This window comes from Nicotiana tomentosiformis, chromosome 2 (assembly GCF_000390325.3).
Source record: "Nicotiana tomentosiformis chromosome 2, ASM39032v3, whole genome shotgun sequence".
Classification (NCBI taxonomy): domain Eukaryota; kingdom Viridiplantae; phylum Streptophyta; class Magnoliopsida; order Solanales; family Solanaceae; genus Nicotiana; species Nicotiana tomentosiformis.
In genome coordinates, this window is record NC_090813.1 from 30109213 (window position 1) to 30181301 (window position 72089).

Genomic DNA, 72089 nt, shown 5'->3' on the forward strand with positions numbered 1-72089 from the left:
CTTAGTTGAGTTTTAAGGCTCTATTTCACATTTTAATCCATTTTTCACATAAAAACTTTTCGAAATCTTTTAGGGACTGTGCACGCAAGTCGAGGAGTGATAAATAGTACTTTTCGAGGTCTTAGAACAAAAAATTAATTATTAAATTTAAAGATGACATTTTGGGTCATCACATTCTCCACCTCTAAAACAAACGTTCGTCCTCGAACGAAGTTAGAAAAAACGTACCTGAGCTGGTGAATAAGTATGGATATTTACTCCGCATGTCCGACTCCGACTCCCAGGTAGATGCCTCTACCGGCTGACCTCTCCATTGCACCCGAACTGAAGGATAACTCTTAGACCTCAACTGTCGGACCTGCCGGGCTAGAATAGCCACCGGCTCCTCCTCGTAAGTCAAATCTTTGTCCAATTGGACTGAGCTGAAATTTAACACATGGGACGGATCACCATGATATTTCCGGAGCATAGACACATGGAACACCAGATGAACCGCTGATAAACTAGGTGGTATTGCAAGCCTGTAGGCTACTTCACCTACCCTTTCAAGAATTTCAAAGGGTTCGATATACCTAGGTCTCAACTTGCCCTTCTTTCCGAACCTCATTACACCTTTCATAGGTGAAACCCGGAGCAATATTCTTTCTCCGACCATAATTGCAATATCACAAACTTTACGATCGGCATAACTCTTTTGCCTAGACTGAGCTGTATGAAGTCGATCCTGAATAACTTTGACCTTATCCAAAGCATCCTGTACCAAATCGGTACCCAACAACCGAGCCTCTCCCGGTTCAAACCAACCAACTGGCGATCGGCATCGCCTTCCATATAATGCCTCATATGGAGCCATCTGAATGCTCGACTGGTAGATATTATTATAAGCAAACTCCGCAAGTGGAAAGAACTGATCCCAAGAACCTCTAAAGTCTATAACACAAGCGCGGAGCATATCTTCCAATATCTGAATGGTGCGCTCTGACTATCCGTCTGTCTGTGGATGAAATGTTGTACTTAACTCAACTTGCGTGCCTAACTCATGATGTACAACCCTCCAAAAGTGTGAGGTAAATTGCGTACCTCGATCTGAAATAATAGACACAGGCACACCTTGAAGGCGGAAAATCTCACGAATGTAAATTTCAGCTAATCTTTCTGAAGAATAGGTAACTGCCACTGGAATGAAATGTGCTGACTTGGTCAACCTATCCACAATGACCCAAACTGTGTCAAATTTTCTCTGAGTCCATGGGAGTCCAACAACAAAATCCATAGTGATACGCTCCCATTTCCACTCAGGAATTTCTAACTTTTGAAGCAAACCACCAGGTCTCTGATGCTCGCACTTAACTTGCTGACAATTCAGACACCGAGCTACATATGCAACTATATCCTTTTTCATTCTTCTCCACCAATAATGTTGCCGCAAATCTTGATACATTTTGGCGGTACCTAGATGAATAGAATAACTGAAACTGTGGGCCTCTTCCAGAATTAATTCACGAAGCCCATCCACATTAGGCTCACAAATACAACCATGCATTCGCAAAACTCCATCTTCCCCCATAACAACCTGTTTGGCATCACCGTGCTGCACTGTGTCCTTAAGGACAAGTAAATGAGGATCATCATATTGCCTCTCTCTGATCCGCTCATATAAAGAAGACCGAGCGACTGTGCAAGCTATAACCCGACTGGGTTTTGAAACATCTAACCTCACGAACTGATTATCCAAAGTCTGAACATCTACAGCTAATGGCCTCTCACCAACCGGAATATACGCAAAACTGCCCATACTCACAACCTTTCTACTCAAAGCATCAGCCACCACATTGGCCTTTTTGGGGTGATACAAAATGGTGATATCATAGTCTTTCAATAACTCCAACCATCTTCTCTGCCTCAAATTAAGATCTTTTTGTTTGAACAGATACTAAAGGCTACGATGATCAGTAAATACCTCACACGAGACACCGTAGAGGTAATGCCTCCAAATCATCAGTGCATGAACAATGGCTTCCAGTTCTAAGTCATGAACATGATAATTCTTCTCATGAACTTTCAATTGCCGCGACGCATATGCAATCACCTTGCCATCTTGCATTAATACTGCACCAAGCCCAATGTGAGATGTGTCACAATATACCGTATACGATCCTGAACCTGTGGGTAACACCAACACTGGCACCATAGTCAAAGCAGTCTTGAGCTTCTGAAAGCTCAACTCGAGTGTCTGACCATCTGAATAGGACACATTTCTGGGTCAGTCTGGTCAATGTGCTTGCTATAGATGAAAACCCTTCCACGAACCGACGATAATAACCTTCCAAACCTAGGAAACTCCGGATCTCTGTAACTGAAGTAGGTCTAGGCCAATTATGAACAGCCTTTATCTTCTTAAGATCCACCTTTATGCCTTCTGCCGATACCACATGCCCCAAAAAGGCAACTTAGTATAACCAAAACTCACATTTTGAAAATTTGGCATATAACTGATTATTCTTCAAAGTCTGAAACACACTCCAAAGATGCTGCTCATGCTCCTCTCGACTGCTGGAGTAAATCAAGATATCATCAATGAATACAACCACAAAAGAATCCAAATAGGGCTTGAACACCCGATTCATCAAATCCATAAATGCTGCTGGGCATTTGTCAACCCAAATGACATCACTAGGAATTCGTAATGCCCAAACAGAGTCCGGAAAGTTGTCTTAGGGACATCAGATGCCCTAATCTTCAACTGATGGTAACCAGACCTCAAATCAATCTTCGAAAATACCTTGGCACCCTGAAGCTGATCAAATAAGTCATCAATTCTTGTCAGCGGATATTTATTTTTGATAGTGGCCTTGTTCAACTGCCGATAATCTATACACATCCGCATAGATCCATCTTTCTTCTTTACAAATAGTACTGGTGTACCCTAGGGCGAGACACTGGGTCTAATGAATCCCTGATCAAGTAAGTCTTGCAACTGCTTTTTGAATTCTTTCAACTCTGGCGGAGCTATACGATATGGTGGAATAGAAATGGACTGAGTGCCCGGAGCCAAATCAATAAAGAAGTCGATATCTCTGTCGGGTGGCATCCCCGTCAAATCTGCAGGAAATACTTCTGGAAATTCACGAACAACTAGTAGTGAGTCCATAGAAGGGACATCCGCACTGGGATCGCGAATATAAGCCAAATAGGCTAGACACCCTTTCTCTACCATACGCCGAGCTTTCATATAAGAAATAACCCTGCTAGAAGAATGACCAGGAGTTCCTTTCCACTCTAACCGAGGTAACCCTGGCATAGCTAGGGTCACTGTCTTGGCATGACAATTCAATATAGCATGATAAGGGGACAACCAATCCATAGCCAAGATGACATCAAAATCTACCATATCAAGAAGTAGAAGATCCACACTAGTCTGAAGACTACCAAATATAACCACACACGAATGATAGACATGATCTACTACAATAGAGTCTCCCACTGGTGTAGATACACACAGAAACATTCAGAGAATCATAAGGCACAACCAAATATGAAGCAAAATAGGAGGATACATAGGAATAAGTAGATCCTGGATCAAATAGAACTAAAGCATCTCTATGGCAAACTGGAATAATACCTGTGATCACAACATTAGATGACTCGGCCTCAGGCCTAGCTGGAAAAGCATAAAATCGGGGTTGTGCCCCACCACTCTGAACTGCGTCTCTAGGACGGCCTCTAACTGGCTGGCCTCCACCTCTAATGGTCTGACCTCCACCTCTAATGGCCTGACCTCCACCTCTAGCTGCCTGACCCCTACCTTTAGTTGGCTGAGCAGGCGGTGAAGCAACCGGTGCCTGTATGATGGCACGAGAATCCTGCCGAGATCTATTACTCGCCAACCTAGGGCAATACCTCCTGATGTGACCAATGTTCCCATACTCATATCACCCATCCTGATGCCGTGGCTGCTGAAGCTGACCCGAATAGGCCGGATAACCACTGTAGTAACTCTGGAGTGGTGGTGCACCGATAGGAGCTGAAGGTGCACTAAATAGTGGCTGCCCGGAGTAAGGCATAATAGGACCGTGAGTCCATGAAGCACCAGGAGATGCATGAAATGCTGAATGAAACGGTATGGGAGGATGACCCATAACAAAATTACCCCTACCTCCAGGTGAGGCACCACTAAAACCACCAAACTGACGAGGCCTCTTATCAGGCCTCTGCCCTCTCTTCTGTGCAAGAACCATCTAAAGCCTCCTCGCAACATTAGCAGCTGCCTAAAAAGAAATCTCGCTTCCGGTCTCCTTGGCCATCTGAAGCCTGATAGAGTGAGTGAGTCCCTCAATAAATCTCCTCACTCTCTCTCCCTCAGTAGGTAGTAAAAAGAGAGCATGACATGCCAAATCCATAAGACGAGACTCATACTAAGTAACAGTCATACTGCCCTGCTGTAGACACTCAAATTGCTTGTGGTAATCCTCTCTCAGTGTGATAGGAAGGAATTTCTCCAGAAATAGCTGAGAGAACTGCTCCTAGGTAAGTGCAGGCGATCCAACTGGTCTTGTCAATGTATAATCTCTCCAACCATCTCTTGGCGGAACCTGTCATTTGAAATACAACAAAATCAACCCCATTGGTCTCAACTATACCCATGTTCCGCAGCACCTCATGGTAGCGGTTAAGATAATCCTGTGGGACCTCAGAAGGTGTACCACTGAAGTGAACTAGAAGGAACTTGGTAAACTTATCCAGTCTCAATAAGTCCTCAAAAGACATGGCGGGCCTATCACTGGTCTGTGCCGCAACAACTGGCTGAACTACCCCAATTAGCGGGGTTGCTGGAGCCTGATTCTGGGGATCCATCTGCTCCAGAGCGAGAGTAGTGAGAGTTTGTGCTCCTCCCCCAGCCTGTGAAATGGCTGGTGCTATTGGAAATGTACCATTCTGGGTCGCGCCCTCCATAAGACTCATCAAACGGACTAGAGCGTCCTGAAGCACTGGAGTAGCTATGAATCCTTCCGGGACCTGAACTGGTCCAACTGGTACATTCTAAACTGGAACCTCTTCCTGAAGGTCCACCTGAGGTTCTACAACAGGTGCAGCTGCTCGAGCTCTGGATTGAGCTCTACCTCGGCCTCTACCCCTGGCCATAGTTGCCACCGGGGGCTCTGGTCCCTGTCCATCAGTAGATGTATTACGTGTTCTCACCATCTGCGAGAGAATAAGAGTAGAATGGTTCAATCATCGATGATAGAATAAATTCGCACGACGGAATAAGAAAGAAGTGATATTGTTCCTAAACTTCATAGCCTCTGAGAGATAAGTACAGACGTCTCCGTACCGATCTTTCAGACTCTACTAAGCTTGCTCGTGACTCGTGAGACCTATGTAACCTAGTGCTCTGATACCAACTGTCACGACCCAAAATTCCCACCTTCGGACTGTGATGGCGCCTAACATTTCACTTGCTAGGCAAGCCAACGTTAGAATAATATTATCCATTTTAAAATAATTTTTAAATTTATTAATAACAAAGAATTAAATGCGGAAGTAAAGTCTGAAATGCAGTGAATAATCCATAGAATAACGGTGTCTAAATACCATCCCAGAATTTGGTGTCACAAGTGCACGAGCTTCTAGAATAATACAAATAAAGGTCTGAATAAAATAAAGCTGTCTGAAAACAAACACACAGCTAAAGTAAAGTAGACGGGGACTTCAGAGCTTCGAACGCCGTGCAGTTATACCTCAAGTCTCCTCTGGTAACTGAAATTCGAGCAAGTCTATGGTACGCCGCTAGGACCAACTCCAAAATCTGCACAAGAAGTGCAGAGTATAGTATCAGTACAACCGACCCCATGTACTGGTAAGTGCCGAGTCTAACCTCGACGAAGTAATGACGAGGCTAAGACAGGTCACTTACATTAACCTGTACGCAATAATAGTAATAACCATAATAATAGAAATAAATCCGGTAACTCATTCTTATAGTCGAAGTCAACTCAGCAATCATATCCAATTATTATTTCAATCAATTTTTGTTGCGGCGTGCAACCCCCTCCTCTAATATATTTATTTTAATCAAGTGTGTTGCGGTGTGCAACCCGATCCACCAATATATATATCGACTTTTAAGCAAGTCTGTTGCGGCGTGCAACCCGATCCACCAATATGGACTTCTAATCAAGTTTGTTGCGGCGTGCAACCCGATCCGCCAATATGTACTTTTAATCAAGTCTGTTGCGGCGTGCAACCCCACCTTCCAATATGGACTTTTAATAAGTTTGTTGCGGCGTGCAACCAGATCCCCCAATATATTCATTTCAATCAAATTTGTTGCGGCGTGCAACCCGCTCCTCCAATATATTCATTTACCAATTCTTATAGAAGAAATTACCTCAATATATGCAACAATTAATATAAAATTATAAGACAACAAGCACACAATAATTATAATTTAATTATGAAACAAACAATGACAAATAATAATTTATTATGGAAATTATGGAGGAAATAGGCAGTTTAATATTTAATATGTTAAATGTCATGTAGCAATTAATGCACATAAATTACAAATTCCAATAAATTATTCGACCACAGCTTTTCCTTTTGAATTTGTCTCCAAAATCGTCAAATCTATTCACAAACATTTTGATATACTCAATACGAATCATAGGAATTAATTCCATATGAATTTACTAATTTTCTAGATAAAATTCCGAAATTTATTTAAATATTCGACAGTGGGACCTACATCTCAAATTCCAGAAAAACTAGCGAAATCCGATCACCCATTCCGCTGCAAGTTGAACCATATAAAAATTATCCAATTCCTATATCAAATGAACCTTCAAATCTTAAATTTTTATTTTTGGAAGATTTTATAAATATCTGATTTTTCTTTCATAAATTCACGGATTCATGATGTAAATGATTATGGAATCATGAAATATAATCAATATAGTATAAGGAACACTTACCCCAATTTTTTCCGTGAAAATCGCCCAAGAATTCGTCTTACCCGAGCTCAAAATGACCAAAATGAGTAAAGATCTCGGACTCTTCGATTTATACACTGCCCAGGCATTTTTGCACCTGCGGTGCCTGGGCTTGCACTTGCGAGCTCGCATTTGCGAGAAACATTTTGCATCTGCGAAATAGAGCTGCCAGGCGAGGCCTCGCATCTGCGGGGGAAATATGCGCACTTGCGCTGCCTTCCGCTTCTGCGGACGCACGAGTGCGTGCATGTTTCCGCACCTGAGGACTTTTTCCCAACTTGCCCGGCCACTTTTGCAATGGAAGGCTCGCTTCTGCAAGCTCGTACATGCTGTCCAAAATCCTCAGGTGCGATTACACCAGAAGGGCAAATATCAGATTTTTTCTTAAGTCCAATTCTTGTTTCGATTTCGAATCGAATCATACTCGGGGTACTCTGGACCCCATCCGAATATACCAACAAGTCCCGTAACATAATACGGACTTACTCGGGGTCTAATATCACGTCAAACAATGCTAAAATTACAATCCACACCCCGATCCAAACTTTTGAGTTTTAAACTTTAAAATTTGCAAATCTCGTGCCAAAACATATTAAATGAATCCGGAATAACTTCAAATTTGGCACACAAGTCCTAAATGAAATAACAGAACTATTCCAATTTCCAAAATCGGATACCGGCTCCGATATCAAAAAGTCAATCCCGTGGTCAAACTTAGAAATCTTTAGTCTTTAAATTACTAGTTTCTGATAAATAGTCATAACTTAAGCTAGAGACCTACAAATTAAATTTCGGGCATACTGTCAAGTCCCAAATCATGATACGCACCTATCGGAACTGTCAAAATACTGATATGGGTCTGTTTGCTTAAAATATTGACCAAAGTCAACTCGGTTGAGTTTTAAGGCTCTATTTCACATTTTAATCCATTTTTCACATAAATATTTTCCAGAAAATTTTACGGACTGCGCACGTAAGTCGAGGAGTGATTAATAGCACTTTTTGAGGTCTTATAATACAAAATTAATTATTAAATTTAAAGATATCATTTTGGGTCATCACAGTATTATGTGCATTGACTTGCGTGCGTGTTTGAATTCAGTTACCGAATGATTCAGAATGATTTGGGACACTTATTCCCTAAAACAGAAGCTTAAGTCTTAGGGTTTTGCCGATGCTAGTTTTGATTACGGATAGCTATTGTGATCAGAAATGTTATTATGGGCCTATATGTGGCGTGTCATGTTGAATGGTCGTACCTTATGGGTGTAGGCATGAGTTGTTGCAGCTGGATGATAATGATACCGGGTATGGATTTAGAATCGTGTTCTTTGGAGATAAACAGAAGGTGAGAATTTTGACTCAAAGGCTTACCGGTGTTGGTAGAAAGGATAAATTACAGTTGAGATGGTATCGTCAGGCTTATCTGGATTGTGGTGACGTGGGATCACCCGCGGGTGTATGTTGGATATGTGCTTTTATTGATTTGAAGACTTCGAGGCGATTCTTGGCACGTTCGAGGATGAACGTTTGTTTAAGAGAGGAAGGATGTAATGACCCGGCCGGTCATTTTGAGAATTCAAGTCCCGTTTGGAGGCATAAGGCCCTAAGAAACTTCGTATTATGTTTATTGACTTGCGTGCGTGGTTGAATTCAGTTATAGGATGATTTAGAATGATTTGGGACACTTAGTCCCTAAAACGGAAGCTTAAGTCTTAGTATTTTGACCGTAGTTGGAACTGTGTGAAGACGACTCCGAAATGGAATTCTGGCGGTTCCATTATCTCCGTTGGGTGATTTTCGACTTAGGAGCGTATCCGGACGGTGAATTTGAGGTCTGTAGCTGATTTAGGTTTGAAATGGCGAAAATTAAATTTTCGGAGATTTTGACCAGAAGTGGACTTTTTGATATCGGGGTCAGAATGCGATTCTGAGAGTTGGAACAACTCCTTTATGTTATTTGGGACTTGTCTGCAAATTTTGACGTCATTCCGGATTGATTTGATAGGGTTTGGCACTGGTTTTAGAAGTTGAAAGTTTATAAGTTCGATTCTTAGTGCGATTCGTAGTTTCGACGTTGTTTCACGTGATTTGAGACCCCGAGCGAGTCTGTGTTAAGTTATAAAACTTTGTTGGTATGATTAGACGGGGTCCCGGGGACCTCGAATGTGTTTCGGATGGGCTACGGGCCATTTTTATCTATTTTTGAACTGCTATTTCTGTCTTTTGGTGTTTTTCTTCGCAATCGCGAAGTAGCGAAGTGTTACTACAGGCCACCTCATAATTCTTCTTTGCGTTCGCATTCAACCTCTCGCATTCGTGAAGGGTTGCCTTTCCCTTCACCGCGTTCGCGTTTAGTCACCCGTATTCGCGAAGCACTTTCTGGAAGCCTCACATTCCTTCTTCGTGTTTGCGTTCGCGTCGCTTCTTTCGCGTTCGCGAAGGGTTTTCTTAGTAGCCTTAATTTTCTTCTTCGCGAACGCGACTCTTTTTTCACGTTTGCGATGTATAAAGACTTGGGCAAAATAAAAAGTTCTCTGTTTAGAAGGTTAGCCATTTTTAACATTTTTGTAGTTCTAGAGCTATGTTTTAAGTGATTCCTTGTGGGTTTTTCAAGCAAATCGATTGGGTAAGTGTTCTTCACCTAGAATTTATTATATTCCATGATTTTATTTTTATTTTTATTATTTAATTTATGTTTTGAGTTGAGAAAAATGGAGGTTTTTGAAGAAAACTTTCAAAATAAAAAATCATGATTTGAGGGACGAATTGGTATCAGAAATTGATAATTTTAGTATGGTTGAACTCGTATTGGAATGGGTGTTCGAGTTTTATGAAAATTGTCGCCTTCCGAGGTGCGGGCCCGGGGGTCGATTTTTAGATTTTGATAAAGATTGATTTATGATCCGGAATAGTTTCTTATGAGTTTTATTTGTGCTTTGAAGTTATTTTGGTTATATTTGAACCTTTTAGAGGCTCATCCGAGAAGTTCATTTTAGAGTATCGTTTTGTCTTCCTCGAGGTAAAGTATCTTGTCTTATCTTGCCTAACTTCGTGTGGGGGAACTACCCCTTAGGATTTGAGTCTTGTATGCTAATTGTAGTCCGTGTACGCAAGGTGATGAGTACGTGCTCAGACTTATTTATGGAAAATTAGTCTTTTAGGGTTTTTAGGTCCTTGTATTCACTGATTATTCAGTTGTTATGTTATGAATACGTCTCTTAATTACTATTTTTACTTTTACCTGCTTTAATTAGAATTAATTGCTTCATGATCCACTCTTGTTGCTTATTTGTTTCTTTAGTGCCTTAACTGAAATTATTATCTCTTCTATTGCTCTGTTATCCTTTTCTAACTGCTTATCTTTATTTGAAGTTATAATTATCTCTTATGTAATTGTTCACCCTTAATTGAGGCTAAGATTATCTTTCTGCTGCTTATCCTTATTGAATTTGTTGTATCTCTTTCCTAATTGCCCAACCTTAAAAAAACGTTAGATATCCTATAATTTAGTTGACTGTCCTTATTTGAAATTATTCGACTTGTGTTAGCTCCCTCGTTGTCGAACTGTATATTGTGGACCGTTGTTACATAGTATTTCTTTTCTTGTTGAGTTGTTCTTATTATGACTAGCATTCACTCCTTGTGACATAGTTCCTTCGTTTCTTTGAGTTCTGGAATCTCTGAGTTGACTTATTTGTCATACCCTTGTATTATTGTCATTGTTGTTGTTGTACTTGTTGTTCTGATGCATGAGGTTTCTGCCATGCGGTTATTATTATTGTGATGCACGAGGTTTCTACCGTGCGGTTGTTGTTATTGTAATGCACGAGGTTTCTATCGTGCGAGTGTTATTGGGCTGCACGAGGTTTCCGCCGTGATATTGTTAATATTGATATTTGCACATGCGGCGTGACAAGGCGGGCTATATATATATATATATATATATATGTGGGTTGTGCATGTGACGAGACAAGGTGGGAACATTATTATACACGTGTGGTGAGACAAGGAGGGCATTTATTTTACTATTGCACACGTGGTGAACAAGGTGGGATGTGTGAGGGATTGATATGTGATGACTTATGATGGCCTGGGGGAATTCTTGTTGTTGATGTTTGTGTAGTGGTATACTTACCTGTGTGAGTTTTATCTTGTGAAACGTTATGAGAAAACATTCTACGTGCTGTCCATTTCCTTTCCTATACTTATTAGCTGGCATGAACCATATTAGGACACTTGCACAAGCATACATGTAGTCAAACACTCTTATCGATTAAGAGGTTTTTCTTGATATTGCTGAGTATAGACGCACACTCTTATTACTTGCCTTCTATGTGAGAATGGTTCTATTTGGCATGTGAGTCGTCAGTGCAGTTATGAAGTGTAATGAGGGCATATGATGCCCCGTGTTAGGATTCATGTATTGGGACCCGTGAGTTATGAATAGTATGAGGTTCGGTACCTCGTGGAGTTTATTGACTAAAACCTGGTGTGAAAGTGGTTGTTTTCATCTAGCTGCTACCTGCCCTTCTTTTAATTGTGTTCATCGGATTTAGGCTGTGTTTCCGTTCGTTCTTCTATGTTATTACTATGGTGTTCCGCTGATAGTCATTTTTTCCTTTCTTACTAAAATTACCATATTATTTGCCATTTCGCGTAGTCTTTATGTAGAACTATACTCTGTTGTTCCTATACTTATACTTTTTCAGGTTATTTAGTCCAGTAGGTTTCTTGACTGTTCCTCGTCACTACTCCACTGAGATTAGTCTTGATACTTGCTGGGTACCGCCGTGGTGTACTCATACTACACTTCTACACATTTTTGTGCAGATCCAGGTATTTCAAAGTCAGTTGATCATTAGCTAGATGTGTGGACTGTTGCTATGGAGACTCAAGGTAAAATTTTTGCTGCGTTCGTGGGCTTCGGAGTCACCTTCTGATTTGTGTTCACACAGTTTACCGGTTTTGGGAATTGAAAATTTTATAGAGATTTCTATTTCAAAAATTGTTAGATGTTATTTAATTATAGTTGTTATTCAGGTGTTAGGCTTACCTGGTCCCTAAGACTAGATACCATCACAATACCCAATGAAGGGAAAATTGGATCGTGACAAGTTGGTATCATAGCTCTAGGTTCATAGGTTCTACGAGTCATAAGCGGGTTTAGTAGAGTCTTGTGGATCGGTACGGAGATATCTGTACTTATCTTCGAGAGGCTATGGAACTATTAAGACAGTTTCACTTCATTCATTCCTATCGTGCGAGTTCATTGGTCTCGAATTTTGAAGCTTTTATCATTACGTTCTTTCACAGATAGTGAGGACACGAGCTGTAGTTACTGATGACGCTGCCCCCGGAGCAGATGTCGCTAGGGGCAGAGGTAGAGGCCGAAGAGGAGCACGCGCCGCAGCTAGAGCATCCACCAGAGCAACAGTTGAGGAGCCGCCAGTAGCTCTGGTTGGGGGACAGGTACCGGAGGAGCCTGCTGTTACCCCCGGACTTCAGGAGACCTTAGCACAGTTCCTGAGCATGTTTGGTACATTAGCTCAGGCGGGGTTGATTCTGGTTGCACCAGCTATTTCACAGACCGGGGCAGGAGCTCATACTCCCGCCGCCCACACTCTAGAGCAGCGAGTTCATGTTGGTCAGGTTCCAGGTGTCATGGCGACACAGCCTGTGGTCCCAGTTCAACCCGTGGTTAGGGCAGCAGTATCTAAGGAAGAACATCTTAGACTTGAGAGGTACAAGAAGTACCGCCCTCCTACCTTTAGTTGATTGGCGACAGATGATGCCTAGGGTTTTCTGGAGGAGTGTCACCGCTTTCTCCGTACTATTGGTATTGTAGAGACGAGCGGGGTTGCTTTTACTATATTCCAGCTCAGGGGAGCGGCTTATCAGTGGTGGCGGGCGTATGAGTTAGGTAGCCCGACCGAGTCAACTTCACTTAAATGGGTTCAATTTTTAGAGATGTTCCTGAGAGAGTTTGTACCTCAGTCCCATCGATATGCATGTCATGCGGAGTTTGAGCAGCTGCTCCGGGGCACTATGTCAGTGTCAGAGTATGTCGTTAGATTCAGTGATTTGGCCAGACAAGCACCTGCTTTGGTCGCTACAGTTAGAGAGCGTGTCCGTAGATTCATTGAGGGGCACAAGCATGATATTCGGTTCAGCATGGCCAAGGAGTTGGAGTCGGATGTTTCATTTCAGCAGGTGGTAGGGATCGCTCGCCGAGTGGAAGGCATGTGGGATCAGGAGAGAGAGGACATGCGGGGCCGTGAGAGAGAGGACAGGCGAGGTCAGGAGATAGAGGACAGGGAGGCGAGGAGGCTTCGTAGACCGGAGAGATCTACTGGTCCTTATTTTGGAGGTAGGGTACGACATGGTAGAGGTTTTGTGGGTCAACCAGTTCAGTTTGCACTTCAGGATTCACACAGTATTTCAGGTGCTCATGGGTCTCAGAGTACTCGTGCCACACAGTTCCCACATCCACGTCAGCAGAAAGGTTGCTTCGAGTCTGGGGATACCAGCCACAGGGTGAGAGATTGTCCTAGACTCCAGACAGGTGTGTCATAGCGGAGTATTCAAGTGAGTAGAGGGTGCCCAAGAAGGGAAGGCCCGGCCCGTTGATGTCTTTCATATAGTAGGCTTGAGGCTGTTGCGCCAGATGATGCCATACATGTATGCTTTTAATTTGTTACAGAGGGGCACCATTCGTATTTTGTTTCAGTTTTGCTTATCGGGGTGAGTCCCCTATTTGTTGCTCCACCTATGGGTGAATTCATGACTTAGTATTCTGTACATGTGTTTGCCCCTTATTGGGAGATTCTATGAGTGATAGCCGTGTCTATCATTGTTTTAATTCATTATTGAAATTTACGAGAATGAAAATGAATTCATGTTGTCTATTATGGCAGGTTTGATGTGATTCCTGAGTAATTTGGTTATGATTTGTGATTTGATACTCTACCGGGGTGAGAGTTCAGTAAGTGTTGTGATTTTATTGGAAGAATTGAGTTAGTGGAAGATTTTAATTGGTATGATATGTATTCGGCTTGTGATTCAGAGTTGTGGGTGAGACCCTCGCGATTTCATGTGATTTGATATGTTTGAGTCGGGCTGCGTGCTGCGGTGGAAGTTATATCAGGATGAGATCCTTGTGATTTGTTCATATACTTTAAGTTTTTCTTTTAAATTGATTTGTAGGATGGTACTCATAGAGAGTTGTGCCTGTCGGGTTTGTTTTATGTTTCTCTTATATGTTTCTCTTTACATATTCAGTCATTTTTGTTCTGTGCTTCTTCAGTTTTAGCTTGCGGGGTGTGTGCCCGGTGGTGTTAGTTGTGACTTGTTGATTCGGGTGTATAGTTAAGAGGTCTTCATGTTTCTTGCATCATTGTCAGTGTTGTGGAGATTTGAAACAAGGTTCTAATGGAGATGAGGCTAATTGCCGATGCTGGTTTTGATTACGGGCAGCTATTGTGACCAGAAATGTTATTATGGGCCTATATGTGACCTCTCATCTTGAATGGTCGTACCTTGAGGGTGTAGGCATGAGTTGTTGCAGCTGGATGATACCGATACCGGGTATGGATTTAGAATCGGGTCCTTTGGAGATGAATGGAAGGTGAGAATTTTGACTCTAAGTCTTATCGGTGTTGGTAGAAAGGATAAATTACAGTTGAGATGGTGTCATCAGGATTATGTGGATTGGGGTGACGTGGGGTCACCCGCGGGTGTATGTTGGATATGTCCTTTCAATGATTTGAAGACTTCGAGGCGATTCTTGGCACGTTCGAGGACGAACGTTTGTTTAAGAGGGGAAGGATATCACGACCCGGCCAGTCGTTTTGAGAATTCAAGTCCCCTTCGGCGGCATAAGGCCCTGAGCATCTTCGTATTATGTGTATTGACTTGCGAGCGTGGTTGAATTTAGTTACCGGATGATTCAGAGTGATTTGGGACACTTAGTCCCTAAAACGGAAGCTTAAGTCTTAGGATTTTGACCGTAGTTGGAACTATGTGAAGACGACTCCGTAATGGAATTCCGGTGGTTCTGTTAGCTCCGTTGGGTGATTTTGGACTTAGGAGCGTGTCCGGACGGTGAATTTGAGGTCTGTTGCTGATTTAGGCTTGAAATGGCGAAAGATGAATTTTCGGAGATTTTGATCGGAAGTGGAATTTTTGATATCGGGGTCGGAATGCGATTACGAGACTTGGAACAACTACGTTATATTATTTGGGACTTGCCTGCAAAATTTGACGTTATTCCGGGTTGATTTGATAGGTTTCGGCACGGGTTTTAGAAGTTGGAAGATTTGAAAGTTCATAAGTTCGATTCTTGGTGCGATTCATAGTTTTGACATTGTTTGACGTGATTTGAGATCCCGAGCGAGTCCGTGTTAAGTTATGGAACTTGTTGGTATGTTTAGACAGGGTCCCGGGGGCCTCGGGTGTGTTTCGGATGGGCTACGCGCCATTTTCTTCTATTTTTGAATTGTTATTTTTGTCTTCTGGTGTTCTTCTTCACGATCGCGAAGTGCCTTTCGCGTTCGCGAAGTGTTACTGCTGGCCACCTCATAATTCTTCTCCGTGCTCGCGTTCAACCTCTCGCGTTCGCGAAGGTTTGCCTTTCCCTTCACTGCGTTCACGTTTAGTCACCCGAGTTCGCGAAGCACTTCCTGACAGCCTCACATTCCTTCTTCGTGTTCGCGTCGCTTCTTTCGTGTTCGTGAAGGGTTTTCTTGGCAGCCTTAATTTTCTTCTTCGTGAATGCGACCCTTTCTCCGCGTTCGCGATGCATAAAGACCTGGGCCGAATATAAAGTTCTCTATTCCGAGGATTAGCCATTTTTAACATTTTTGGAGTTCTAGACCTCGGTTTTGAGCGATTCCTTGTGGATTTTTCAAGCAAATCGATTGGGTAAGTGTTCTTCACTTAGAGTTTATTATATTCCATAATTATCTTTATTTTTATCATTTAATTTGTGTTTTGATTTGAGAAAAATGGAGTTTTTTGAAGAAAAGTTTCAAAATGAAAAATCATGATTTGAGGGACGAATTGGTATCAGAAATTGATAATTTTAGTATGGTTGAACTCGTATTGGAATGGGTGTTCGGGTTTTATGAAATTCGCCGGGTTCCGAGGTGCGGGCCCGAGGGTCGACTTTTGGATCGATTTTTAGATTTTGATAAAGATTAAGTCTTTATGATCCAGAATAGTTTCTTATGAGTTTTATTTGTACTTTGAAATTATTTTGGTTAGATTTGAACCTTCTGGAGGTTATTTCACCCTAGAAGTTCATTTTAGAGTATCGGTTTGTCTTCCTCGAGGTAAAGTATCTTGCCTAACCTTGGGGGGGGGAGGGAGGGACTACCTTAGGATTTGAGTCTTGTATGCTAATTGTAGTCCGTGTACGCAAGGTGACGAGTACGTGCTCAGACTTATTTATGGAAAATTAGTCTTTTAGGGTTTTTAGGTCCTTGTATTCACTGATTATGCAATTGTTATGTTATGAATACGTCTCTTAATTACTAGTTTCACCTCTACCTGCTTTAATTAGAATTAATTGCTTCATGATCCACTCTTGTTGCTTATTTGATTCTTCAGTACCTTAACTGAAATTGTTATCTCTTCTATTTCCATGTTATCCTTTCCTAACTGCTTATATTTATTTGAAGTTATAATTATCTCTTTTGGAATTTTTCACCCTTAATTGAGGCTAAGATTATCTTTCTGCTGCTTATCCTTATTGAATTTGTTGTATCTCTTTCCTAATTGCCCAATCGTAAAAGAAGTTAGATATCCTATTATTTAGTTGACTGTCCTTATTTGGAATTATTCGACTTGTGTTAGCTCCCTCGTTGTCGAACTGTATATTGTGGACCGTTGTTACATAGTATTTCTTTTCTTGTTGAGATGTTCTTATTATGACTAGCATTCGTTATTGTGGCTACTCCTTGTGACATAGCTCCTCGTTTCTTTGAGTTCTGGAATCTCTGAGTTGACTTATTTGTCGTACCCTTATATTATTGTCATTATTGTTATTGTACTTGTTGTTCTGATGCACGAGGTTTCTGTCGTGCGGTTGTAGTTATTGTGATGCACGAGGTTTCTGCCGTGCAGTTGTTGTTATTGTGATGCACTAGGTTTCTGCCGTGCAAGTATTATTGGGCTGCACGAGGTTTTTGCCGTGCTATTGTTAATATTGATATTTGCACATGTGGCGTGACAAGGCGGGCTATATATATATATATATATATATATATATATGTGGGTTGCGCATGTGGCGAGACAAGGTGAGAACATTATTATGCACGTGTGGCGAGACAAGGAGGACATTTATTTTACTATTGCAGACGTGGCGAGACAAGGCGGGTTGTGTTAGGGAATGATCTGTGATGGCCTAGGGGTATTGTTTTTGTTGATGTTTGTGTAGTGGTACACTTACCTGTGTGAGTTTTATCTTATGAAAAGTTGTGAGAAAACATTCTACGTATTGTGCATTTTCTTTCCTATACTTATTAGCTGGCATGAACCATGTTAGGATACTTGCACAAGCATACACATAGTCGATCACTTTTATCGGTTAAGAGGTTTTTCTTGATATTGTTGAGTATAGATGCACACCATTATTACTTGCCTTTTATGTGAAAATGGCTCTATTTGGAACGTGAGTCGTCAATGCGGTTATGAAGTATAATGAGGGCACAGGATGGCCAGTTTTCATCGAATTTAGGTTGTGTTTCTGTTCGTTTTTCTATGTCATTACTATGATGTTCCGCTGATAGTCGCTGCTTTCCTTTCTTACTGAAATTACCGTATTATTTCCCATTTCGCATAGTCTTTATGTAGAACTATACTATGATGTTCCTGTACTTATACTTGTTTAGGTTATTTAGTCCAGTAGGTGTCTTGACTGTTTCTCGTCATTACTCCACTGAGGTTAGTCTTGATACTTGCTGGGTACCGTCGTAGTGTACTCATACTATACTTCTACACATTTTTGTGCATATCCAAGTATTTCGAAGTCAGTTGATCATTAGCTAGATGTGTGGACTATTGCTGTGGAGACTCAAGGTAAACCTGCTGCTGCGTTCGCAGGCTTCAGAGTCACCTTCTGATTTGTATTCACACTGTTTACTTTATTTCAAGCAGTTGTATTTAGTAAGTTGTAGCAAACTCTGTAGAGCTTATGAATTGTACTACCGATTTTGGGAATTGTAAATTTTATAGAGATTTCTATTTTAAAAATTATTAGATGTTATTTAATTATAGTTGTTATTCAGTAAATGTTAGGCTTACCTAATCCCTAAGACTAGGTGCCATCACGATACCCAACGGAGGAAAATTTGGGTCGTGACATTAATACGAATAGAAAACGGGTTAACCGGCGGATAATATGGGTAACCATATTATTCATGGCTTTTTGAATAAGATCATTTTTGGAGAATTCCTAGTCTCCCAAACTTGAGCAAGTCCCAATTTGAGTCTTTATAAATGTAAAAGTTAAACTAATTAGTTATCTATTGGTTATTCATATTCTAAGTGCATAATATGATTTTTATCCATATTTAACATGTTTTTTAAAAAATCATCATCCAATCCATTTTTTAGTGGATAGTATAGGTAGATAACTATTTCTTTATTCGTTTTGTCACCACTAAGTGAATATTATGAGTGAAATAGAGCTTAATTCTGAGAAAGAAGAATAGTTTCTTTAATCAACATATAAGAGAAGAGGAGGACTCTAGCACTACAATATATTAGGAGGAGGAACAAATATCAACATCAAAATCCCCCTTTATTTAAGTGCTTCTTTTCTCCTGTTTTCCTGAGCTTCCGTAGAATTTTAGTGTTATTATTTGTGTATGAGGTTGTTAATTACAAGAAGGAAAAGGGAAAGCTGAATCTTGGCGAAGGATCCAATGCATCAAAAATTACTATATATATATATATATATATATATATATATATATATATATATATATATATATATATATATATATTATATTTTTTTTATTTATTTATTTTTTCTTGTTTTCTCTTTGTCCTAGTCAGCGTTGGTATAGGATATAGTTGCTGCAAATCGTATTATTATCATCATTATTCATTAGGTAAGAACTTGGAAATAGTAGGAGTCTATTGAAGGGGGAGGTATTAGTTTTTACACCAAACTAATGATCACTGCAAGACAAATATTTTTCGTATACGAATTTATATTTAATTATAAATAATGATATATATTCTCACTTTAATTTTTAAGTGTTAGGATTAAATTATTAAATTTGGTACAAAACAGGATATGCATACATATATTTACAATAAAGTGTGATCGAGTGGCTGAGGGTAGCTTTCTTTTCGTTTTCAAGCTTGATATACGCAGTTTGATGCAAACAGGCACGTGGTTTCGCTATGCGGATACCAACTCCATCCCCCTCTATCTGGAAGAGGTCATCTCAAACATAGTTTTCAACTCATGACTTTAACAACTCTTAATCTTTTTACTTGCTTTTTGCGCATGACTTGTTGCGATAAAACAATCCAAAAATACTCCGTATGATATTTTTCGTTTTGAATCAAGCTCACATGTTTTCTCTCAAATACCTTATACCATTAAGACTATCATTAGGGGTGTACGTAAGATTTTGTGTAAGTGATATTTATATTTACATAAGAGTGTAAAATAAATAACGTTAATTATCGCATTTTTTAAATGAGTAATAGTTTAGTGCATTAGTTTTGTGGAGTCTTAAATTAGAAGAGGACTCGAGTTCAATTCTACTTAACCACAATTTTTAACAAGAGGCTCTTCAAATATTTGCCAAAAATATGTTATAGTTTAGGTTCGAACTACCGACCTCTCAAAGCAAAATCAAGAATCTAACCAACATGCCAGATAAGAATACTTGTCAAGTTGTATAATTATATATTTATTACTCGTTTTGACAGAGTGTAATTACATATGCCTAGTAAAAACGTTCGATGAAACGATATCACATCCCACGAATGTCCGCCCTTAGCTTGAGTACTATAGTACACCTTATAAGTAGCATCCTTTTATTTTTTTGGTTTTCATGTGAAACTTTGTTCACACACCCAACAAAGATAACATCTTAATGTGTTGTTAGTTTGAGTGCACGTATGGATTACTAAAGAACTTGGTTCTTTACTGTGTTCCTTAAGCGTAAAGTAAATAAGCAATACAATTAACAAATGATTTTTACGTGAAAAATCACCCGGCTCAAAAGGTGCAAAAACTACGACTTACCACGTAGGAGTTTCAACTCCAACTCCACTAGATCAATGAGTCAAAATGTATCAATTAAAGGACTGTAATTCAATATTCTCCAGTATTCCTACTACTCCTATTTGATTCAAAAGTTACTCTAACTTGTAAAGCAAAATATTCACCCTAACTCACTAACTGTTTATGACGTTTGATTACAACTCAATTTTCTAAAACACATTTACTAGACTGACTCGGAATAATACAAAGCAAGTACTCAACACCAGTAAAAATAACTTATGACACTTTAATTGTTGTGTGAAAGGATAGTTCAGATGTCCAAAGTCAATCCTATTTAAACATAACTTGAGATCTTCTAGGAGGCCTATTCATAGTCAACTTCCTCTTTGATAGGACTCCTACTATTCCAAGGATTTCAAAAACTTTGAGACTATTGTCTCTGACTGACTTATCTGTATCTTTTTTAGCAACTACCCTTATCACTTATAGCAGCCATCTTCGACCAAACTCGGACCTGGGTAACTTTGAGATAAAGTTATTGTCTTGTTCATACATACAAGTATCAACCATGACGAGCTGATCCTTTAACCTGAGAGCTGGTTCTTCACAACAGTTAAGCAGCTACATTGAGGACCTGATTCTTTGAGAAGGTAGTCACACTTTGTTAATCATCAAAACTTCAATACTCAATAAATTCCCTCTTTTTGATGATGACAAACTTTGTGCACATAACCAGGCAATCACATCAAAGAACCATATGATCACAATAAGTACTTTTGACATACACAACCCACCAACCTTCCAACCTTATCTTCTCCCTTTTAGCATCATCTAAAGAACACAAACACATGTTAGACATTAAGCACATATAATGTAAGATTCAAGGTCAAACAAGCGACAACACAAGTATAAGAAAAGGCAAATAATCTAGGTTGATGATCCAATAGAGTACAAAGCAGTAAAGCAGAGCAATAAGATACATTAAGTAGTGCCAGAAGAAGCCTATGGCCTTGTATTTATTAGTAGAACAAAATAAACTAAGCATACTGCCAACTACTCAGACTAAGATAAAAGGAACAAAAGATAAGGCATCACTAGAATAGCAAAAGAACTAAGGACACTGGGAAGGAACTGGTTTAAGGGTGCGAAGCAGAGGGGGTCAAAGCTTTTACAAGGGTAGCAATCTGTTGAGCATGGGCCTCCCTCTCTCTTCTGGGATCTCCCCTGAGTTGCTTTGTTTCCTTTCTCAGCTCATTATTGTCTTCACGAAGCTTGGCATTCTCTTCAATAGCCAACTCCAACATCTTGTTGAGTTCTACAACCCCACTGCTCCCAGGAAGAATGGTAGATCATGTGGGTCCTCTAGTTTTGATCTCCTCATAGCCACACTGCTTGAGGGTAACAGCACCCAAAACATCATTGTGGTTTTCAAACTTAAGCTCAGGCGAGGCAATGTTGATCTTGTCAAATAACTCAATCAATATGAAACCATATGGCATAGCATTCTTTGGTTTGGAAGTATCTACAACTCTCCATGTGCTGAATCATCAGGCTAGGAAGATTGAAATGTCAACCAGTGTCAAGCAGTTCCATCACAGCCATGTCTATCAGAGTGGCTTCATGCCTTTTCTCAGACCTCTGAAGAATGCAGGAGTTGACAAACTGAAATAGTAGCTTGTGAAAGGGAGTCATATCAGTCTTGTACACTTTCTGGGGAGCATCTAGTTCAAACTTTTGGGAGAACTTCCTAGTGACCACAATGCCAGTGTCAACATCATTGTCTATGGCTGCCAACTTCTTCTTCAAATAATTGTTAAATCCCAAAGAAGGGATATTCAAAAGCAGCCCCAGTTCCTCAGCATCAAACTCCATGTCGAAGCCCCTACTTTACTCTTAACTACCTTCCCATCAAAAGTGAAAATTTGTGTAAAACTCCACCACACATCAACACATACTGGGGGGAAAGCTTTGACAAATATGTGTTTCCACCCCTGTAGCTCAAGTTTCTCAACCAGTTGAGCCATTCACTTCTTATCAGTGATCGAAAGAATCTTCCCATTTAGCACTTTTCTATTTCTGAACTCTATGAGCCGATCAACTGCAGCTGGCACATTCTTTCTTGTCTTACCCCAACTTGACCTTGCAGAAGAGGTAACAAGTTTGGTGACTTTGGCTCCCTTTTTCGTTGGTGTGGCAGACTTTGCTGGCAAGGCTGAATCAGATTCATCTTCTCCATCCACCTCAACAACAGGTTACACAATTGAAACCTTCTTCTTTGGCTTCTTTGTACTTCTAGACTCCTTCATGATTTGTGCATCACCATCCTTTCTTTTACTCCTTGTGAGGGTAGTTCTAGCAGGAGGAACCACTCCTTTCCTTGTTGAGAATGATGTCTTTGTAGATTTCACAGTGGTATTTATGGTCTTCTTTCCTACCTCAGATAGTGGCATATCATCTTTATCACTGCTAACTTCTTCATCTCCAGTGAAAGGAGTTAACAGAGACCCAGGTTCTTGAGCCCTTGTCTCTTCACCAATTTCTTCTAAAAGGACTATGACAGTGTTTCCAATTGTCATGGAACCTTCAGATTCCTTACTCACGTTCCCTCTTCTTCCTTACTCTCATCATCACCTTCTTCACTCTCACTTACTTTTTCTTAATCCTCACCCTCACTTTCAAAAACCTCTTCTTCTTCACTCTGATTTTCTTCTTCTGCATAATTATGGGCCTGTTCACTTGTCTTATCCTTTGTATCACTCTCCTTCTCATTTCCAGATACTCCCTCATTCTCACTCTTTTCTTCTTCATTGTCTATGTTTTGAGCATCATGTTCCTCATGCCTGGTCATAACTTCTTCTTCTTTTTCACCTTCATCATTTTCTTCATTCTCAGTCCAACTGAAATCAAGGAAATCAGAAGCCTCCTTTTGCACTGGGTTTTTATGTCCTTCCTCTTCAACCACAGGCTCCACAACCGTCGTATCTACCTCTTTTCCTAGATCCCCTGTACGCTCTTCTACCGTGAATTTTTCCACTGGACTTCTCACTAGTAGGTGGAAGAGTATCTAGGGGTGCAAAATCTATAGCAGAAGCCAAAACATCTAACTTAGAAGTAATATGTGGTACCTGATCAGTAGTGCCTATACCTGATTCCCCCTAAATCACAGATTCCTTGACTTCAGTGTCAGCCTGCAGCAGCCTCACGCACTTTCTTGACAGATATTCTTGAAGTTGCTTTGACCTTTGCTATCTTAGAGGTATTTTTCGTAGGAAGCTAGGTGCATGGGTAGTTACTTTTGAAGGAGGGGGTACAATAGAGATGGGAATGATAGGAACATGAGTAGTAGGAACAAGGGAGGATGAGGTAGGTATGATAGAGGATATTGAAGGAGAAAGAGCGGATGTGGGTGTGGGTTCTCTTGAAGGCTTGTCATTTTTCTTCGATTTGGGCTTCAAGATTTAGGGTTTTGCTTCAGCCTTGGTTGATGATTTAGCTTTAGAGGGTGTTTGACATGCTTTAAGCATGGTGATCAGATGAGAGACTCGAAGAAGAGAAAGAAAGGGTTAGTTCTTTATAACTGCTTTCGATTCTTGCTTAGGGTTTGAGAGTCACATTGAGGTTAGAGAAGCTGATCATAAGAGCATTTTAAAGGTGTTACTACTGATTTAACTGGAAGAGAGAAGGTGACCGAATTTGAGTTCTAACGGGACTCTTATAACAGTTACTTTGACTGTAAGGTTTTCAAGAGTAATTGATCTCTAATTGCACAAGGATTCCCCTTTACTCTTTGACTATAAGACGATTAGAAGTGATGCCAATGGAATTAAAAGTCCGAGTATAGCAGTAATTTTAGAATATAAAGTCCTAGTGACTCAAAACAGTATGGCGCATACCTGAGTCAAAGAACCAACTCCTTATTTGTTTCTGCAATAAAGCTTCAACACTTCATATTAGTATCATGCAACACAGTTATCAGCCACATTTTCTAAGTAAGTGTGTGAGCTTAATACAAGCACAAAGCTAAATCAGACACATTGTACTTAATTATCTACATTTTAGTATGCTTTTTCTAACCAATCACTGGGAGTCAACTTAGTGGGAGGAGTTGATTAGACCTAGTTCTAGTATATTTCCTACTCAGAGCTTTAGTAAAAATATCAGCAATTTGATCTTCAGTTTTACAGGAGTTATTTGAGATATTTCCCTTTTCAACATTGTCTCTGAAAAACTGACGTCTAATGTCAATGTGCTTGGTTCTCTTGTGCTGGCATGGATTTTTAGCAATGTTTATGGCACTGGTGTTATCACAGAAAATAGGAACACTATCAACAAATATACCATAGTCCCTTAGCTATTGTTTTATCCATAGTAACTGAGCACAACAGGATGCTACTACCACATATTTAGCCTCAGCTGTAGATAAGGCTACTGAGTTTTGCTTCTTAGTTCCCCAAGACACCAGACAAGAACCTAGAAAATGAGTTGTTCCTCAAGTGCTTTTCCTTTCAACATGATAGTCAGCATCAACATAACCAAATAGATCAAAGTTGTACCCTATGAGATACCATAGACAGAGGTCAGGGGTCCCCTTGAGATATCTTAGTATTCTTTTGGCTGCCTTCAGGTGAGATTCCTTGGGATTTGCCTAAAATCTTGAACATAATCTCACACTAAACACTATGTTAGGCCTGCTTGCTGTGAGGTACACCAGTGACCCAATCATTCCTCTATATAGCTTATGTTCCACACTTTTCCCTTATTCATCAAGGTCCAGCTTTGTTGAAATGGCAATGTGGGTATCAATAGACTTAGAGGAGTCCATGTTGAATTTCCTTAGTAACTCTTTAATATATTTCTGTTGATGTATCATAGTTCCAGTAGGTGTTTGCTTGATTTGCAGCCCTAGAAAGAAGTTCAATTCACCCATCATGCTCATTTCGAACTCATTTCCCATCATCTCAGCAACTTCCTTGCACATTGCTTCATTGGTGGCCCCTAATGTCATGCCCCAAAACTGAGGAGCGCGACCGGCGCTCAACCGAGTGAACCCAATCGAGCAAGCCTATTAGATTCCTTATACCCAAACTCATTCATGAATAAAGAGCATATATGTTTTCCTTAATTAAACAATAAAGCGGTCATGTTTGCAATTACCAATTTCTTACCAATAGTTTTATCATTTTTAATATATCAAATGGACAAGTAATACAACCATAACATAACATAGTTTGTCTTTCCCCAACACCAATACACAACCCATACTATATCTACGGAGCCTCTATAGATAAAGATGAGTACAATGATAATGCCAGCAATAAGGCCCCGGCTATACCTCAAACAGAATACACAAAGAACAAAAGATTCATGACCCCGGGATGAAGTGGGACTCACCAAGTCAGCTAGGAAGTAGGTGTACTGCTATCACTGATCAATATTTCCTGGTGTAGAGCCACCTGCATCCATTTAAAGATGCAGCGCCCCCGACAAAAGGGACGTTAGTACCGTCGAATAGTACTAGTATGAAAACTAAACACCAATTTAAGAATTCAGAAATACAAGATGAATATGATAAACCAGTGCAGCAATAGTATAATATAGATAACCATCTCAACCATAACAAGATTATTAAAAGCTATCAACAACATTTATAGGATTTAAGATGAGATCCTCTATAACCATCTTCACATAAAGCGGCCCCGCTGCCTCACCTCAATGTATGCAGGTGGAGGTGTACGTACAATACCACAACTCAAATCAAGCGGCTCTGCCGCCTCACCTCAATGTATGCGGGTGGATGTATAACCACAGTACCAATAACCTACACAAAGCGGCTATGCTGCCTCACCCCAATGCATGCGGGTGGTGGTGCCACAACAATACCAAAACTATATACAAAGCGGTCGTACCGCCTCACCCCAATATAAACGGGTGGAGGTGCAGTCCCACAATACCATAATTCCTACACAAAGTGGTCATGCCGCCTCACCCCAATATATATGCGAGTGGAGGTATATCACAATCACAATCTCTATACCATAATCCCCACACAAAGCGGTCGTGCCGCCTTACCCCAATGTATGCGGGTAGAGGTGTATCACAATCATAATCTCTACACAACTTGGCATAATAACTTTCACATAAATCACGACTAGAAATTATAACATGTGGATACATAATCCATAATTTGGGACACATCCTCAATTTATAATGCAATATAATAAGAGCATTTGAAACACGGATTGAACATATATCTTCATCACAGAACTTATCGGAATACTCGATTTATAATCAACATCTTGGAACTTACAAGGATAATGGGAATTCCAATTCTCAAAGAAGAGTTTAGCCAACATACCTCAATTGAGCTTCCTTAAACTCTAAATCATTTCGGAATTCTTAGCAACTTCAATCTATTTTAGAAATATAATAAATTGAACCACAATTAGGAAGATGATTATGATTCTAGATCATTTGAGCATTTTATCAAACACTAGGTGTGCATTAAGGTTCAAGGTCCTTTTATGGCGGATTCCATCATCACACAACCCAACCTTTACCATTTTTAGCTTAACAATCTTTTTACACCCTTTGATAACATATGCATGTCAAATAACCAACCCTCTTGCCCAGAAATTATCTTGCTTATTATCCATTTCTACATAAAATTCGAAATTGAGGGTTAGGGTGTAGAATCTTACCTCTAGGATGAAGACCTAGTGAGTTTCCCTTCTTAATCTTCCAAAACTTGGGCAAGAATTGAAGAACAATTATTGGAGAACACCTTCTCACTCTAGAGCACCCTCTCTCACTCTAAAATTTCAGATTATCTCTAAAAAATGGCCTAAAACATGTATTTAACGAAGTAGGGTCGGGTTTTAAAAACCCAAAAATGAAGCTCCGGAACAGGTTCTGCGGTCGCATATGTGACCGCATAATGGTTATGCGGACCGCATATCGGTCGCATAATTGGTTACAAAATAGCCAAAAGAACTGCCTGTGTATGCGATCACTATGCGGTACGGATAACTGTTATGCGATTGCATAATGCACCGCATAACAGTTATGCGGTCGCATAGTCGACCGCATAGCTGCTTCCAGAATAGCCCTCTCCTGCTCACTTCTGCGGCCATTATGCGGCCCGCAGAGTGATTATGCGGTCGCATAATGGACCGCATAAACGCACTTTTCCGGCAAAATATTTCCTTTATTTTCCTGTGCATTGTTCAACCCAAAAGGTCCGAGCCGTGGCGAGCAAGCTCGCCGCGAAGAATTTCTATAATCCTCAAACACATAAGCATAGTCCCGCACCATGAAACATTATTTTCTTTGCAAATTTTACCAGGCCTTGCACTTAAGTACTTTGAAATTTTCCGGGGTGTTACACCTAAGATAATATCATCCACATACACTTGCACAATCAGAATATTCTTCCCTTTGCTTCTTAGAAATAGAGTGTTGTCCACCTTTCCTCTTACAAAGTTGTTGGCTAAGAGGAATTTTGAGAGCCTTTCATAAGCTTTAGGAGCCTGTTTCAGACTATAAAGAGCTTTATCCAGTTTGAACACATAGTCAGGAAATTCTTCACTTTCAAATCCAGGAGGTTGTTTGACAAACACTTCCTCTTTCAGGTACCCATTCAAATAGGCACTCTTTACATCCATCTGGTATAAAGTGAATTCCATGTGGGCAGCAAAGGCTATCAGCATTCTTATCGCCTCCATTCTAGCTACAGGTGCAAATGTCTCGTCATAGTCAATGCCCCTCTCTTGATTATATCCCTAAACCACTAGTTTGGCCTTGTTCCTTGTGATATTTCCTTGTTTATCCAACTTGTTTCTGAACACCCATATGGTACCTATGACAGTTCTATTCTTAGGTTTCTGTACCAGGTGCCAGACCTTGCTTCTCTCAAACTGATTTAGCTCATCTTGCATGGTTATGATCCAATCTGGATCCTTTAGAGCTTCTTTGATGGTCTTAGGTTCAACCTGTGAGAGGAATGTTGTAATTGCACATAGATTTCTTAGATAAGACTTGGTTTGCACTCTTGCATTTGGATAAGATATGATATTCTCAAGAGGGTGTGAGCTTTGATACTTCCATGGTCTGATCTATATACCCAGCAAAGATTCTCCCGAGGAATGATCCAAAGGAGCAGGTTCAGTAGGCGTGGCTTCATTTGTCTGGTCAGCAGTTAGAGTAGTTTTTTCTTCTTCTTGTTCCTCATGATCACTGTCAATTTCCTTAAGGTTTTCAGATCTATCTTCATCAGATTCCTTTGTATCTCCATCACCAGTGAATCATATGTCATAATTTTCATCTTGCAGACCTTTCTCATCTAAATTGTTATATTCATCAAAAATAACACGAATGTTTTCTTCCAAACACATAGTTCTTTTATTAAAAACCTTATATGCCTTACTATGTGGAGAGTAACCCAAGAAATTCTCTCATCACTTCTGTCATCAAACTTACCCAGAGCTCCCATTATTATGCACAAAATATTTTCACCCAAAGGCTCTAAGGTGAGTGATGTTGGGTTTTCTTCCTTGAAGTAACTCATAGGGAGTTTTCTCAAGAATGGGTCTGGCCATGCATCTATTTAGCAGATAGCAAGCAGTATTGATTGCCTCAGCCCAAAAATTCTTAGGCAGTCCACTAGCAATCAACATAGTCCTCACAGATCTTCTAAGCATCTATTCTTTCTTTCTACAACTCCATTTTGTTGTGGTGTTCTAGGTGCAAAGAAATTATGGTTAATGCCACGTCAGCAGAACTCAAGGAATTTTGAGTGTTCAAATTCAGTTCCATGATCAGTTCCTATACTTAAAACATTACTACCTATCTTTTGTTGAATCATTCTGACAAATACATCGAAAACATCAAAGGTTTCATCTTTGGATCCCAAAAACAAAGTCCAGGTATACCTGGAGAAGTCATCAACAATCACAAACACATACCTCTTACCTCCTCTGCTCCTTATTCTCATTGGTCCACATAGATCCATGTAAAGGAGTTTCAGAGGGTTAGAAGTACTTACAAACTTCTTAGATTTAAAGGATGACATAACATGTTTCTCTCTAACACAAGCATCACATACCTTGTCAAAGGTGAACTCAACTTTAAGTAGCCAAAGAACAAAGTCCTTTGTTGCCAACTTGTTGAGTTGAGATAGACTGGCATGTCTAGTCTTCAATGCCATAGTAGTGGATCATCTTCCACTAAAATCAAGCATGTGTGCTCACTCTGGGGAAGTGACATAATTGATATCTTGTAGACATTGTTGTGTCTCTTTTCCTTTAGCACAATTTCATCAGTATCAAGCTTAGTGACAGTGCAGATTTTGGAATTGAATTTTACCTCATTTCCTTTGTCGCACATTTGAGAGATGCTAAGAAGATTGTATTTAAGATCTACGGCATAATACACATCTTCTATAGCATTAGAGAGTGACTTGTCAACCTTGCCAATACCTGTTATCTTGCCCTTTTTCCTATTTTCAAATGATACATTCCCTCCTTGGAAGGTTGTCAGTGAGATAAAGTTTTTCTTTTCTCTAGTCATATGTCTTGATCATCCATAGTCTAGATACCAGTCCTGATTATTTTCTCTCACCTTATCCTCCACCAAAATTCACAAGTTAGTTTTGGGAACCCATACTAGCTTGGGTCCCTTTTTGTTTGAAAAAGGATGAATCAGATCCCTTCTTGCCCAGAAGGGGAGGGAATTAGAAGCTATTTTCTTGTTAACCTTAATCCACTTAGTTTGGACATGAGGATTAACCTTTGGCTCCTCTTCCTTCTTCAAATTTTTAGCAATACCAAAGGTGTTTCTAAACTGAGCATGAATTAAGGCAGGATAAGTGTCTCTAAAGTGTCACACTCTTCCACTATGAGTGCACATATTATTATCAGAAATTCCTACATACTTTGGGTAAAACTTAGGGACAGGTTTTCTGTAGTCAATTCCAGATTTGTTAGAGCTACAGTTTCATTCAGCCAATTCAAGGCATCAGAAGATCTATGCTATTTGCTTAGTCTAGAGAGTTCATAATTGGCCTTTTTTAGGTTTTCATGCAGGACTTTATTTCTACATTCAACATCATAAAGATTATCATGAGGAAGTTTTAGTTTATTTTCAAGCTTATCCTGCGGATCACTTATTTTTCCTTTGCCATGTGTATCAGGAGACTTCTTATTCTCAGAAGTAAGTTCAAGAACCTGGTTCTTAAGTTCTTTGGCTTGTTTCTCAAACCTGATTAGCTGATCATTTCCATTACTCATTTTATCCATTTCATTCATTAAGGTCACAATTATGGCCATCAGTTGCCTTTTGTATATAGCATGATTATTTTCTTTTAAGTCAGATATACTTACCTGGTTTGCCTCATCTTCAGTTTTTGAATCACTCATGGCCATCATTCCTATCACTTCTTCCTCTGATTTTGATTCTTCAATCGCCATTAGTGACATTTCGATGTTTTTATTTCCAAAGTCAGTTCCAAGGTCCTCCATATGTCATGAGTAGAGATGCAAGAGGACACTTTGAGGAGGGTGTTTCTATACAGACTTTTGTAGAGAAAGTCCTTTGCTTTAGCATTTTTCTGAACTAGATGACGATCTTCCTCATCGTATTCCTCTTCTCTTTTGTTGCACTTGTTACCTTCACCATCCAATTTGGTTGGGAGAATTGGTCCATGACTGACAATTACCCATAGGTTAAAGTCAGTAGCCTGAAGAAATATTTCCATATGTAGCTTCCATTCATTATAGTGGTGTTCATCAAACAAAGGAGGTCTTCCAATGTGCATCCTAATCTGTACTGGGGGTTCTGTCTTCACAGCTTGCTGTTCATCAATCATAGCATAGAGACTTAAAGACTTATACTCCTTTTCTTCCTCTTAATCACTCCCATTATCCTCATATGCTGCCAGGAATGCTTGTTTCATGGCTTCAATAAATCCTTTGCCTAGGATTTTTCCTTTGTTAGAACCCTTTTCTCTCATCTTCTCATGTTTTTCCTTTTCAACTCGTTCTTTCCTCCGCTCGATTTTCCATATCGGGTTGTCCTTTACCATGTGATCTATCTTTCCACACTTGTAGCACCCATCATACTTAGCTTTGTCGATCTGCTTGTGCTTACTACTGGTCTCTCTCTTGGATGCACTTTTGGAATTCTTCATGAACCTCTTGAACTTGGCAAACATTGCTAGATCAGGATCATCATAGTCAGATTCATCATCCTTAGATGCTTTAAGAATCAAGTCATTATCCTTCTTTGGATCTTCTTTGCGCAGTTCTATCTTTCTCATTTCATGAGTTTTTAAGTTTCCAACTAAATTATCAAGTGAGATTTTATCCAATTCCTTGGCTTCCTCGATTGCAGTGACTTTTGATTCCCGTGAAACTAGAAGTATTCTTAGAACTTTGCTAACTAACTCTTCTGAGGTAAATACCTTTTCAAGTGATTTCAGTTCATTGGTTATTATAGTGAACCTAGTCATCATATCCTGGATGGGCTCAGACTCCTTCATGGAGAAAAGCTCATAGTTTCTCATGAGTAGTTCAATCCTTAATCTTTTTACTTGATTTGTTCCTTCATGAGCATTTTGGAGTGCATCCCATATCTACTTCACATTAGAGCACACAAAAATTCTATTGTACTCATCAGGACTAAGTCCACATATAAGGATTTTCTTAACCTTTGCATTCTTCTCCATCATTCTGAAATCTGCAGCCACAAATTCGGAGGGGTCCTTAGAAATTGTTTCACTTTGTGCATTTTGTTTAGTAGGAATCAAAAGACCTTGATTTACTATGGTCCATAGTTCATAGTCTTCAGCTGTCAAGAAATCTTCCATTCTTGCTTTTCACCAACTGTAATATTTTCCATTGAACAAGGGTGATCTGGTAGTTGATTGTCCTTCATTAATTCCAGGTGGAGCACTCATCTTTCTTCCAAGATCTCTCTAGGTATTAGCTGTGTAAATGAGAGAGCCTGCTCTGATACCAATTGTTAGTTTGAGTGCCCGTATGGATTACTAAAGAACTTGGTTCTTTACCTTGTTCCTTAAGCGTAAAGTAAATAAGTAATACAATGAACACAGTAATTTTTACAAAAAATTACCCGGCTCAAAAGGTTCAAAAATCACGGCCTACCACGTAGGATTTTCAACTTCAACTCTACTAGAACAATGAGTCAAAATATATCAATTACAAGACTGTAATTCAATACTCTCCAGTACTCCTCCTACTCCTATTTGATTCACAAGTTACTCTAACTTGTAAAGCAAAATATTCACTCCAACTCACTAACTGCTTATGGCGTTTGATTACAACTCAATTTCCTAAAACACATTTACTAGACTGACTCGAAAGAATACAACGCAAGTACTCAACACCAGTAAAAATAACTTATGACACTTTAGTTGATGTGTGAAAGGATAGTTCAGAAGTCCAAATTCAATCCTATTTAAACACAACTTGAGATCTTCTAGGATTTCTATTCATAGTCAACTTCCTCTTTGATAGGACTCCTACTGTTCCAAGGATTTCACAAGTTTTGGGACTATTGTCTCTGACTGACTTATCTGTATCTTCTTGAGCAACGACCCTTATCACTTATAGCAGCCATCTTCCACCAAACTCGGACCTGGGTAACTTTGAGATAAAGTTACTATCTTGTTCATACGTATAAATATCAACCATGAGGAGCTGATCCTTTAACCTGAGGAGCTGGTTCTTCACAACAGTTAAGCAATTACATTGAGGACCTGATTCTTTGAGAAGGTAGTCACACTTTGTTAATCATCAAAATTTCAATACTCAACATGTGTAGAGAACACTAAGAGATTTATTTGTTGTAGCTAATTTATTTTTCCTTCATACTGGCATTGATTTTTTTACTAAGCATATTATAAGGTGTCCTTTGGGCTTGTCTGATATTCGTCCTGTAACTTAAAATTGGGACCTATATTACATGCATATTCTGTGGTTTAGACCGAAATAATTTCATATAAACCTATCTGCTAAAGAGATAGACGTTCTTTGTGTTTTCAACTACTCTTGATCTTCTTCACGTCTTCAACTTATTAATTTTCCCTGGCCAAATCTTTTTTTGTTTTTCATATTCCCTTCCGTTAAACAACAACTAGTATAAAAAATGATATAGTAGAAACATGTCTTTATTGTAGACTAAATTTGGCGATCACATTCAAAAGAATTAATTCAAAAAAACAAATATATAAATTTCATAGGATTGTATCTATGCGAGGGACCACCAACATTTATGCACAGAAACATGATTAGCAGAGAAGGTTGGATAACTGTAATAAGCCAAAAGCTAAAGTAGATTTCTCAAAATTCACTTCGAGTTCATATACACAGAGGCGGATCCAGAATTTAAATCTTATGGATTCAATTTTAAAATTTTTAACATTAAACCCATTATATTTTTAAAGTTAATGGTTCATATCTATTATTTTTGTAATTTTAATAAGTTTTTACATACAAATTTTTACTCCGCGTCGAAAATTATGGGTTCAGTTGAACCCGTAGTCGGTGAGCTACATCCGCCTCTGCATATACACATCGTCCATAGTTGCAGGGAAAGTAAAATAATGATACAAAATCTCAACCAATAATCAAACATATATTCATAGTAGATATAACTTTGATATGCTGATCAAACTTGAAACCATGACAGCATATATGGCTTTCGTCAATTAAAAAAAAAAAAAAAACTGAAAATAACAAAGACAATTCTACCTTTTTTGTTGGAGAAAATGAAATAGCTTTGAATTGTTCTGTTAATTGAACAATGAACCTGCGTAGAAAGATATCAATGAGCAGGAATCATTCAAGTGACTATTCATTTTCTCCCGTCTCCTTTTTGCCAACTTTTTACTTTTTCTCCTTTTAAAAAAATGAAAAAACATAACTGTTGGTAAATACAAATTTCACAAGTCATTCTTATATGTAGGCCTCTTTATATTCTTATTAATTAACATGTGCCTCCAAAGGGACACATCTCAAGGATTGGTATTGAAATAAAGTTGATTAATTAATACGTCTCCTTAATTCTTTTTGGCCAGCCACCAAATCTAATTATGAAAAATGTGACTCTTAATTTTATCCCATATATGCTATCTATATATTCAAAGCAAGAAACCCTTAATTAAATAGTTAAATTATAGTAATGCCATTCAAACTTGGTCATACTACAGTAACATCTTGTCCATAACAAATGAAAATACCAAACTAACTAAACAGGAAAAGTTCAATACCAGGAAAAACATGAAATGATTGTTCATAACTAATAAAACTAAATAAACAGACATTTCTTGGTTTCTCCAACTGTTACAAATGTAAACAACTTTAATTATGTTGTCTTCTACTTTTTAAATACTCTCCTGATCTTATTTCCTGATAATTGTGCATTTGAATCTTCTTCAACCACTGTTGCCGTATTAGTTATACGTATCTTGACAGGTGTATTTGCAACATCGATTAACTCATTATCTTCAGTGGAATCCTACATACTGAAAACACAAAAACATGTGAAAATCAATATGAAAATCAATAGGTAATCTATAGTTCTTGTTGCTTTATTATTTTATAACATGCAAATCATTACATTAAAAGAATGAATTATGTAAAAAATTTATAATGAGTTGTAAAATCACCGTGATTTCGTTATCTTCATGACTGACTTCGTTATTATTGAAATCTGGATCCTATAAAAAATGTATCATAATTAAAATAAAATTCAATCACAAATAGGAAAATTGAAAAAAATTGAGTATAGAAACATACTTTGAATGTGTTTTCTTGTGGTGAAGGAACGTATTTCTTTATAATTTCCTCGTCGTCAGTAAGCATAATAACTTTTAAAACTTCATCTTTATTCTGATTGTTAGAACTCTTAACCTCAACTTTAAACATGTATCTTTTTTCAACAATATTTTCTATTTCCATTGGACATGAAGAGTCGTCTGCAGCACCAGAAGTCTAACAAAGAAAGACTTTATAATGAGTGTGGTTAACAGAAGCTACAACAACAAAAATAAAAAGTAAATGTAATACGGTGTACATAACTTATTTGTTCCTTATTAGAATCGATTAAATTGTTACAAAGATGATACTTATATTCTCATAGTAAGTGTGTTATTAAGCATAAGCTAAATTGGACGAATAATACACTAAATAAAGCTACTAATTTAAAAAGAGTAAAGTAGAATGCCTCTACGTTCATTGCCTCACTTTTACAATCCATCAAATATTTCACCTACTCAACAACTAATTATAAAAATATTCTTCAACAGATCGTCATGAACCATCATGATCCGTTGAAGAGTAGCACTACTGGGGTTCCCCTATTAGTTAGTAGAGCTTAATCACATAATTGTTTTCATTATCCTGAATAACCAATCATTTAAGTGCATACTTTCTTTTAAACTCCTTAGACTCTTCATACTTCTTACTCGACTCAACCTTCTACAGATATTTTCAGTGCTAAAAGCTTCTATGATTCTTCACTACCGGTTAAACATCTCCAATGATCTCATAGAGTTTGAAATGTGTGGTTTCACCCATTTCTTTTAATTTTGGTTATCCTTTCTCTCCCAGAGTTTGAACATGTGTGTTGAGGTTGAGGTAGGCAATCACTCAACATCTAATATTGTAACGACCCGACCGGTCGTTTCGAGAGTTATAGCCCCGTTTTTTTTATTTCTGTTTTCTTTATGCTCTTAAGCTATATTATAATATACCGAGTTAGTTGGTTCGGGTCCGAAGTCGTTTCGGAGTGGAATAAGACACTTAGTCTCTTATTTAGAACCTTAAGTTGGAAAAGTCAACCGGATGTTGACCTATGTGTAAACGATCTCGGATTTGAATTCCGATGGTTCCGTTAGCTCCGTTAGGTGATTTTGGACTTAGGAGTGTGTCCAGAATGTGATTTGGAGGTCCGTGGTAGAATTAGGCTTGAATTGGCAAAATTAAAAATTTGACGATTTCGGTCGGCAGTGAAAAATTTGATATCGGGGTCGGAATAAAATTTCGGAATGTGGAGTAGGTTAGTAGTGTCATTTGCGACGTGTACGCAAAATTTGAGGTCATTCGGACGTGGTTTGGTTTGTTTCGGCATCGGTTGCCGAATTTGGAAATTTAGAAGTTCTTAGGCTTGAATCCGAGGGTAATTTGGTGTTTGGATGTTGTTTTCAGTGATTCGAAGGTTCGACTAAATTTGTATGTTGATATATAACTTGTTGGTATTTTTGGTTGAGGTCCCGAGGGCCTCGGGGTGATTCTTGGTGGTTAACGGATTTGTCAAAGTTGGAAGATGTAGCTGAAGCTGCTGCTTCTGCTATTTCCGCACTTGCGGAAGGAAGAATCGGAGGTACGGGGCCGCTGGTGCACATGGGGGTTTGCAGGTGCGGGAAATGCTGGGCTAGGCAGGATGCGCAGGTGCGAGAAGACAATCGCATCTGCGAGCCTGCATGTGCGAGACCTAGGGCGCAGGTGCGGAAGGAAGGAAGAAGGCTGGCTTCGCAGATGCGGCGCACCACGCGCAGGTGCGATAGGTTGGCCGTATATGCCGAACCTAGGCGTTTAAGTGACTTGCGCAGGTACAGTTGTTGGGACTGCAGGTGCGGTCACGCGGGTGCAAGTAAAAGACCGCGGGTGCGAGAAGCCTGGGCAGAAGGTACATATTGCACACTTCGCGAATTTTTGGTGCATTCTTCACCATTTCTATTCGGTTTTGGAGCTTTTGGAGAGATTTGAAGAGGGAATCAAGGGGGTTTTCATTGAGGTAAGTTACTTGAGCCCTAATACTCGTATATATGGTGATTTTCCATTGTTTAATCATGTAATTAGTGAAAATGAGGGGTTAGGGCTTGGGATTTTTGGAGAAGTAATTTAAGGATTTGAAGGACCAAACGATGTCGGATTTTGATGAATTTGGTATGGTTAGACTCGTGAGTGAATGGTCTTTCAAGTTTTGTAAATTTTGTCAGATTTCGAGACGTGGGCCCGGGGGACGGGTTTGAGCAATTTTGGGTTTTGGTCTAATTTTATAGCTTTTCTTGTGGAATTCATTCCATTAGCGTGTATTGATGGTATTGTACTGATTGTGAATAGATTCGGAGCATTTGGAGGCCGAGTCCATAGGCAAGAGCATTGCGGGGTAGAGATTTGACCGGTTTGAGGTAAGTAATGATTGTAAATCTAGTCTTGAGGGTATGAAACCCCGAATTTTTGTATCATTCTACTATTTTGAGGTGACACACATACTAGGTGACCGGCGTATGGACGTGCACTGTTGGGGATTGTGACTTGGTCCATCCCGTAGCAACTGTAAAGTTGTATATTTTGTGAAAATTATATGATACTTATATGTTTTAGAAAGAGTTTCTGTAAATTGGGTTGAATGCCATATTTGGGCCTTGTGCCAGTGCTGTTTGGACCCTTAGGGGCCTTTTCTTACTATCCTCTCACTGTTTTCGATTGAAAATTTATACTCAGTCATGGTTATACTTGTTTACTACATAACTCAGTTTTATAACTCTATTTTGATCCATATAAATATTTCTTTGGGCCGAATGCCCTATTTTTACTGAAATGTCCGAGTGGCTTGAGAGGTTTGTGACTGAGTAAGACTGAGGGCCTGATTTGTGAGGACATTTATGCGATCGGGCTGCACGCAGCAGCATGTTTGATATAGGCCGAGGGCCTGAGTGATTTATGCCATTATTTGGCTTGATATAGCGCTTGGGCTGAAGGAGCCCCTCCGGAGTCTGTAAACACCCCCAGTGAGCGCAGGTACCTACTGAGTGCGAGTGCCGAGTTCTGAGTGACTGTGAGGCATAAGTGATTGTGAGGTATGCCCGAATGGCAAGAGTGATGAGGTATGCCCGAGTAGAAAGAGTGATTGTGAGGTATGCCCGAGTGGCACGAGTGACTGCAAGGTTTGCCCGAGGGACTGTTTATGATTTCATCATTTTTGCTCACCTTTGCATTGAGCCTTTTTTTGAAAAACTGTTGAAAAATATCTTTAAATGATTTTTACTGGAACCGAGTTTAATCGAGATGATTTGATTCAAACACTGATTTTTAAAGCATGTTGTACTTTACTGATTTTTTTGATATGAACTTGATATGCTTTATTGCTCGTCACTACTACTCAGTCTTTATTTATTATTGTTACTTACTGAGTTGGCGTACTCACGTTACTCCCTACACCTTGTGTGCAGATCCAGGTGTAGCTGGACAAAGTAGCGGTTGTTGATTATTCTGGTTGCAGATTTTCTCGGAGATAGCAAGGTAGCTGCTTGGCGACCGCAACCCCTGCTCTTCCCCCTCTTATCTTCCTTTAGTTGTATTTAGCTATTTTCCAGACTATGTTAGTCTTGATATTGTCAGACAAATGGTAGTAGATTCTCATGACTAGTGACACCCCAATATCGGGCTTTTCTTTTCCGTAATTTTTTGTTTGATTTGAACTCCTTTACGAAGGTTTTTACGTTAAATAGCCTTGAAATTATCTTTGAAATAAAAATATCGGTTTGTTTTGAAAATGAGTCGGCTTGCCTAGTTCCATGATAGGCGCCATTATGACAGGGGTTAGTTTGGGTCGTGATAGATTGGTATCAGAGCCTAGGTTACATAGGTCTCAGAGTCATGAGCGGGTTTAGTAGAGTCTTGCGGATCAGTACGGAGACGTATGTACTTATCTTTGAGAGGCTGCAGAACCTTTAGGAAGATTCCACATTCTTGAATGCTTGTCGTGCGAATCTATTGATTCTAGTAACTAAAAATCTGTTGTTTCATTCTCTCACAGATGGTGAGGACTCGTACTACCGTTCAAGAGGGCCAGCCACCAGTACCACCAGCGAGGGCCGCAAGAGGCCGAGGCCGTGGTAGAGGCCGTGGTAGGGGCAGAGGTGCAGCTCATACAACAACTAGGGTAGTACCTGCAGATCCACCAGTTGTCCCAGGTCAAGACCAGATTCTAGTTGTTGATGCACCAGCTCAGGCACCACCTGTGCCTATTGTGATTCCAGGCCTTCAAGAGGCCCTAGTTCAAATTTTGACAGCGTGTACCGGCCTTGCTCAGGTGATCTCTATCTCGATGGTCGTAGCCACTTCTCAGGCCAGGGGAGGCACTCAGATTACCGTCGCTCGCACACCCGAGCAAGTTGTTCAGGGACTTTAGACACCGGAGGCACCACCAGGCTAGCTGGTTGTAGTTGCTCAGGATTATGTGGTTGCTTCTATGCCTGAGGATGATCAGTGTAGGTTGGAGAGGTTTGGGAGACTCCAACCACCACCTTTCAGTGGCACAGAGAGAGAGGATGCTCAGGACTTTTTGGACAGGTGTCAGAGGATACTCCGTACTGTTGGTGTTCTGGAGACTTGTGGGGTCTCCTTCACTACTTCAGTTTCTGGGGCTGCACTCAGATGGTGGGAGACTTACGAGAGGCGTAGGCCTATTGGCGCAGCACCCCTTACTTGGCAGCAGTTCTCTGTGGTCATTTTGGAGAAGTTCGTGCCTCGATCCCGCAGAAAGGAGCTGCGAAGACAGTTTGAGCGGCTTCTCCAGGGTGATATATCTGTAACGCAGTATGAGATGTGGTTCTCTGAGTTGGCCCGTCATTCTATCTGGTTGGTTCCCACACACAGGGAGAGGATCATGAGGTTTATTGATGGCCTCACTTATCAGCTACAGTTGCTCATGACCAGAGAGAGGGTTTCAGGTGTTACTTTTGATGAGGTTGTCGACATTACTCGGCAGATTGAGGTGGTTTGCGGTCAGGGGAGGGTTGAGAGGGTGGCCAAGAGGCCTCGTGGTCAGGGTGGATTAAGCGATGCTCCTTTTGGGGGTCAGTTCCAGCAGGATAGAGGTTATCATTTCAGACAGGCTCAGTCAGCTCGGCCATTTCACCGTGGTTTATCATCTGGCCATGGTTCTCACAGTTCTCATCAGGGCCACTCATCACTTAATTCCCTTCCAGGCCAGAGTTTGTCCCATGCTCCACCTGTTCAGGGCTTTTCCATACCAGGTTCTTCTACCAGTTATCCTAGTGCTAGGGGTTCCCTTCAGTTCCCGCCATAAGCACCAGGGATTTGTTTTGAGTGTGGGGAGTTTGGGCATATGTGGAGGCAGTGTCCTCGTCGTCATATAGGTCTATCTTAGTAGAGGAGTCAACCTCCGACTTCAGCACCAGTTACCTCACCACCTGCACAGTCAGCTCGGGGTGGAGGTCAATCAGCTAAGGGTCGCCCTAGAGGGCGAGGCAGATCAGGGGGTGGCCAGGCCCGTTTCTATGCCCTCCCTTCCAGACTAGATGCTATTGATTCAGATGCTGTGATTACAGGTATTGTCTCAGTTTGTCACCGAGATGCCTCAGTATTATTTGACCCTGGTTCCACGTATTCATATGTTTCTTCGTATTTTGCCCATTTTCTGGATTTGCCTCGTGAGTCTTTAGTTTCATATGTTCATGTGTCTACTCTTATTGGTGATACTATTATTGTGGACCGCGTATATCGGTCATGTGTGGTGACTATTGGGGGTCTGGAGACCCAAATGGACCTTTTGCTGCTCAATATAGTTGACTTTGATGTGATATTGGGTATGGATTGGTTATCTCCATGTCATGTTGTTCTAGATTGTCACGCTAAGATGATGACGTTGGCTATACCGGGATTTCCGAGGGTAGAGTGGAGCGGTTCTGTAGATTATGTACCAAGTAGGGTGATTTCATATTTGAAGGCTCAGCGCATGGTTGAGAAGGGTTGCCTATCTTATTTGGCTTTTGTGAGGGATGTTAGTACAGAAACTCCTGTCATTGATTATGTTTTGGTGGTACGTGATTTTCCGGATGTGTTTCCTGTAGACCTGTCGGGCATGCCCCCTGACAGGGATATTGACTTTGGTATTGATTTGGTGCCGGACACTCAGCCCATTTCTATTCCACCATATCGTATGGTACCGGCGGAGTTGAAGGAATTGAAAGAACAGCTTCAGGAACTCCTTGATAAGGGGTTTATTCGGCCTAGTGTGTCACCTTGGGTTGCACCGATTCTATTTGTGAAGAAGAAGGATGGTTCCATGAGAATGTGTATTGATTACAGGCAGTTGAACAAGGTCACAGTCAAGAACAAGTATCCTTTGCCTCTTATTAATGATTTATTTGACTAGCTTCAGGGAGCGAGGGTGTTCTCCAAGATTGATTTGAGGTCCAGTTATCACCAACTGAAGATTCGGGATTAAGATATTCTTAAGACAACTTTTAGGACCCGATATGGCCATTATGAGTTCTTGGTGATGTCTTTTGGGTTGACCAATACGTTCATGCATTTGATGAATAGTGTATTCCAGCCCTATTTGGACTCATTCATTGTTGTATTCATTGATGACATCCTGGTGTACTCTCGTAGCCAGGAGGAGCACGCTCAGTATTTGAAGATTGTATTACAGAGATTGAGGGAGGAGAAGTTGTATGCAAAGTTCTCCAAATGAGATTTTTGGCTCAGTTCAGTAGCATTCTTGGGACACGTGGTATCCAGTGAGGGTATTCAGGTTGATCCGAAGAAGATAGAGGCGGTTCAGAGTTGGCCCAGACCGTCCTCAACTACAGAGATTCAGAGCTTTCTCGGTTTGGCTAGTTATTACCATCGGTTCGTTCAGAGTTTCTCGTCTATTGCTTCGCCCTTGACCAGATTGACCCAAAAGGGTGCTCCATTCAGGTGGTCGAATCAGTGTGAGGAGAGCTTTCAGAAGCTCAAGACTTCTTTGGCCACAACTCCAGTGTTAGTTCTGCCATCAGCTTCAGGTTCTTACACCGTGTATTGTGATACCTCGAGGATAGGCATTGATTGTGTTTCGATGCAGGAGGGTAGGGTGATTGCCTATGCCTCGCGCTAGTTGAAGACCCATGAGAAGAACTATCTTGTCCATGATCTTGAGTTGGCAGCCATTATTCACGCCATGAAGATTTGGCGTCACTATTATTATGGGGTTCATTGTGAGATCTATACTGATCACCGGAGTCTGCAGCATCTGTTTAAGCAGAAGGATCTTAACTTGTGTCAGCGGAGATGGTTGGAGCTTCTTAAGGACTATGATATCACTATTTTATACCATCCGGGGAAGGCCAATGTGGTGGCCCATGCTTTGAGTCGTCGGGCAGAGAGTTTGGGGAGCTTAGCATACCTTCCAGCAGCAGAGAGGCCTTAGTCCTTGGATGTTCAGGCCTTAGTGGGACAGCTTGTGATATTGGATATTTCGGAGCCTAGTCGGGTATTGGCTTGTGTAGTCTCCAGGTCTTCTCTTTATGACCGAATCAGGGAGCGTCAGTATGATGACACCCACTTGATCGTTCTTCAAGACAGGGTTTGGAGAGGTGATGCTAGGGATGTGACTATTGGTGATGATGGCATGTTGAGGATGCAAGGACGGATATGTATGCCTAATGTAGATGGGCTTCAAGAGTTGATTCTTGAGGAGGCCCATAGCTCGCGGTATTTCATCCATCCTGGTGCCGCGAAGATGTACCAGGATTTGAGACAGCACTATTGGTGGAGGCAGATGAAGAAGAATATAGTTAGGTTTGTAGCTTGGTGTCTCAACTATCAGCAGGTTAAGTATGAGCATCAGAGGCCGGGTGGCTTGCTTCAAAGATTAGACATTCCGGAGTAGAAGTGGGAGCGGATCACCATGGACTTTGTAGTTGGGATCTCACGGACTTCGAGGAAGTTCGATGCTATTTGGGTTATTATGGATCGGCTGACCAAGTCTGCACACTTCATTCCAGTTGGTACTACTTACTCTTCAGAGCGGTTGGCTGAGATTTACATCCGAGAGATTGTTCGCATGTATGGTGTCCTAGTTTCCATCATTTCAGATATGGGCAGTCAGTTTACAGCGCAGTTTTGGAGGGCAGTGTAGCGAGAGTTGGGTACTCAAGTTGAGTTAAGCAGAGCTTTTCACCCTCAAACGGACGGTTAGTCCAAGCGCACTATTCAGATATTGGAGGACATGTTGTGCATTTATGTCATTGGCTTTGGGGGTTCATAGGACCAGTTTCTGCCACTCGCGGAGTTTGCATATAATAACAGTTATCAGTAGAGTATATAGATAGCTCTGTACGAGGCTTTATATGGGAGGAGCTGTAGATCTCCGGTTGGATAGTTTGAGCCGGGTGAGGCTAGGCACTTGGGTACAGACTTGGTCCAGGATGTATTAGATAAGGTGAAATTGATTCAGGAGCGGCTTCGTACGGCGCAGTCTAGGCAGAAGAGCTATGCAGACAGGAAGGTCCGTGATGTATCTTTCATGGTTGGGGAGAAGGTTTTGCTAAAGGTATCACCCATGAAGGGTGTTATGAGGTTTGGGAAGAGGGGCAAGTTGAGCCCCCGGTTCATTGGGCCTTTCGAGGTGCTTCAGAGTATTGGGAAGATGGCTTATAAGCTTGCCTTGCCACCCAGCTTATCGAGCAGTATTTCATGTTTCCATGCTCCGGAAGTATATTGGAGATCCGTCCCATGTTTTGGACTTCAGCACAGTTCAGTTGGAGGGTGACATGACTTATGATGTGCAGCCGGTGGCTATTTTGGATCGGTAGGTTCGAAGGTTGAGGTCAAAGGATATATCTTCAGTGAAGGTGCAGTGGAGAGGTCAGCCTTTGGAGCTGATATCCATGCCTATTCGAGACTCCAGGTATATTTCTAGACCCGTTTGAGGACGAACAGTTGTTTAAGAGAGGGAGGATGTAACGACCCGGCCGGTTGTTTCGGGAGTTATATCCCCGTTTTTTCCATTTATGTTTCCTTTATGCTCTTAAGCTATATTATGATATATCGAGTTAGTTGGTTTGGGTCCGGAGTGGTTTTAGAGTGGAATGAGGCACTTAGTCTCTTATTTAGAACCTTAAATTGGAAAAGTCAATCGGATATTGACCTATGTGTAAACGATCTCGGATTTGAATTTTGATTGTTCCGTTAGCTCTGTTAAGTGATTTTGGACTTAGGAGTGCGTCCGAAATATAATTTGGAGCTCCGTGGTAGAATTGGGCTTGAATTGGCGAAATTAGAAATTTGGCAATTTCGGTCGGCAGTGGAAAATTTGATATCGGGGTCGGAATGAAATTTCGGAAGTTAGAGTAGGTTTGTAGTGTCATTTGCGACGTGCGTGCAAAATTTGAGGTCATTCGGACGTGGTTTGGTTGGTTTTGGCATCAGTTGCCGAATTTGGAAATTTAGAAGTTCTTAGACTTGAATCCGAGGGTAATTTGGTATTTGGATGTTGTTTTGAGTGATTCGAAGGTTCAACTAAGTTTGTATATTGATATATAACTTGTTGGTATTTTTGGTTGAGGTCTTGAGGGCCTCGGGGTGATTCCGGGTGGTTAACGGATATGTCAAAGTTGGAATATGCAGCTGAAGCTGTTGCTTCTGCTATTTCCGCACCTGCGGAAGGAAGAATCGCAGGTGCGGGGCCGCTGGTGCACATGGAGGTTCACAGGTACGGGAAATGCTGGGCTAGGAAGGATGCGCAGGTGCGAGAAGACTATCGCATCTGCGAACCCGCAGGTGCGAGACCTGGGGCGCAGATGCGGAAGGAAGGAAGAAGGATGGCATCGTAGATGCGGCGCGCCACGCGCAGGTGCACAAGCGCAGGTACGACAAGTTGGCCGCAGATGCCGAACCTGGGCGTTTAAGTGACTTGCGCAGGTGCGGTTGTTGGGACCGCAGGTCCGGTCACGCGGGTGCCAGTAAAAGGCCGCAGGTGCGAGAAGCCTGGGCAGAAGGTACATATTGCACACTTCGCAAATCTTTGGTGCATTCTTCACCATTTCTATTCGGTTTTGGAGCTTTTGGGAGAGATTTGAAGAGGGAATCAAGGGGGTATTCATTGAAGTAAGTTACTTGAGCCCTAATACTCGTATATATGGTGATTTTCCGTTGTTTAATCATGTAATTAATGAAAATGAGGGGTTAGGGCTTGGGATTTTTGGAGACGTAATTTAAGGATTTGAAGGACCAAACGATGTCGGATTTGATGAATTTGGTATGGTTAGACTCGCGAGTGAATGGTCTTTCTAGTTTTTAAATTTTGTCGGATTTTGAGACGTGGGCCCGGGGGCCGGGTTTGAGCCAATTTCGGATTTTGGTCTAATTTTATAGCTTTTCTTGTGAAATTCATTCCATTGTCATGTATTGATGGTATTGTACTGATTATGAATAGATTCGGAGCATTTGGAGGCCGAGTCCAGAGGCAAGAGCATTGCGGGGTAGAGATTTGATCGGTTTGAGGTAAGTAACGATTGTAAATCTAGTCCTGAGGGTATGAAACCCCGGATTTTTGTATCATTCTACTATTTTGAGGTGACGCACATGCTAGGTGATGGGCGCGTGGGCATACACTGTTGGGGATTGTGACTTGGTCCGTCCCGTAGCAACTGTAAAGTTGCATATTTTGTGGAAATTATATGATACTTATATGTTTTAGAAAGAGTTTCTGTAAATTGGGTTGAACGCCATGTTTGGGCCTTGTGCCAGTGCTGTTTGGACTCTTAGGGGCCTTTTCTTACTATCCTCTCACTATTTTCGATTGAAAATCTATACTCAGTCATGGTTATACTTGTTTACTGCATAACCCAGTTTTATGACTCTATTTTGATACATATAAATGTTGTTTTGGGCCGAATGCCCTGTTTTTACTAAAATGCCCGAGTGGCTTGAGAGGTTTATGACTGAGTGAGGCCGATGGCCTAATTTATGAAGATATTTATGGTATCGGGTTGCATGCTGTAACATGTTTGATATAGGCCGAAGGCCTGAGTGATTTATGCCATGATTTAGCTTGATATAGCGCTTGGGCTGAAGGAGCCCCTCCGGAGTCTGTACACACACCAGTGAGCGCAAGTACCTACTGAGTGCGAGTGCTGAGTGACTGTGAGGCATGAGTGATTGTGAGGTATGCCCGAGTGGCAAGAGTGATGGTGAGGTATGCCCGAGTGGCAAGAGTGATTGTGAGGTATGCCCGAGTGGCACGAGTGACTGCGAGGTTTGCCCGATGGGCTGTTTATGATTTCATCATTTTTGCTCACCTTTGCATTGAGCCTTTGTTTGAAAAACTGTTGAAAAATATCTTTAAATGATTTTTATTGGAACCGAGTTTAATCGAGATGATTTGATTCAAACACTGATTTTTAAAGCATGTTGTACTTTACTGAATTTTTGTGATATGAACTTGATATGCTTTATTACTCGTCACTACTGCTCAATCTTTATTTATTATTGTTACTTACTGAGTTGGCATACTCACGTTACTCCCTGTACCTTGTGTGCAGATCCAGGTGTAGCCGGACACGGTAGCGGTTGTTGATTATTCTGGTTGCAAATTTTATCGGAGATAGCAAGGTAGCTGTTTGGCGACCGCAACCCCTGCTCTTCCCCCTCTTATCTTCCTTTAGTTGTATTTAACTATTTTTCAGACTATGTTAGTCTTGATATTGTCAGACAAATGGTAGTAGATGCTCATATCTAGTGACACTCCAATATCGGGCTTTTTTTTTCCGTAATTTTTTGTTTGATTTGAACTCCTTTACGAAGGTTTTTACGTTAAATAGCCTTGAAATTATCTTTAAAATGAAAATATGAGTTTGTTTTGGAAATGAATCGGCTTGCCTAGTTCCACGATAGGTGCCATCACGATAAGGGTTAGTTTGGGTCGTGACAAATACCAGATAGTTTTCAAGAAGTGAATAGAAGAATTTAGTGTGTGATTTGATTGTTAATTATAATTGTTACTGGAGCACGAAAAAATTGCAGTAACGTATAAATTTTACCGGTATATCAGTGGGGAAATTTATGCCAAATCATTAAATCTTCGGGTACCTCCAACTTAACAGACTCTTGGTTTATATCTTCTACTTTCATATTGAATTAATGTATGTATTCGAGCTTTCATACAATACTTGTAAACAAAAGTAGATTTCCTTGAATCTATGGTGCTTTTTAAGTGTTTAACTGCAAAAAAACAAATTCAGATTTTAAAGAACTTCAAAACAAAGTGAAACTATAGCGATAAGCAAAAAATGAAGAACTATTAAAAACAGATGTTAACTTTTTCAGTGATTAACTACAACTATTTTCACTTTAGCGAAACTCAGGGACATCTAAAAACAAAGAACTATAACCATCCTTTCAAATTTCTTAAACCTCTCAAGTAAATGTAATAAGAGCAGTACAGATTTAGCAATAAGCTCATTTATAATTTAAAAATCATATGTTAATGACTTTGTAATTTAAACTTAAAAGAACTTTGACGTTATTGGTTAAAGTAAAGTCCTTTCAAGTTTATCAGTCCTCACATGCATATAGATACAAAGTCAACTACCCCATATATAAGAAGGAAAGGACACTAGAAATTCGGCAAAAATCGACCAAGGTCGACCGATCAATTTTGGTCGGTCAAACAATCGATCAAAGTTGGTCAGTTTTTTAAAATATTTTATTTTTTAATTTTATTTTATGAAACCGACCAACTTTGGTTAGTTTTCTTTGGCGTAAAAATGCGGGAAACTATTTTTGAGTCCCGCGAAATTTATTTTTCAAGAAACCGACCAACTTTGGTCGGTTTTTTAATTAAAATAAATAAAATTAATATTAAAAAACCGACCAAAATTGGTCAGTTAATTCGGCCGGTCATTTTAAAAAACCGACCAACTTTGGACGGTAATTTTATTTTTTAATAAAACCGACCAACTTTAGTCGGTTATTTTCGTGCGAAAATACAATTAAAGAGTATAAATCAAATAAAAGACAGTCTTAAAATAAAATGCACCAATGGTCTAGTGGTAGAATAGTATCATGCCACAGTACAGACCCCGGTTCGATTCCCAGATGGAGAACTTTTGATTACATAATTTAAAAACCGACCAACTTTGGTCGGATTTTTTTGCAATATTATTTTTTTGAATTTAATTGACCGACCAACTTTGGTCGGTATGCCTTTCCGACCGTCAAAATACCGTCCACACATAAATGATCGTGTTTTGGTCGGTAATTGACCATAACTGACCAACTTTGGTCGGTTGTTTTGGCCGGTGTTTAGCGGATTTCTAGTAGTGGGAGATGCAGGGGAATGGATCATGTACCACTTCTTTCAATGTTGATGGTCTTATATTTCTAAGCAGTTGTATTATACCTCAAATAGAGCATCCTTTAAATCATTTGCCGGCTTTTCGATAATCTTAGTTTCTTCCCGATCCCACAACAGCAAAGAAATTGTACCGGTGCAATCCATCACTTTAACTTGTAGCATGTACCTGGAAAGAGTTTGTATTTTTACAATCATATAATAGTAAAGAAACTATAAATTACAGTCATACCTATGAGTGGCAGATTGAATCTGCTCGCATTTTTTACAATAGAATTTATTCCTCTCTTTGTCTAGTTTCTTTGCGCAATTTTTGCATGCTAAATAACACCATCCACGGTCTAATTCAACGTAAAAAATAGTCGCTACAATTCAGAAATTTTCTGGCTGCACATAAAAATTGCATATACAATTGTTATGTAGACAAAGATAACATAAAAGTTGTGGTAATTAAAAAGTATAAAATATTAAAAAGTAGGTACTCACATCCTTATAGTCACCCAAATCCTCAATATTTTTAACTTCAATACTTCTAGATGCTAGCTCGTTAGCAACAGAATGAGTTTTGTGAGATGTAATTTGAGTAATTCTTTGTGAGCTTTCTCCACGCACAGAAACCATTCTGTTTCATTTTTTAACTTGAGATACGTTAATAAATATTAAGACTAAAATTTAGGATGAAATAGCCTTAAATTTAGCCCAACTTATAGAGACCTAGAGCAAAAGTCAACAACTTGAGGAAGATTTGAATTGATCCAAAATTTCGACGCGTGCCAAGTGTTCCTCACCGAATATTGTTTTGCAGCTTAAAAGTAATTTTTATGAGTTTACTAATTGTATAGAAACATTGTATTGCAAAGTAAGTACGCAATTTAATAATCTCGATATCGGTGTGCTCTAATCAATTGCATGACGACGACAACGGGCTTATCATTGGATCCATTCAAATATGGCTTGATCTGTTCCACAAAGTCTCCCCAAGAGAGTTGCATAAATGTTGTTGCTCCTACAATTATTATAAGGTTAAGCATAGGAATCAAAATAAAGAATTGTTGAAATATTTAGTTAATTGAATAAATTGTGGCGAGCTTACTCATAATCTTGTATCTCAATGTTCATATACATATGGATGTTATCATCTGGCTTGATAGACTCTACGTCCTCATAACTTACAACTTCGCCAATGACATCTACAAAACAAGGAAATATGTGCAAAATTAGTAATCATTATAGACAATATAAATGAAGATTGTAAAATAATTAAACAGTTAGATGTATATTCCAAAGGCAGCTGGTATCAATTTTTTTGAGTTTTATTAAAAGGGAAGGTTTCAGAGAATGTAAAGAAAAGTGTGGGCATGAACTCCATTAGCTACCTATGGAAGTAAGAGATCAAAAGCTAACCTTAGGCCTTCATAAAATCACTGAAATACTATATGTAAATACTATGTAAAGTAGTACTAAGAATATACCGATGTACTGGAGATCTTCAGAGAAATGGTACATCACTAACCTTTCTTTAGTTCCATACGCCTATAAAGGCCTTCTAGAAATCAGATTATGATTTTCGACAGAGGATTTAACAATGTCAAGAAATTTAACTTTAATCTAAAACTTAATCTTTGATCTTATGTACTGTAATTAGTATTGATTTAGTTCACACTTAGAACTCATAAGATAGAAAACAAATAAGGCAAAGTAAAATGAAACTGGAAAAAATGAGAGAAATTTAATTACCAAATAGCTCAGTATTATTAAATTCTTGGGGATTTGACAGCTGCTCATAGGTTCTAAATTTGAAAATACACATGTTAAAATGTGGATCATGTATTTCGTCAACAGTGGTCTTATGCGTGAACATCAACTTAAACTTGTTGTCATTGGTCTTCAGCTTCGTATTATTTGGACAAATCACGAAATTCTTCATGATGTACAAACCCATTTTCTTAATTTCTTGTTTGAACCTTTGGATAAAAGACCTGCCAATATTTGCGTTAATGCGGTCGCCCTACAAAATAACTCAATTAGTTAAAATGACTAAGTTATTCTGTATATGACTATAATATACTTACGCATATGTAAACAATGACAAAATAGAAAGTAATTATAAAGTTTTAAACAATACCTTTTCATCCATCATAACAATCTCAATTGAAAAAGGGCTGTCAGGCCTGTCGCGATCCGGATTTTTCCAAAACCTGACAATACGAACCTTTAACATCCAATTCATTGACTTGCTGTTAATTTTACTAATAAAATTGATTTCAGCCGCCATTATATCCTGCAATAGACAGAGGTATTTGTAAATATAAGTAGAAACTAAAACTTCACGGAAATATTTGTTAAAGGAATACAATTGTTCATGAAATACAAATCTTACCAATCACCTCCAGTACTCTAGAATTGTCGTTTGATATGCACACGATGGAAAAAGTACAGAACTATATATTGTAAAAGTAGAACTGATTTGATAAAAATGTGAAATTGTCATGACCCAAAATCCCACCCGTCGTGATGGCACCTATCTCGATACTAGGCCAGCCGACAACACCAATAACCCACACTTTCTTTTAAATATGAAAAATATGATAATTAAGTTTAAGAGTAAATTCTACAAATACTGGATATAAAAATACTAATAAAATCCGGTATCACCGAGTACATGAGCATCTATACATTACAAGTCTGGAAAACCCGATCTATAATAATCTGAGATCAAATACCATAAATAAAAGGATAGGGAAGGAGAGACAAGGTCTGCGAAATATAGCAGTTACATCTGAATCTCCGGAAAAATTAACTGTGTGAAAGAATCAACACCCGCTGTGTCCGGGATCACTTGGATCTGCACACGAAGTGCAGGGTGTAGTATGAGTACAACCAACTCAGTAAGTTACAATAATAAATAAAAAACTAAAAGTAGTGACGAGCTTCTCAGCTAAGTCCAAATACAGTACTTTCCAATAAAAAAGAGTAGGCATACTCGCAAATTCAACATTTAATATTTCACTGAAATTTCATATCGAGTTTGACCAAAACTAAAAATAATATTTTTCAAAAATCTTCAAAATAGTGATATATGACAGTTGAAATGCAGCAAATAATGAAATTAATGCATCCTCTCAGAGTAACAGTCACTCAGTCCTCCCATTCATTCCAACATCACATTTACTCTTTCCTCACACTCACTCATTCCTCACAGTCACTCATCAATCGGTACTAGGCACTCGCACTCAGTAGGTACATGCGCTTACTGGGAGTGTGTATAGACTCCGGAGGTGCTCCTTCAGCCCAAGAGCTATATCAAGCCAATCATGGCATATAACAATGAAACAGGATGCGGCATGCAGCCCGATCCCATAAATATCATCACAATTAGGCCCTCAGCCTCACTCAGTCATCAACCTCTCCAGCCTCTCGGGCTCTCAGAAATCATGATAAGCAACCCAAAAATAGTGATATGATGCATCAATAATAAATAAGAGAGACTGAGGTATGATATAAAATGAATAAACATGACTGAGTGAAAAAATTACAATTTGAACATATTATTCAACCACAGAAATAACCCCAGTGGGTACCAATAATAACAACATATATCTAAACATGATTTTTAATACGAGTCTCAGCTCAATTTTTCCCTATCACGTAGAGAATGTACGTATATTAACAGATAATTCAACTACACAGTTTTAAGGAATTTGACCAAGTCACAATTCCTACGGTGCACGCTCACACGCCCGTCACCTAGCATGTGCGTCACCTTAAATCACTCAAATAACACATAATCCGGTGTTTCAAATACTCAGGACCAAATTTAAAATTGTTACTTACCTCAAACCGTAAAATTCTTATTCCGCCAAGCCTTTGCCTCCAAATGCCTCGAATCTAGCTACAAATAATTCATTTCAGTCAATAAAATTTGTTGGAATTAATTCCATGAAAAAATACTAATTTTCCATAAAAATCCGAAATTTAGCTCAAAAATAGACTGTGGGACCCACGTCTCGGAACCCGATAAAAATTATAACATCCGAAAGCCCATTCAATCACAAGTCTAACCATACCAATTTTACCAAAATTCGACCTCAACTCAACCCTCAAATCTTCAATTTAAACCAAGAGGATTTTCTAAATGTTTCCAACTTAATTCACCCATTAAATGATAAAAACAACCATGAATTCGGGTAATTTAACCAATATTGAGTTAAGAACACTTACCCTGTTGTTTTCTCTAAAAATCTTTCAAAACTCGCCTCTTCCCGAGCTCCAATCCATCAAAAATGGAAAATGGGACGAAGTCCTATTTTCAGAACTTAAACTCTCTGCCGAGACATTTACTCTACGCGATCGCAAACATTCATACACGATCGCGAAGAACAATTTTTCCACTACCCAAATTAACTCTACGCGATTGCGAACTCTTCCACACGATCGCGAAGCACAAAATGCGTGACTTCTATTTTCGCTCCACTTACTCTACGCGAACGCGGCCTTCTTCATGTGTTCGCGAGTCACAAAATCTCAAAGCTACGCGATCGCATCCCGTTTCACGCGATCGCGAAGCACAAATCTCAGCAGCCCTCAATTAACCTTACGCGATCGCGGATATCCCCACGCGATCGCGAAGCACAAAACCTCTACTGACCAACTAAGCCTACGCGATCGTAGACGCATTCACGCGATCGCGTATAAGGAAATCATATACAAATATCAGAAAATTCCAGCAGCTGTTTAAGTCTAAATTTTGATCCGTTAACCATCCGAAACTCACTCAAGCCCCTCAGGACCTTAACCAAATAAACCAACAAGTCCTAAAACATCATACGAACCTAGTCGAACCCTCAAATCACCTCAAACAACACTAAAACCACGAATCATACCACAATCCATGCCTAATGAACTTTGAAACTTTCAATTTCTACAAATAACGTCGAAACCTATCAAATCACGTACGATTGACCTCAAATTTTGCACACAAATCATAAATGACATAACATACCTATTCAAATTTTCAGAATCGGATTCCGACCCCAATATCAAAAAGCCATTCCTCCGGTCAAACTTCCCTAAAATTCAACTTTCGTTATTTCAAGCCTAATTCCTCTACCGACCTCCAAATAATTTTTCGGACACGCTCCTAAGTCCAAAATCATAATACAGAGCTATTGGAATTATCAAAATTAAATTTCAAGTTCGTTTACACATAAGTCAATATCCGGTCAACTATTTCAACTTAAGCTTCCAACATGAAAATTCATTCTTCCAAGCTAACTCCGAAATACTTTAAAACCAAAACCGACAATTCACACAAGTCATAATACCTCGTATGAAGTTATTCAAGACTTCAAATAGTTGAAAGGAGCATAAATGCTCAAAACGACCGGTCGGGTCGTTATAATCTCCCCCACTTAAACATAAGTTCGTCCTCGAACGTGCCAAGAGTTGATCTTAACCTTCAAATCTCTATTCCACCTTATCACGCACATACTCGGGGGTGATCTCACGTCACCCTATTCTATATAGGCCTGACCACACAATATAACTGAAAAATATTAATTTAACATTAGCGCAAAAACCTTGGAGCCAAATTTCTAACATCCAGAATTCTTTTCAAGACCGGAATCTCAAATCTACACATTGTATAAGCCTGAACAGGCTGTATCCAGCCATAATCATAATCTCAGATATAATCGCATAACATACTACACAACTCGCATACTCGTAACACCGTTTCTGATCATAGTAACTACTCAAAACCAACAAAGTACTAGTATAAAACCTCATATCAAGCCAAACCTCGTTCCAAAAACCTTTGTACACTGCTGATACTAAAAGAAACATGCAGAAATCTCATGACCCCTTATCAGAGTAACAAGTTATGGATCTCTCTCGCCCCAACCAGAACCATAATCACTTTCTAAGCCGACTTTCAATATTATCCTCCCGAATATACCGTAATCAAACCTGATAGTACCCATTCTAGGTCCAATGACCTTATTTTATTAAACACAACTATCCCATAGACACGTCACATTAATATCACTCAAGCAACAACTGCGCAATCTATGTACCCAAATATGGGAGATGTCTCAAGGAAGAGAACTGTATTGCAAGTTCAACAAGTACCACTACAGCAATGTTACAACCAGCTCCTTAAATTTCGTGAAGAGGAAAATTGTAGGCGCATATACACAATTGTAGAGGAAGGAAATTAATAAATCAGATAAATTATCATAGAAATAAAATTCCCACACACGGCATGGACGACTCACGTTCCAATAATATGAATCGCCCGGCATAGTCACAGGCCTCCAGTCCCAGAATATTGTACATGAGCAATTAATCAAGTACACTTGTATATGATAATGAAGTAAGATTCTCATGCTCCTGAACTGGTATAAATAATATGCCATAGTGTAAGCATGTGCAAAGTCTACTATCACACTTCAAATCGGCAATTTAACGCAGAAATAGTAACTATCCCGTTTATTCAGGGAAATTAGCCTCTTTGTAACCTCAAATGTAGCCCAGATAGTTTTCAACAAAAAAATATGAACATGAGAAACAGTATAACTTTACGCATAATAGTCAACTCTAGGCATATTATAGCCTAAGCATTCTTTCGAGTATGAATACTTGTCCTGATGCTCGCACATTGGCTCAAACCTCACATATATGCACACTTATAGCGCGTAGCTATCACAAATAATTAACGCAACTAGTGCCTCCACTGAGTTTAAAGAAAATACTCACCTCAAACAGGCTGCAACCCGAAACAATATACTTCTGAGAACTCCTAGTATCCAAATTCATCAAACACATGAATCATTGTAACTGATCCCAACTCCAGCACTAGAATGACTAACACATCTTCCATTCACGATCTTACCATGAGGAATACTTTCATAATTCTTCTGTGCCACATGACAATAATTTGAATATCAGTAGTCTATCAACCAGGTGAGTATTGCAATACTAATAAATATCCGTAAGTCAAAATATAATGCGCCTTTTGAAATGCGCACCCTTCTCAGGGATTATCGAGCAGTTATAACATTCATCTAAATATCTAAAACTGACCATTCTGTCCAAAATTCGTGATCTTCCTTTCAAGAATGAATTGCCACCTTGTACATGTAAATCTAAATCCGGCACAACACATCATATCTATCATGTGAAAGGCACGAGAATCTCATTATAAACTCTGAGTCACCAGCAAAATTACATACCCTATTAGTTAGAAACCTCTCTTTTGCTTCCTTCCAGGAAGAAATCACAATACACAACATTTTCCCAGCACCAGTAGAAAATATTCGGTTCAAACCATGGTAGAAACCATCATGAACACTTTGAAATCCATTTGCACATAACCAAGCTATCAGAACTGAATTCCTCTAACTTGACCAAGCCACACAGGTTGCCAAATCCGAGAGTATTGCCACAAAACACCCGTAAAGCCTCACCTCATCATAAGAACTAAAAGAACCAAGCATATCATTACCATATTGATCCAGCATGTTACCCATTTGTCATATTTTCTCCGAGTTTCTTCTGGATTATCCTCAAGTTGCCATTTCTCCTTGTCAGAACACCACTACTTTACCCAAAGCTCACTACAAGACATCCTAAGATAAAACTAAACCGACCTAAGGCCCATAAGCCACCGTATTCTTCTTAAGAACCTCCATAAATACCACAACTGTAACACTCACTCTGAAAATACCTTATGCGAATTTAAAATTGTTCCTTTTTCCTTTCTTATACTGAAATATAGAATCCATAGTCAAACAGAATTACCGCACGTCCTGATACCATCCAATATAAGTAACCGATTCTAGTGATATACAAATTCGAAAAAATTTCAATTTCCATATATACATTTTGAATCCATTAGAACCCTCTCGAGAGTCATCCACTCTGCTCAAATCTAATTCACTCCGCCCCAAACGGGACGAAAGACATGTGCTCATTTAGTACGATCAACACTCAAAGAAGTAACCCTGCCTTAACACGACCAAATGAATTCATACTTCGTGTGCACTACATCCTTCAAAATAACAACTTAATCATTCCATAATTTTCATAAAGTTCAATGTAACCCGTATCCAGGAATTTACTTACCCCGAGTCATCCTCGATCTCCACCTCTGTAAGTCATAACTAACCCACAAGTTATGCCTCAAACCAAAACTAAAATTTAACATATATCTATGAAATTGAATTGTCAATAGCAGACTCCCCCACTTGTCTCAAAGCCATAGAACAAAACACTTGATAACGCATAATACCCATACTTCATTACTTCCATAATACTACAGTTAGTTCAATGAAAATTCTTATCAAGCTTATGCAACACCCACCATAAAATACCTCAATTATCCGCTAAGTTAGCATTTATTCTCGTAACAATCAAGTCAACTTTCTCAACCCAATTCAAATTCAAATCTCAACACATATGCCCCATTGGTAGAAAAGAAACTCTCTATTCACATCATAAGAAACACACCTACATAGATTACTGCGCAGGAGATAACTCACCTGCTTAGTCTCAAATTGGCATCTTGTTATACCCTTTCATAGCCACAATTACTATAAAATCACTTAATCTTTCTGAGTCCAAACTCATTAACCAGATACGAGAATTTAATTTGCCCCCAAAATTTAACAACGTGAAAGATCTTTCAAAACATTCACACTCAAAATTATACGTCACATCAAAACGAAAATAAAGCACCCAATGGCCTTCCTTTACATTTCAAGAAAACACTTCTCGTCACATTCAAATCGTATTAACACATCCCGCAGTTACATTATATGCATCACAAAACCATTCAACCGCTCATCGAGCCACAAATTCCACTCGTAGGGACATTACCGGACATATGAGTCCAAATGTACAGGTTACAACTAAAGCTACAGAGCCTAAGCTGCGGTCTAAACCTGGCCTCAAGTCCTCCAGACTGGCCCATCACCAGAACACGGAATACACATCTTGAACCTCGTTCATAGAATCACAAGACGACGATGCACAGCTGATTCCGAGCACTCATGTGCCCATACGAATACGTGGAAGGAATTCAAAGAGTTATGTTTCAAGCTAAATGAATTCCGCACGATAGAATACAAGAAAGTGAAATTTTCCTAAGGGTTCGGCAGCCTCTCGAAGATAAGTACAGACGTCTCCGTACGGATCTGCAAGACTCTACTAAACCTGCTCATGACTCGTGAGACCTATGTTACCTAGAGCTCTGAGACCAACTTGTCACGATCCAAAATATCACCCGTTGTGATGGCGCCTATCTCGATACTAGGCCAACCGACAACATCAATAACCCACACTTTCTTTTAAATACGAAAAATATGATAATTAAGTTTAAGAGTAAATTCCATAAATACTGGATATAAAAACACTCCCAAAACCCGGTGTCACCGAATATATGAGCATCTATACATTACAAATCTTGGAAACCCGATCTATAATAATCCGATACCAAATATCATAAACAAAAGGATAGGGAAGGAGAGACAAGGTCTGCGAAACATAGCAGCTACCTCTGAATCTCCGAAAAAGTCAACTGTGTGAAAGAATTAACACCCACTGTGTCCGGGATCACCTGGATTTGCACACGAAGTACAGGGTGTAGTATGAGTACAATCAACTCAGTAAGTTACAATAATAAATAAAGAACTGAAAGTAGTGACGAGCTTCTTAGCTAAGTCCAAATACAGTACTTTCCAATCTAAAAGAGTAGGCATGCTCGCAAGTTTAACATTTAAGATTTCACTGAAATTTCATATCGAGTTTGACCGAAACTAAAAATAATATTTTTCCAAAATCTTCAAAATAGTGATATATGATAGTTGAAATGCAGCAAATAATGAAATAAATGCATCCTCTCAGAGTAACAGTCACTCGGTCCTCCCATTCACTCCAACCTCACAGTTACTCTTTCCTCACAGTTACTCTTTCCTCACAGTCACTCATTCCTCACAGTCACTCATCACTCGGCACTCGCACTCAGTAGGTACCTGCGCTCACTAGGGGTGTGTACAGACTCCGGAGGGGCTCCTTCAGCCCAAGCGCTATATCAAACCAATTATGGCATATAACAGTGAAACATATTGCGGCGTGCAACCCGATCCCATAAATATCCTCACAATTAGACCCTCGGCCTCACTCAGTCATCAACCTCTCCAGCCTCTCGAGCTCTCAGAAATCATGATAAGCAGCCCAAAAATAGTGATATGATGCATCAATAATAAATAAGAGAGACTGAGGTATGATATAAAATGAATAACCACGACTAAGTGAAATTTTTTAATTTGAACATATTATTCAACCACATAAATGACCCAGTGGGTACCAATAATAACATATGTCTAAACATGATTTTTAATACGAGTCTCAGCTCAATTTTTCCCTATCATATAGAGAATGTACGGATATCAACAGATAATTCAACTTCACAGTTCCAAGGAATTTGACCAAGTCAGAATTCCTATGGTGCACGCTCACACGCCCGTCACCTAGCATGTGTGTTACCTCAAACCACTCACATAACATATAATCCGGGGTTTCATACCATCACGACCAAATTTAAAAATGTTACTTACCTAAAACCGTGAAATTCTTATTCTGATAAGCCTTTGCCGTGAATTGGCCTCCAAACGCCTCAAATCTAGCCACAAATCATTCGTTTCAGTCAATTAAATTTATTGAAATTAATTCCATGAAAAAAATACTAATTTTCCATAAAAATCTAAAATTTAGCTAAATAATCGCCCATGGGGCCCACGTCTCGAATTCCGACAAAAGTTAAGAAATCTGAAAGCCCATTCAACCATGAGTGTAACCATACCAATTTTACCAAAATTCGACCTCAACTCGACCCTCAAATCTTCAATTTAAACCAAGAGGGTTTTCTAAATTTTTCCAACTTAATTCACCCATTAAATGATAAAAACAACCATGGATTCGGGCAATTTAACCAATATTGAGTTAAGAACACTTATCCCGTTATTTTCTCTGAAACTCTCCCAAAAATCGCCTCTTCCCGAGCTCCAATCAGTCAAAAATGGAAAATGGGATGAACAACAAATTACTCTCTGCCCAGACATTTGCTCTACGCGATCGCAAACATTCACACGCGATCGCGAAGAACAATTTTTTCACTGCCCAAATTAACTCTATGCGATCGCGAACTCTTCTATGCGATCGTGAAGCACAAAATGCGTGACTTCTATTTCTGCTCCACTTACTCTACGCGAACGCGACCTTCTTCACGCGTTCGCGAGTCAAAAAATCTCAAAGCTACGCGATCGCATCCCGCTTCACGCGATCGCGAAGCACAAAACTCAGCAGCCCTCAATTAACCTTACGCGATCGCGGATATTCCCACGCGATTGCAAAGCACAAAACCTCTACTGACCAACTAAGCCTACGCGATCGCAGACAAATTCACGCGATCGCGTATAAGGAAATCAGATACATATATCAGAAAATTCTAGCAGTTGTTTAAGTCCAAATTTTGATCCGTTAACCATCCGAAACTCACCCGAGCCCCTCGGGACCTTAACCAAATAAACCAACAAGTCCTAAAATATCATACAAACCTAGTGGAACCCTCAAATTACCTCAAACAACACTAAAACCATGAATCATACCCCAATTCAAGCCTAATGAACTTTGAAACTTTTAATTTCTACAAACAACGTCGAAACCGATCAAATCACGTACGATTGACCTCAAATTTTGCACACAAGTCATAATTGGCATAACGGACCTATTCAAATTTTCAGAATCAGATTTCGACCCCGATATCAAAAAGCCAACCCCCGGTTAAACTTTCTTAATATTTAACTTTCGACATTTCAAGCCTAATTCCTCTACCGACCTCCAAATAATTTTTCGGACACGCTCCAAAGTCCAAAATTACCATACGGGGCTATTAGAATCATCAAAATTAAATTTCGAGGTCGTTTATACATAAGCCAATATCCGATCAACTATTTCAACTTAAGCTTCCAACATAAAAATTCATTCTTCCAAGCTAAATTTGAAATACCTTAAAATCAAAACCGACAATTCACATAAGTAATAATACCTCGTAGGAAGTTATTCAAGACTTCAAATAATTGAAAGGAGCGTAAATACTCAAAACGACCGGTCGGGTCATTACAGAAATCATGTTACTGGAATCCTGGGGAAAAAGAGTTCGTGGATAAGGAGTTGATATCGTGGTGAGACATTGTGGGTTTGAGGTGCCGAATTTGGAGGATGAAATATTTAGGGCAAATAGATGAAAATGGCGTTCCCAGTTGCTGTTTTGAAGGTTTCAAAATGTATCTATATACCTAATTAATAGGAATTGCTTTTTCTTTAAAAAAAATGTAGAAACTACTTCTTCTTTTTTTAAATATAGAATAACGTAGAAACTACTTCTTTTTAAAAAAATATAGAATACCTAATTAATTATTTTCAAATTCAAAATTTAAAAAGAGAAATTAATTTTAGCTAAAATAACTAATTTGTCCTAAAATTGCTACATGGCATTTTATATGTGGAACACTTGGCAAATTTTTAGGGCTGACTTCTTTTCTTTTAAGTAAATAAATATAGATTTTGTCCTTTGTGCTCCTAGGTCATGCAGTCCTATTTTATGAGTTTATCTATTCATCGGCCATAGGTTAGGCACGAGTTTAACATTCAATTGTTTCTATTTAAGCTTTTCGGAGAATGCAATGTTAAGTTTTAATTTTCTACATATTATTAGTCATTTAATATATATGGTAATAATATAAATATAAAAACTAAAAATATGTATACCGGAAAATTAGTACAATGTTGGTTGAGTTAGTTGGATGAGTGATTTCTCATATGAGAGACTTGTTATTGATTCCCCTCATCAGCAGCCTCCTCAGTTAGAGTTTGTTGCACCGAGTTTGTCTTGAGCAGTTTGCATGATTTCCTGTGTAGTTTACGAGCTATTGCACAACAAATTTTTCATAGAATTAAAAAAAAAATATTTAGTACACTAGTTAAAAAGTCATGAGAAGTTGAAAACTAATTAAGACGTGCCTTGTGCGAGAGACTCCTACCATTACCAAGTTCCAACTTCTAACCTAACGAACAATGACGAAATTAGAGGATGTATTTGCACTCAATATAATATTCTATGAGAACACTGACAAATAGTGCGAGAAAAGAAATGCAATATATGAGAATTTTTGTGCATTGGATCCTTCGCCAACTCTCAACCTTCCTTTTTCCTTCCATTAACAAGTTGTCCCCTTTCTCTCTTTCTTCTTCATCTCATACTCAATTACATTCAAAATACCAACAAAGCTCAGAAGGAAAAAAAAAAAGAAAAGAAAAGAAAGGATCATTCAAAGAAGCTCCGGAAAAAGAGCGATTTTGTTGTTGATTTTTACTTTTTCTCCTAATATATAGAACAAAACAACTCTCCATAATATGCTAAAGAAACATTTTTCTTTCTCTTCATCTTTTTCGCAACCCCAACTTTTGTTTTTTGGGCTCAAGTTTTGATCTTGACGTGCTTAATTATAATCAGCTGTGCTTTACTTAGAATCGCAGAGTACTCATAAGTCAACGGGCGATCAACTTTTGGTCAGCTTTTAATGTTGAGTATGTCAAATTCGGACCTTTTTCAAGTGACGGGAGATGAGAAAAATATCAAATCCGATAATGATATACATGACATGCCCACATTAAAAGATCCAAATAAGTATACAGATATTGCACCAGACGTTGACCGAAAACAAGATGAAAATAATCTGAAAAAAGATTGTTGTGAGAGCATAGATTGTTCAGATGAAAAAGGAAGGCTATGTAGTGGACAATCTGAAGTCCCAAGTGATGAAGGATTTACAACTCCAACTTCTTCGGATCACAAAATCCCAGAGATGACAACATGTCCACCTGCACCCAAGAAATTATTAAGTACAAAAAGAAGAGCTTCACTTTCACCAAGCATAAATCCAACCCTCCAAGTTGACTTAGAATCCATTTTCACCACCATAATTCATGAAGATACAGAAAGGAATATCAAGAAATTGAGAAAGCAAGATCATGATGAATGAACTACTATTCCTAGCCCGGTGCACAAAGCATTGTTCCGGAGAAGGTCACACTCATGGGGTGTGATGTAGACAGCCTAACCTACCGCAAGCATTAGTTGTTGCTTTCACGACTAGAATCCGTGACCTATAGGTCACACGGAGACAACTTTTCCGTTTGCTAGGTTCCCTTCTTTTACATACAATGATAATGTAAAGATTAATTCTTTACACTATTTAGTTACCATTTTCAATTGGTTATATCTATTAAGATTTACATGTAATTTCTCTTATAGGTGAACTGGTTATAAAAAAAAATCTTTTACACTGTCAGTGCATAGAACTTAAACTTTATACACGTCCTGACCTCCTCTACGCATAAGGAGTAGGCAATCTCTTTTAATTTTTGTATTTTTCACGTTCGGAGATGTTGGAAAGAAAAAGTTGAGATATCAGAAATGAAGTACAGACCGAAGGATTACTGCAAAGAGGTCGTTGACTTCCAACTTTAGTTGCGTTGAGCCCAACTTAATTGTTTTATCATCTAGGTGTGGTGTTGCCTAAAAGAATGAGAATAGATAGATTGCAATTCCCAAAAATATGTAAAGATTTTTTTTTCCTTCTTTCTCTTTTCAGGTATGTTAAAAGATTCACTATCTAGTAGACATGCAATAATACAACAATAATCTTACCCCTACCTAAGGTAGAAAGGTTATTTCCGATAGACCCTCGGCTCCCTTTTGGGTGTAACTCACTCTTGTCTAATAGTAGACATGCAATAATGTAGAATAAAAATGATTTCCTTTTAATTCTTTTCACATGAAGCAGCAGATTCAGTGCTTGGGAAGCTTTGCTAGGTCATCTATGGCGTTTTCAACAATATTATATTTTGGCGTGTAATATTCCTATGTAGTGTCATTCAATTCATAACACGCTTTGGTAATTGGTGGGATTTTGACCTTTAGGTAGACAACATATTTGTCAATTCTATTATAATAAGATTTTGACAATTTTATCATGAAAATGATACGGGGTGATGAGAATACTGGCAAGAATGATGGTAGCAATCATAAAGCTGTATTTAAAGCCCTAGAATATATTTTTAGCACGAAGGCCGGCATTCATATCACTACTAGAAATCTAGAAATCCGGAAAAATCGTCCGAAAAAATCGACCAAAATCAAATGGTAATGGCTAATAACCATCCAAATTGCGACCATTTACGTGTGGTCAGTATTTTGAAGGTCGGAAGAGCATACGACCAAAGTCGGTAGGAAAGTACCGACCAACCTCGGTCGGTATGCTCTACACGATGTCACGACCCAATTTCACCTATAGGTCGTGATGGCGCCCAACACTACAGCTAGGCAAGCCAACTTAATAAATTAAGCATATACTGACAAAATTTAAAACCAAGAAAATAATAAAACCCAAATTCTACCAATGTGTGTGCCAAGACCTGGTGTCACAAGTGTATGAGCATCTAGTAGTTTATACAAAACCTCAAATATTGTCTGAAATAAAAATAGACATAATAAAAATACAAGGAGAGACACTAGAAGCTGCAGAACGGCTCAGAAAGTGCACCTCACCACTATGCCCCTGGATAACGTGGGTATAAGATGATAGGTCCCCCACTAGTACTTGCCTTATGTCCTGCACAAAAAATATGTGCAGCAAGTGCAGTATGAGTACGAAAATAACGTGTACCCAGTAAGTATCAAGCCTAATCTCGAAGTGGTAGAGACGAGATGACCGACTTTGACACTCACTATGGGTCAATAATAATAATTTAAAATACAACTAGGATATTTAAATCAGCATGATTTACAGAATTTAAAATAATTTATTTAATCAGCGGAAATAATCAAATTCCTTCAATTCAAATAATTTCTAATTTATCAATTAAATATCATTTACAGGAATAACAATTAATTCTTTAACAAGCAAGGATAATAATTCATTAAATTTCAAGAATTTTACAATTTATCAATTAGCTTCGCAAGCTGAAATAAGCTATTTAAGTATCGTGTAATTATTATTATTATTAAGCACGATTTCTGCCGAGGACGTGCAGCCCGATCCAGAGTGTCGTGTACACTGCCGAGGGACGTGCAGCGCGATCCATAGATGCATCTATCCTGCCGAGGCGTTCGGCCCGCTCCACAAGAAAGGAGGACATTTTCTTATGTACCTCCGGAAGGAGAGTATATTTATTATGGGATAAATTCGGGAGGAAGAACAATTTCTTTTAATAATTAATTAATTTAAACAGAAAATCAAGCATATGAGATTTCCATCATTTAATATCTTTATCTAACAATTCACAATATATTCATATATATCAAATAATATTAATTAAACAAAGAATACAATTTACACAAGTAATTCATGCTTTGAGTCCTAACTACCCGGACTTTAGCATTAATAGTAGCTACGCACGGACTCTTGTCACCTCGTGCGTACGTAGCTCCCACAATTAGCAATAATTATTTAATTTTAATCACCTATGAGGTAATTTCTCCCTCACAAGATTAGACAAGAGACTTACCTCGTCTTGCTCCAATTTAATCCACTAGAAAATCTTTTCCACGATTATCCAAATCTGTCTGGCTCGAATCTAGCCAAAATAATTCGATACAATCACTAAAAATTATAGGAATCAATTCTATAAGAAAATACTACATTTTCAATAAAAATTCTGAAATTAATTAAAAATTCGTCTGTGGGACCCACGTCTCAGAATCCGGCGAAAGTTACGAAATATGAACACCTACTCAACCACGAGTCTACCTATTCCAAAATCACTAAATTTCGATAACAATTCGGCCCTCAAATCCTCAAATCTATCCAAGAGGGTTTTCAAACTTTTTCAACTCAATTCACCAATTAAATAATAAAAATAGTGATGGATTCGGGTAATTTAACCAATATTGAGTTAAGAACACTTATCCCGTTGTTTTCTCTGAAAATCTCCCAAAAATCGCCTAAATCCAAGCTCCAAATCGTTAAAATCCCATTTTCAGAACTTAAACTCTCAGCCCAGTGATTTGTTCTACGCGATCGCAAACTTTCTCACGCGATCGCGTAGCACAAATTTTTCTGTCCAAACATTAACCCTACGCGATCGCATCAAGTCCCACGCGATCGCGATGCACCAGGTTCCAACTCTACGCGATCGCATCCCTCTTCACGCGAGCGCGTAGTACAAACGCGTGGCCCAGCTTCCTTTCAAATTTCCCCTACGCGATCGCAAACACTGACACGTGATCGCGATACACACTGGCCAATCCTACGCGATCGCAGTGAATAAATTCCCAGCTGCCCAAATTAACCCTACGCGATCGCAACCCCATTCACGCGATCGCGTAGAACAAATCCACCTCTGCCTAAATTACTCTACGCGATCGCGGACCAACTTACGCGATCGCGTATAAGGAAATGAGAAGAAAAATACCAGCAGTTATCAGCAGTGTTTCAAAGGACAAAAGTGATTCGTTAGTCGTCCGAAACTCACCCGAGTCCCTCAAGACCTCGACCAATTATACCAGCAAGTCCCAAAATATTATATGAACTTAGTCGAACCCTCAAATCACACCAAATAACCCTAAAACAACGAATCATCCCCCAATTCAAGCTTAATGAAATTTAAGATTTCCATCTTCTACATTAGGTACCGAAACCTGTCAAATCAAGTCCGATTGACCTCAAATTTTACACACAAGTTATAAATGACATAACTAAGCTATAAATATTTTCAGAATTGGATTCCGACTCCGATATCAAAAAGTCAACTCCCCGGTCAAACTTCCAAACTTAAATATATATTTTAGCCATTTCAAGCCTAATTTTACTACGGACTTCCAAATAAAATTTCGAACACGCTCCTAAGTCCAAAATTACCATACGGAGCTGTTGAAATTGTCAAAATTCTATTCTGGGGTCATTTTCTCAAAATGTTGACCGAAGTCAAACTTAGCACTTTAAGGCCAACTTAAGGAACCAAGTGTTCCGGTTTCAATCCAAACACTTCCAAATCCCGAACCAACCATCCACGCAAGTCATAAATCATTAAAAGCACATACATGAAGTTTTATTTTAGGGAACGTGGTTCTAAAAGTTAAAATGACCGATTGAGTCATTACATTCTCCACCTCTTAAACAAACGTTCGTCCTCGAACGGGTTTAGAATTGTACCTAGAGTGTTGAATAAGTGTGGATATCTGCTCTGCATGTCTTCCTCGGCCTCCCAAATCGCTTCCTCAACTGGTTGGCCCCTCCACTGGACCTTTACTACAGAAATCCTCTTGGACCTCAACTGGCAAACTTGTTTATAAACAATGGCAAATGGCTCTTCTTCATAACCCAAACTCTGATCTAGCTGAACTGTGCTGAAGTCTAACACATCTGATAGGCCGACATGATACTTCCGGAGCATAGATACATGAAAAATCGGATGAACTCCCGATAGACTGGGAGGCAATGCAAGCTCATAAGCAACCTCCCCAACTCGTCTCAACACCTCATATGGGCCTATAAACCTTGGGCTCAACTTGCCCTTCTTCCCGAATCTCATAATTCCCTTCATCGGCGAAACCTTCAAGAGAACTTTTTCACCCACCATAAATGATAAATCATACGCTTTCTGATCCGCATAACTCTTCTGTCTGGACTGTGTTGTACGAAGTCGCTCCTGAATCAACTTTACCTTTTCCAAGGCATCCCTTACCAAATCAGTACCATATAACTTAGCTTCACCGGGCTCAAACCATCCGATAGGTGAACGACATCGACGACCATATAAAGCCTCAAATGGAGCCATCTCGATGCTGGATTGGTAACTATTATTATAAGCAAACTCGGCCAAAGGCAGGAAACAATCCCACTGACCTCCAAAGTCAATCACACATGCCCTGAGCATATCCTCCAAAATCTAAACTGTCTGCTCTGACTGCCCATCGGTCTGCGGATGAAAGGATGTGCTAACTCTACATGGGTCCCTAATTCACTCTGTAGTGCTCTCCAGAAATGTGAAGTAAACTGAGGGCCTCTATCTAATATGATGGAAATTGGCACACCGTGCAACCGAACTCTCTCCTGAATATAAATCTGGGCCAATCTCTCTAAAGTATACGTAGTCACAACAGGAATAAAATGTGCCGACTTGGTCAACCTGTCAACAATCACCCAAACTGCATCAAACTTCCTCAAGGTTCACGACAACCCAACTACAAAGTCCATAGTGATGCAGTCCCATTTCCATTCCGGTATAGTCATCTGCTGAAGTAGGCCACTTGGCCTCTGGTGCTCATATTTAACTTGCTGGAAATTTAGACACCTAGTTACATACTCAACTATGTCCTTTTTCATTCATTGCCACCAATAATGCTGCCTCAAGTCACGATACACCTTCGTAGCACGTGGATGAATAGAGTACCGAGAATTGTGTGCCTCCTCCAAAATCGTTTTCCTCAGTTCATCCACATTAGGAACACATAGACGATCCTGGAGTCGCAAAACACCATCCGCACCAATGGTAACTTCCTTGGTACCACCTCGTAGTACCATTTCTCGAAGAACCATTAAGTTTGGGTCATCATACTGGCGAGCCTTGATCTGATCAAACAGTGAAGACTGAGCTACGACACATGCAAGAACTCGGCTGGGCTCTGAAATATCTAGCCGCACAAGTCTGTTGGCCAAGGATTGGATATCTAAAGCTAATGACCTCTCTTCTGCTGAAATGAAAGCCAAACTACCCACTTTCCGCCTTTCTACTCAAGGCATCTGCAACTATATTTGCTTTACCTAGATGATATAGGATAGTAATATCATAATCTTTTAGTAATTCCAGCCATTTGCGCTGCCTTAAATTTAAGTCCCTCTGCTTGAACAAATGCTGCAAACTGTGATGATGAGTATAAACTTCATAGGACACCCCAAAAAGATAATGCCTCCAAATCTTAAGGGCGTAAACAATCGCAGCTAACTCCAAATCATGTACCAGATAATTCTGCTCGTGGGGCTTCAACTGACGTGAAGCATATGCAATAACTCGCCCTTCCTGCATTAATACACAACCCAAACCAACGCGTGAAGCGTTGCAATACACTGTATACATCCCCTAACCGGAAGGTAACACTAACATTGGTGTTATAGTCAATGCTGTCTTGAGCTTCTGAAAGCTTGACTCACAATCATCGGACCATCGGAACTGAAAACCCTTCTGGGTTAATTTGGTCAAAGGTGCTGCAATAGATGAAAAACCTTCCACAAACCGATGATAATAACCTGCTAAACCCAGAAAATTCCTGATCTCAGTCGCCGAAGTGGGACGATGCCAATTCTGAACTGCCTCAATCTTTTTGGGATCAACCTTAAAACCTTCGCCCGATACAATATGCCCCAAAAATGGTACAGACTCAAGCTAAAACTCACATTTAGAGAACTTAGCATAAAGCTTTAGTTAACGCAATGTCTGAAGCACTACTCTCATATGTTGCTCATGTTACTCCTTACTGCGCGAGTAGATCAAAATGTCATCGATGAAGACAAAGACAAACTAATCAATATATGGCCTGAATACCCAGTTCATCCGATCCATAAACTCTGCCGGGGCATTAGTTAAACCAAAAGACTCCACTATGCCCCTGGATAACATGGGTGTAAGACGATAGGTCCCCCACTAGACCTTGCCACAGGTCCTGCACAAAAAAAATGTACAGCAAGTGCAGTATGAGTACGAAAACAACGTGTACCTAGTAAGTATCAAGCATAATCTCAAAGTGGTAGAGACGAGATGACAGACTTTGACACTCACTATGGGTCAATAATAATAATTTAAAATGCAACTAGGATATTTAAATCAGCATGATTTACAGAATTTAAAATAATTTATTTAATCAGCGGAAATAATCAAATTCCTTCAATTCAAATAAGTTCTAATTTATCAATTAAATATCATTTACAGGAATAACAATTGATTCTTTAACAAGCAAGGATAATAATTCATTAAATTCCAAGGATTTTCCAGTTTATCAATTAGCTTTGCAAGCTGAAATAAGCTATTAAAGTATCATGTAATTATTATTATTATTAAGCACGATTTCTGCCGAGGACGTATAGCCCGATCCAGAGTGTCGTGTACACTGCCGAGGGACGTACGGCGAGATCCATAGATGCATCTATCCTGCCGAGGCGTTCGGCCCGCTCCACAAGAAAGGAGGACATTTTCTTATGTACCTCCGGAAGGAGAGTATATTTATTATGGGATAAATTCGGGAGGAAGAACAATTTCTTTTAACAATTAATTAATTTAAATAGAAAATCAAGCATATGAGATTTCCATCCTTTAATATCTTTATCTAACAATTCACAATATATTCATATATATCAAATAATATTAATTAAATAAAGAATACAATTTACTCAAGTAATTCATGCTTTGAGTCCTAAACTACCCGGACTTTAGCATTAATAGTAGCTACGCACGGACTTTCGCCACCTCGTATATACGTAGCCCCCACAATTAGCAATAATTATTTAATTTTAATCACCTATGAGGTAATTTCCCTCTCACAAGATTAGATAAGAGACTTACCTCGTTTTGCTCTAATTTAATCCACTAGAAGGCCTTTTCCACGATTATCCAACTCTATCTGGCTCGAATCTAGCCAAAATAATTCGATACAATCACTAAAAATTATAGGAATCAATTCTATAAGAAAATACTACATTTTAAATAAAAAATCTGAAATTAATTAAAAATTCTTCCGTGGGACCCACATCTCGGAATCCGGCAAAAGTTACGAAATATGAACACCTACTCAACCACGAGTCTACCTATACCAAAATCACTAAATTTCGATACCAATTCGGCCCTCAAATCCTCAAATCTATCCAAGGGGGTTTTCAAACTTTTCCAACTCAATTCACCAATTAAATGATAAAAATAGTGATGGATTCGGGTAATTTAACCAATATTGAGTTAAGAATACTTACCCCGTTATTTTCTCTGAAAATCTCCCAAACATCGCCTAAATCCGAGCTCCAAATTGTTAAAAATGGAAAATGGGACGAAGTCCTATTTTCAGAACTTAAACTCTCTGCCCAGTGATTTCTTCTACGCGATCGCAAACTTCCTCACGCGATCGCGTAGCACAAAATTTTCTGTCCAAACATTAACCCTACACGATCGCATCAAGTCCCACGCGATCGCGATGCACCAGGTTCCGACTCTACGCGATCACATCACTCTTCACGCGATCGCGTAGCACAAACGCGTGGCCCATCTTCCTTTCAAATTTCCCCTACGCGATCGCAAACATTGACACGCGATCGCAATACACACTGGCCAATCCTACGCGATTGCAGTGAACAAATTCCCAGCTGCCTAAATTAACCCTACGCGATCGCAACCCCATTCACGCGATCGCGTAGAACAAATCCACCTCTGCCTAAATTACTCTACGCGATCACGGGCCAACTTACGCGATCGCGTATAAGGAAATCAGAAGAAAAACACCAGCAGATATCAGCAGTGTTTCCAAGGCCAAAAGTGATCTGTTAGTCGTCCGAAACTCACCCGAGCCCCTCGGGACCTAGACCAATTATACCAGCAAGTCCCAAAATATCATACGAACTTAGTCGAACCCTCAAATCATACCAAACAACCCTAAAACCACGAATCATCCCCCAATTCAAGCTTAATGAAACTTAAGATTTCTAACTTCTGCATTAGTCACCGAAACCTGTCAAATCAAGTGTGATTGACCTCAAATTTTGCACACAAGTCATAAATGACATAATAGAGCTATGAAAATTTTTAGAAATGAATTCCGACTCCGATATCAAAAAGTCAACTCCCCGATCAAACTTCCAAACTTAAATTCCTATTTTAGTCATTTCAAGCCTAATTTAACTACGGACTTCCAAATAAAATTTCGAACACGCTCGTGAGTCCAAAATCACCATACGGAGCTGTTGGAATTGTCAAAATGTTATTCCAAGGTCATTTTCTCAAAATGTTTACCGAAGTCAAACTTAGCACTTTAAGGCCAACTTAAGGAACCAAGTGTTCCGGTTTCAACCCAAACACTTCCAAATCCCAAACCAACCATCCCCGCAAGTCATAAATCAATAAAAGTACATACGAAAAGTTTTATTTTAGGGAATGGGGTTCTAAAAATTAAAATGACCGGTTGGGTCATTACACACGACCATCTGACAATTTATTTGAATTACCGACCAATAATGGTCGGAATGTTATTTTAATAATTTAATTTTACTAACTAACGTTGGTCGGTGTTTTAAATTTATTAATTTTGTTTACCGACCAACTTTGGTCGGTAAGGAAAAATAAATTAAACTATAATATTTTATATATAGACCTACGTTGGTCGGTATTAGAAAAATTATACTTTTTTATAAATAATTAAAATTTAATAATACCGATCGACGTTAGTCGGTAATCTGGACATGGCAGCTAACTTACCAACCAAAGTGGTTGGTAATGTTGAATTGCAGGGAATTCAATGTGCATTAACCGACCAACATTGGTCGGTATTTTGTAATTTATTTTTTTATTAGTTACCGACCAAGGTC

General features: G+C 39.3%; 4 protein-coding genes across 4 annotated transcripts; all 4 read right to left on the reverse strand.

Annotated features, from left to right (window-relative positions):
• Positions 1-22894: 22894 nt before the first annotated feature.
• Positions 22895-28341, reverse strand: LOC138904543 (uncharacterized). The gene is made up of 4 exons (XM_070193048.1): positions 28336-28341; positions 28137-28226; positions 27578-27899; positions 22895-23283 (listed from the first exon to the last, which is right to left on the reverse strand). The coding sequence occupies exons 1-4, from the start codon at positions 28339-28341 to the stop codon at positions 22895-22897; spliced, it is 807 nt and encodes a 268-aa protein (XP_070049149.1).
• Positions 28342-30700: 2359 nt separating this feature from the next.
• Positions 30701-31099, reverse strand: LOC117273467 (uncharacterized). Its single transcript, XM_033652626.1, has one exon. The coding sequence runs from the start codon at positions 31097-31099 to the stop codon at positions 30701-30703; it is 399 nt and encodes a 132-aa protein (XP_033508517.1).
• Positions 31100-31138: 39 nt separating this feature from the next.
• LOC138904544 (uncharacterized) lies at positions 31139-32098 on the reverse strand. The gene is made up of 2 exons (XM_070193049.1): positions 31940-32098; positions 31139-31864 (listed from the first exon to the last, which is right to left on the reverse strand). The coding sequence occupies exons 1-2, from the start codon at positions 32096-32098 to the stop codon at positions 31139-31141; spliced, it is 885 nt and encodes a 294-aa protein (XP_070049150.1).
• Positions 32099-34629: 2531 nt separating this feature from the next.
• LOC104120451 (uncharacterized) lies at positions 34630-49408 on the reverse strand. The gene is made up of 6 exons (XM_070192922.1): positions 49123-49408; positions 48641-49030; positions 48457-48577; positions 35052-35246; positions 34922-34972; positions 34630-34770 (listed from the first exon to the last, which is right to left on the reverse strand). The coding sequence occupies exons 3-6, from the start codon at positions 48571-48573 to the stop codon at positions 34630-34632; spliced, it is 504 nt and encodes a 167-aa protein (XP_070049023.1). The 5' UTR covers positions 48574-48577; positions 48641-49030; positions 49123-49408.
• Between the last annotated feature and the right edge of the window lie 22681 nt (positions 49409-72089).

What these genes read in the sequence shown, in the direction of transcription:
- LOC138904543 (XM_070193048.1), bottom strand. An exon ending in ATCAGTTTGAGAGAAGCAAG is followed by an intron (nt 27,900 to 28,136) that starts GTCTGGCACCTG and finishes ACTTTATACCAG; the next exon opens with ATGGATGTAAAGAGTGCCTA. An exon ending in GTACTTAAGTGCAAGGCCTG is followed by an intron (nt 23,284 to 27,577) that starts GTAAAATTTGCA and finishes TCCACCTACTAG; the next exon opens with TGAGAAGTCCAGTGGAAAAA.
- LOC117273467 (XM_033652626.1), bottom strand. Translation starts at nt 31,099, where the DNA reads ATGATTGATGAACAGCAAGCTGTGAAGACAGAACCCCCAGTACAGATT.
- LOC138904544 (XM_070193049.1), bottom strand. Translation starts at nt 32,098, where the DNA reads ATGGAAGATTTCTTGACAGCTGAAGACTATGAACTATGGACCATAGTA. An exon ending in TGATGGAGAAGAATGCAAAG is followed by an intron (nt 31,865 to 31,939) that starts GTTAAGAAAATC and finishes AATGTGAAGTAG; the next exon opens with ATATGGGATGCACTCCAAAA.
- LOC104120451 (XM_070192922.1), bottom strand. Translation starts at nt 48,573, where the DNA reads ATGCTACAAGTTAAAGTGATGGATTGCACCGGTACAATTTCTTTGCTG. An exon ending in TAAAGGATGCTCTATTTGAG is followed by an intron (nt 35,247 to 48,456) that starts GTATAATACAAC and finishes TTTCTTTGTTAG; the next exon opens with ACTTCTGGTGCTGCAGACGA. An exon ending in CACAAGAAAACACATTCAAA is followed by an intron (nt 34,973 to 35,051) that starts GTATGTTTCTAT and finishes CATTTTTTATAG; the next exon opens with GATCCAGATTTCAATAATAA.